This window comes from Lagenorhynchus albirostris, chromosome 15, assembly GCF_949774975.1.
Source record: "Lagenorhynchus albirostris chromosome 15, mLagAlb1.1, whole genome shotgun sequence".
NCBI lineage: Eukaryota > Metazoa > Chordata > Mammalia > Artiodactyla > Delphinidae > Lagenorhynchus > Lagenorhynchus albirostris.
Window position 1 is genome coordinate 19,183,314 of NC_083109.1, and position 71,863 is coordinate 19,255,176.

The window sequence follows — 71,863 nt, forward strand, 5'->3', positions numbered from 1 at the left end:
GTTTGCCCAGTAATGTCATAGCAAAAGCAGCAGCAGCATGCAGAGTTATTCTCCACGGCCACTGCCTGCTTCCTCCTGCCTGTGGAAGGACCCAAACTATCAGTGAACCTGGAGGGATGGAGGGTGCCCCAGACCTCCAAGTGGACCCACCTGGAACGGGAAGGGTGGCTGTGTTGGTGGCCTGAGATGATTCCAGCCCCTTTTTCTTTCTTCACCCTCAGGATGGTGGCTCCCACATCCCTGAGCCCTGGGTGGGTGGTACCCACAGATCAGGTCCTTTCACTGTTGTGGCCTCTCCCGTTGCGGAGCACAGGCTCCGGACGCGCAGGCTCAGCGGCCATGGCTCACAGGCCCACCCGCTCTGCGGCATGTGGGATCCTCCTGGACCGGGGCACGAACCCACGTCCCCTGCACCGGCAGGCTGACTCTCAACCACTGCGCCACCAGGGAAGCCCCAGATCAGGTCTTTGAGGGGGACCACTGTGGCTTCTCTCCTTGGCACAACTGAGCAGTGGGGCTGGGTGTGTGCGCTGGGCTGACAGGAAGAGTTATCTGCAGACAGCCCCTCGGCCTGCCTGCCTTCTCCTCCGCAGTCCTCTCCTAATTCATTTTCCGCCTTTAATGTACTGTTGTGGAGCTTCCTCTCCCATTAGGGCCTGTAATGTGCACCGATTCCCTTCAGCTTGACTGCCCTTAATAGGCAGCGTAAATAGAATTTAGTGTGGCGTGCACTAACATCTCTATCCATTGTCCAGAGATTAAATACTTGCCACCGATGGTTCATGCATCATCAGCCTCGAGCCCAGTTTCATAGCTCCCAACCAAAGGAGGATATTAAATTAATTTGCAGGTTGCTTTAGCAAAACCTAACAGAAAAACCTCCGTGGGAGAAGAAAGGGGGGCATGATGCATGGGTCCACCATAAATCATGGGGTGGAGGTGGGAGTTATTAGAAACCAAGGATGGGGCTCTTGTTCATCCGGGGCTGGGTCCATCAGAGGACTACACTGCTTGGCTGTCTACTTCCATCATGGTCCCCAAGGCTTGGTCTGTGGCCAGCACTTCTTTCAGTTTTAGAATCTGGTTTGAGGAGTGGAGTGAGGGATGGAGAAAGGGATGCAGGAACTGTGAGGTCTGAGTGCAGCAGGCAGGGGCTACTTCCTCCTTCTTAGGGATGTAGCCAAAGCACAGCACATGAAATGCCCTGGTCTCCCTGGTTAGGGAGATCCTAACCCAAAGAAACATCTCTTTGGACCTTTCGGGATCCTTTGGCACCTCTTCTTGTTGAGGGCTCTGCTGGCTGTCTGTGGAAGTCTTGGATGTGAAATTCAGACTGTGAGGTAACAGGGGTGAGGGTTAGTGCGAGCCCTGCCTCTGGGGTCCAGCCAGGGCATTTACTGGCCTTTTTGTTCCGGATGCTAGTTTGCGTCCTGGGCCACTCACATGGAGGGGGTGAGAGGAGGCAGGTTGGAGGGGTTTGGTTCCGTTGAGCATAGTTGGAAGGGAAGCCACCTCCAGCTGGTGAATGGACCAAAGAACATAGTCACTCTCCCAGCAGGAATGTTGGATACATGACAAGCGTGCCTCCGTCCACTAATCGTTGCTCTGGCAGACATCACTAATCAGTTAGGCCACTTTTCCCAGTGAGAGACTAAAGCCTTAGGATCCTTTCAGCACAGTGCATGGAGGCAGCCACCACTAGTGGACCAGAGCTGGCACGAGAGAGTTCTGCACTGATTGCTGAGTTGTAAACAATTGTGTGTAATCTGGAGTATCCCTGGAAGACAGGGGAGGACCACCCAGGATGACCCAGCTTGGCCCATGTGGCCACTTTTCCTTATGGTAACTGATAGAACTGGCCAACTGTTTGCATAACTCCAAACCAGGCTTTCCTTTCTTCCCAGGTTTGAGGAGCATTGTGGGTGTGGGGATCCTTTCCTTTTCTCAGATCTTAGCAGATGCTTCCAGTCCCTCATCCTACCCTACCCTGCATCATGGGAACGTGGTGGGTCCCTACGGCTTTGGAGGCGAGGTGAGACGAGGGAGGGGTCCTTAGCAGTGGCGCAAGACTCCACTGTGGGCTGCCAATTGCTCCCTGATGAATCCCTCCACCAGTGGCCTCCATTCGTGGTGGTTTATTAATAGCTTTTAACACAATCATTTGGACTAATTGAAAATGAGAGCAATGTTAATATGCCCCTTACATTTCATTCCTCTTTCATTGAAAAAAGATGCTAAAAGCAGTTATTGAGTAGTTTCTGGGGAAAAGAAGTAAAAAGGTCTCCCCTCTGGCCATTGTGATGGCGTGGTCTCCTGCCAGCACCCTACATGGGGGTTCTGGTGGCTTATTAGTGTGATTTAAGGTGTCCAGGTGACCCCATTATAAAGCCATCAGCAGGAGCTACCTGGAGACATCCATGGCTCATTGGTAAGCTCTGCCTGGTCTTAAAGGTGGAGGATGGGTGGGACAGGATGAGGGCTTTGTCTGATGTTCCTTCACTGGGGCCCCTCTGTGAGGTTTGGGTGTCATTGCGGTACAGGCACCGTTATGGGAATGAATGGATTTTTTTCTTGTTTTTCTCTTTCTGGTGGAATTTAAAGTCGTGGGAGAGCAAAGTCTGATTGGCCTAGTTCAGGGTTACTGCCCATCTCTCGGTCAAAGCGGACAGGTACGCTGGTTATTTTCCATTTGCCCTCTCTCTTTCCCCAGTTCCTATCTCTGACCTTCTCTGGGACCCAGAAAGCTGACCCCCAGATTTGCGTGTGGGCTTCCCATTGGGTTTGGCCAATGGGAAGAAATGGAGGAGATCAGAGGGCAGAAGAAGAGGGAGGTTGGGGTCTTTCTTCCATACCCCGTTCCCACTCTGGTGTTGCACTGGCTCTGGTGGTCACTGTCCCCATTGGACTCTGTCTCCTGCTGGACAGTCTCTCTCCATAGTCCCAGGTCTCCCTTCAGCCCTAAGGAGGGGAATGGCATTCCACTGCTGTCTTATCAGCCTGTTTGTTTCCTTACACCGTCTGTACCTTGGCAACTGTCAAAAAAGACTTCTCGGGACTTCCCTGGTGGTCCAGTGGTTAAGAATCTGCCTCCAGTGCAGGGGATGCAGGTTTGATCCCTGGTTGGAGAATAAGATCCCACATGCTGCTGGGCAGCTAAGTCCGCGTGCCCCGACTAGAGAGAAGCCCGCACACTGCAACGAAAGATCCAGCATGCCGCGACTAAGACCCGACACAGCCAAATAAATAAATAAGTATTAAAAAAAAGACTCCTCATTTGTGCTACGGCTTTGATTCCAGTGATGACAGTGGAGGATGACCACAGTTCCCTGAAAGGAGATCCTGATGTGGTTATCCCAATAAAGGAGAACAGATGCCGGATGGCCCCCAAAGCTTCAGCTGTCCTTCATATTCTGGTCCCACTCTCGGCCATAGGCTGAGCCATGGGTCTGCTTCTCCTTTCCCGTGGGTGGGGGCTGGGCTCACTCTGTCTCCGGCCATCTGGGGACTGACTCTCCTCAAACAAGTCCTCACCCCACTCCTGTTCTCCAGCCCTATTCCCAGCATGGGATTCCATGCCTGTGGTCCCAGCTGGGAACGGCCCTGGCTCCCCATTGGTCACCTCCAGAACCACTCTGCAAAACCTTCACCTCCATATGCAACTCCCTCTTAGACCTCTCCTAAGATGGCCCGTTCCGGTCTGAGCTCACCAGAATAAATACTACTGGCTGGGAACTGTTTCAAAAATCACTTCTACCCTCAAAGGATCAATGTTTGCCTTCGACAATGCTTTCTGACAGCAGAAAAAGAGCAGGGATTTCCAAGGAGATCCCCTTGAGGCCAACAGAGGAATGTGGACGAGCTGGTGGCTATCGACGATGCAACTACAGCTCGCACATGTGCCTGAAAGTGTGTGTGTGTGTGCATGAGTGCACGAGTGTGTGTTCTTGACAGGAGCACTTGTAGGAAGGGGAGAACTCACCAAGGAAAAGCTCTCTGGACCCATCTTCCAGGGAAAAGAGGTCCCCAGGACCCACCATCCTAGATCTCACCTCATCCTGGTCTGGGGAGGCAGCTTAGGACCAGCTGAGAGCCCACTTGGAACAGAGCGAGGCTGGGTCCAGGTGCCAGGTTCTGTGTTAGGCTCTAGATGTAAAAGGTTGGCCTTGGATACTGGCTAGTATCTACTCTAATATTTACTCTAGAGGTAAAATTGGACTTGAATACTGGCTACTTCTAACTGGGTAGTGACTTTCAGGTCTTCTTGGGTTCTCAGTATCTTCACCTGTAATCAGATCAGTGGTTCTCTGAGAGTCCTGAGATTCTGTGGTTCTCTGAGTGGGGGAACCTGGGTTTCTCAGGCGTTTTGGGCTGCAGAGTTCTTTGTTGTGGAGGACTGTCTTGTGCATTATAGGACGTTTGACAGCATTGCTGGCTTCTACCTGCCAGATGCCAGAGCACGCCATCCCTTAATTTGGATCATCGAACATATCTCTAGACTTTGCCAAGTGTCTCTTACGGGACAACATTGCCCTGGCTGAGAACCACTGGTCTAGAATGATGATTGAAGCTCACCACGTGCCTTGGCCAGGAGTTTTCCCAGGACTCTCTTAGTGAACAGTGAACTCGGACTTGGTCGTGGGTCTTATAAATCTCATTCTGAGGCATGGGGTCTGGGCCTGCATTATCCTAGCTTCACAAGGCAGTGGAATCTCAGCCTCAAGTCTTTCCAGCTCCAGGGGCTGAGGTCTCATTTATTCAATGATCAGATAAGGTCTAACCCTGACAGCTGGACTCCTAGCCCTGCAGTAAGGGATGGTGTGGTCACATGGGCTAGCAAGAGCAGAAAACAGTTTCCCCTCTTCCCTCACCAGGGTGAAGGGGTGAGGGAGGGAAAGGTGTTTCCAGAGGCCTGTGAGGGTCAGAGTCTTGGACCCCTACTCCGGGCCCCAGCTAGATTGGTAGCCATAGAGCAATGGATGCGGCCACACCTAGAATACCTAATCTCGTGTAGGTGTTTTCCGTTGCCAGAAGCCAGCCCACAGCTGGATGGCAAGGGACTTGAGGTGACGCTGCAGGTGGAGGTCAGCTTCCTGGGGCCTCGAGCATGTCAGGGAAAGTTGGAGCTTAGATGCTGGCAGTGGGTGGGGATGGCGAGGACACTTGTTAGGAAAATGAACTCATGGAGGTTTGTAAAGTGCTTAGAACGGTCCTCAGCACATAGTAAGTGTCTGCTAGATGAAACCTTGTGCTAGACTCTGGGGTACAACACATAAATAGATCTCTGCAGCCCCTCCTGGGCCCAGGGCAGGGCTCGCCTCTGGGAGGGTCCCAGGATCTTCCTTTTGGAGCTGTGAGGACAGCCTGGGCTGGCTGTGGTGTGGCCCCTCCTTGGGAGACTTTAGCCCAGGCTGCCCCCCTATCCCCATCCCTGTTACAGACGCAGCCGTGGAAGCTCAGCCTGGGCCTCTGCACCCACGCCTGACACAGCCGTCTGGATCACCCATGCATCCCTCGGTCCCGCTCTGTCTCCCTCACCTCCCCTGGTTCCCTTTGGCTCTGACCCTACAAGTGGGCCAGGACCTGGGAGGCCTGAAAGGCGCTGTCTGGGGAAAAGGTGACCCAGCCTCTGACCTGCTCTCAGTCTCCTCGGCTCTGAGGTGTTCATGATGCCCTGAAGGGATTTTCCTCTGCTTTTGTGAGTCCCTTTCGTGCAGCCCTGCAGATATGGGATGGGGAACCCCACCGTGGCTCCCGTAGAGCCTGTGCTCCTAGCTGCCTACAGGGATACCCCTTCAAGGGACCCAGGGCCAAAGGGGTTGCCACAAAAGCAGGGAGAGGCAGAGGGAGACAGGAGGCAGCATCTCATGAGCTTTCTTCATGCTTCATCCACTGTGGCTCTGACTGCGGGTTGCCTTGCTGGTGGAAGGTAGGCTTCTCCTGGTCCCAGAGCCCATCACCAGGAAGAGATCTGGGGGTGCTGTGAGTGGGAGCCAGAGTCCTTTTCGGCTCAGCTCTGACAGAGGCACTGCAGGTGGGGGGCCTAGGCTCTGCTCCTGGGGCTGGAACCCACCCCTACCCCACCCATGGCTGGTTACCTGTGTCTAGTGGGCTCCTGGGAGCCTTGGGCACTCTCCCAGGTCCAGCTTGTCCTGAGTCTCCACTTAGTGTTGCTGACTAAAATAAAGGATGCCAAGTTAAATTTGATTTCAGATAAACAATGAATCACCGTTTAGCATAAGCATATCCCAAATGTTGCACGGGACATATTTATGCTTAACAGTGTCTTGTTATTTATCTGAAATCCAAATTTAACTGGTATTCTATTTTTTTGTTTTCTTTTTTGGTTTGTTTGTTTGTTTTGCTAAATCTGATAACCCTGTCCCTGCACTATTTCTGGCTTACTCCCCTTCCCCAACTGGCCCCCAGAAGCAGGGATTTCACTGCATCCTCCCTTTCCTCCATGGTTTCCTTACAAGTGAAATCCAGGATCCGAGGTCGAAGAGTTCTGAAATGGGGCCATTTCAGATGCACGCAGCCCCCAGGACTGGTAGTCTGAGCCCTAGCTCCTATTGGCCTTTGTCAGGTTAGGGGAGGTGGAGGCCTGTGGAATGGGGCTGGACACTGCAGAGACTCTGGGGCTACGACAGCACAACTGACCCCTCGCACCGCAGCCAGCACGGGAGGTCTGAGCTTGTGCAGACTTCACGTTCAGCACTTGACTTGCCTTATTTCATTCGCCCTACACCAGTTCTGTGAGGCTGGCGCCAACAGTATCTGTGAAAATTAGGAAATCAAGACACAGAGAGGTTAAAGGCGGGCCCAAGGTCACACAGCCGATATGTAGTAGAGATGAGGAGGTCTGAATTCAGGTCTGAGTCCAGGGCTGGGCTCTCAGCTGCTGGACTCCGCTGCTTCTCCTCCCAGGTCCTGGGCTTCTTGCTTCTGAGGGTGTCATCAGGCCTGGGGTCGTTGCACGGCGGGGGCTGCCGCTCAGGAAAGAGGCTGGGTTGGAAATATTTTCTGCATGCCACCCCCCCGTGCAGCTGTGTAATGAGCCCACATCTGTTACCACCACATGTTGCTCAGTGCTACGCAGATGTAAAGTCTCAATTTTTCTAATTAGAAGCAACACAAAGTCTATCTTAATTTTCTCCTCCCCTCCCTCTAATAAACGTGATATTAACAAGGTTACACGTCTGCGTTTTTGCTGGTGTAATTGAATCAGGTCACAGATTTGATTAGTGGGTGTGGGGCACTGGGGTCTGGTCAGGCTGAGGGGCTGGAGGAAGAAAGGGGCTGGGTCCCAGCCATGGACGGACCTCAGGATGGAGAGAAACAAGGTGAGAGAAGAAAGAGAGGGAGAGAACAATGAGGTAGAGAGGGGAAAGGGAAGGAGAAGAAAGAGAAAAGGAGAGCGTGGGAGAGAGACAAAGAAAGGCAAAGATGGGTAGTAGATGGAGGAAGGGACAGAGAATTATAGAGAGAAGAAGCGGAGAGAGAGACAGAGACAAAGACATGATGAGAGAAGGAGGGAGAGACATACAAAGAGAGGGAGAAGGATACACACAGACACACACACGGAGCACAGGAGCCAGCAAGAGACAATGAGGGAGAGGAAGACAGAGATGCTAAAGGCCAAGAAAGACAAAGTGGAGAGACAGCTCCCGCCTGTCTTCTGCTCAGACCTCTCTGCAGAGGCACCTGGGCAGACAACACCCCCGAGGCTTAGGGAGGGCCTGGATTGAGGTGGGACAGCCAGCCAGAGGCACCCGCACCCCACCCCCTACACCCAGTTGGCATTGCTACCACTCAGCCTCAGAGCTGCAGGCTGGAGTCCTGGGCCTGGCTCTGGGTGACCAAGGGCCAGTCAGCTCCCCAATCTGGACCTCACTTTCTCCATCTGTTAAAAGTGGTCTGTAAGTCCCACTCCCTGCGCTGAAAATCTAAGGTTCTCTGGAGCCATGCCCACCCCTTTGACTGGGAAACCCCACTTACAAAAGCCTCATGGTTCATGACTCCAGCCAAGATGATCTCTAGAAGCATCTCTTGCCAAGGGACAACCTGGACAAAACTGGGGTGAGGGAGTCGGTAAACCAGTGTCTGGAATGGGACCCCCTTCCCTCCAGTGGACCTCCAAACCCTCCAGTTGCATCCCTCCAGGCATCCCCGCACTTTCAGTGGCTTCCCATTGGGTAACCCGAGGTTTGGGGTCATGCAGTCTCTGTCCCACCCCCTCCACCATCCCCATAGCTCTCCACTCTGGACACCACCTGTTCCCTGAGCATCCTGTGTTCTTTCACACCCCCACACTTTTGCTCCTGCAGTTCCCTTGGCCTGGAATGCTCTTCCCTACTTCCTTGCCTTGTCTTCTGTCAACTCAACTCAAGTGTCCTTTCCTACCTGCGACCTGCCCTGATGGACCCAGGAACTGGCTTCTTCCTCTGTGTGATCACATGTTCTTTGCTTTTTTCACAGGGTCAGATATATATCTACACATCTATGTGACCGTCTCCACTCACCCTTTCTCCAGTTGTACCTGGCTGGCATCTAGTGGGCGCTGTGTGAGAGTGTGTATGTGTATGTGAAAGTGTGATCGGGTGTGTGCACGCACAAGTGATGGCGTGTGTAGGAGGAGGGCTGTGGCAGTAGCAGCCGTAGCAGTGCTGCATTCCTGCTGTGACAGTTTCTCCTGCTGATGACTCAGTCCCCAGGGCCTTGGGAGGCGCTGAGAAGCTTCTGTCAAGGGGCAGTGGCTTTTCTCCCTTCGCTTAAATGAGCTCTGAATAATTGATTCAGCTCCTGAATAATTAATCAGATATTCAATAAGGAAAGTAATTGTTTGCCACATCTCCCGTGGACGGTCTGGCTCAGGCGCCGCCCCACTTGGGCTGGGAGGCTGGCTGGGGTTAGCCTGGGCTGGCTGGGAGCCCAGTGCCAGCAGGGGGAGGTCACCTTGTCCAACACTTGCGGCACTCCCGTCTGGCTCACTGTCCCCTGGGAAACCACTGCCTGCCTCCATGTGCCAGCCAAGACCTGGGTCTTACGTCTTCTCACCCAAGTGTCCATTTTCCCCTGTGCCTCCCAGCTCTGCAATGGGCCCCCTCATTGGATGCTGCACACCCCCCAGACACCAGCCCCTCCAAAGGATGCTTTGGCCCGGGGAACGGCAAAGGGGGTTGTGGGCAGGCCTCATTTCCCCATTGCCACCCCCCTTCACCTACACACCAGTGCAAGCCGGGGTGGCACTGCCCACTGTCTGTGCCACAGGGCCAGGTGGGGACACGCCGGTGGTGAACTAAGCACGGCTGTGTGCCAACCCTGGGGAACCCAGGAGAAGTGCCTCTGGGTGGGAGTCTCGTGGGCCTCCTTGGCCTTGCCCTTCTTCTAGACAGCCATCTTCTTCTAGGACCCCCGTGGCATCCCGCACCTGCCATATAGCGACCCCAGCTTGTCCATAATAAAAGAAAAGTCAACCTTCAGGGTACCCCCCCATTTAAGTATGGCAGGTGCCCCCTAGCCTCCCCCCGAACTTGCCACCCTGGGACAGTCCTGGACACCCCCCGGAGTGTCTTTCCCTCCGTTTTAGAGAACAGCTCTCTTCGTGGCTCCGGACCACCATGACAGTTTTAGCTGCTCCAGGACTCACTGAACAATTCGGGGATGCTCTGGGACCCCAGTTCTGCCCTCAGTTGGGTGGGCGCTCCTAGTGGAGTCCCCTTGGGATCTTATGAGTTGCAGGTAGTTGCACATACTTCTGTGCATCAGTCCAAACACACTTATGCATGCCACACACACCACCCAAACCACCCAAACACGCACACCAGAGACACAAACACACAGACACATACCATACACACCACACAAACATACACATCAGACATAACACCACACACACAAACACACAGACATGCAGACCATATACCATACACAAACCACACAAACACACAGATCAGACACACGCCACACACACACACAATACGATACACAACGTACACACAACACACAATAATACACACCACATATGCACATGTGAACGTGTATGTCACACACCACATACACATCACCTAAACACTTTCCCTAGCCACACAAACACACGGACAGAACATGAGATCTACCAGGTCTGCTGGGAGGGAGGACGGGTTCATTTCCGGGGCCTCCAACTCTTCCCAGACACTTCCCACGCAGACAAGGCCGAGGGCTGAGGTCACTGCTTTGGGCGGGGCCCGAGGACACTTGTTCTCAGAGCCAAGGGCAGGGAGGGCTTGGGACTGCAGACAGAGATAAAACCAGTGTGTGGAGTGGAGACCAGCTCACCTAAGAAGGGAAGAGGACACAGGTGAGCAGAGAGAAAGCGCTTGATGGGTTTCTGTGTGTGTGTGTGTGTGCGCGTGTGTGTGCATGTAGAGGTGTGTGTATGTCTGCACGCATGTGTACATCAGGACCCTCGGGTGGGGGAGCCGCCCAGCAGTCCCCTGTTCACCTCCCACAGGCCTTGTCTGTCCCACTGCTCTGTGACTTTCTGTGTGTCTCCTTCAGGGCAGGGTTGCAAAGGCCACTGGTGTTGCCCTGGGAGACCCCTCGGTGTCCCCCTGTGAGTGCCTGGCTTGGGCCCGCTCACTTGTGCTCGCCGGGCAAGCACACAGATGGTGGGGTCGGGAGACTAACGGTGGGTGGGTGATCAGGGCTGGGCATTGGATGCAGGCTGGAGGTGGAGGGGCCGTTCAGCTGGGGATTTGCACAGACGTCCCCAGGCCCCCTCTGCGTCCAAGATGGAGTGGCCAGCAGGTTCCACATTTATTTACTGACAAGTGTTTATCGAGCACCTTCTGTGTGCCAGGGATAAGGCACTAGGGATATAGTGATGAACGAAAAGAGGAAACTCTGGGCCCTTGTTTTAGTGGAGGAGACAATGAATGAGAGAAAAATACAGTCTGTTGGACCGTGATCATTGCTAAAGAGAACACGTAGAGCAGGGACGGAGACATGAAATGTTGGGGCCAGGGTAACATTTTCGACAGCACTCTGGATCAGTCAGGGGCCAGACAGAAGAACAGAGACCACGTTAGTTGTTTCTAACACTCTGGTTCCCAGCTCCTCTAAGGGAATTGAAATTGGGAATTGGTTACGCAGAGGAAAGAGCTGAGACACTCAACAGGGTATGTGAGGCCCTCTGGAGATTAGCCACGGAGGGAAGATGCCACACCTCAGGCCTGCAGGGAACATCCTGGGCGACAGCTGTCCCGGGGGTGGATTTCACTGTCCGGCCTGGCAGGTGGCCTTCCTCCAGGAGGAAGCTTGAGGGTGCTACCAGCTACTGACTGAAGGCCCCTGGGCTGTGCCCTGCCCAAATCACTCATGTCTGTATTAGATTATGATGGGAACCTCTCAAGGTAATTGTGGAATGAAAATGGTACCATTTGACCAATAATAAGACTCTGCATATGTAATCAGGGATTTGTCCTCTCAGTCAGCCACCAAGAGTGTCCCGGAATAAAAGAAAAGTCAACCTTCAGGGTACCTCCCCCCCGCATTTAGGTATGGCAGGTGCCCCCTAGCCTCCCCCCGAACTTGCCACCATGGGACAGTCCTGGACAAAAACTCTTCCTTGGCAGAAGCTTGGTGGAAATCCTCAAGGGACACAGTTCTGATTTTGGAGTCACCTGGCTCTTTCCATGGGTGATGGAAGCTGGTCCACCTGAACAGAGCAGTGGATTTTTGAGGCACTTGGTTTTTCTATGGGACAAGAGTAGGGATCTGATGGATGTTGAAGTCCAGTCCTATAGAGGATGCTATTGAAGTCCTGCCCCGTATCCCCTGGGCCTACCGGAGTCCACCTGCAGCTGCACACAGTTCCTTGGTCCCTTAAGCCCCACATCTCTTTTTTTCTAGGCTTGAGGCTCTCGCTGGTACTACAGGAACCTGCCTACACTCCAACTGGAGGGTCCAGTAATCTGCTCAATGACACGCGGGGGGCTGGTTTTTCCTCCCTCGCTTTTGCTTTCTTGGTTCACCTCCCTGATAAACAACTTCTTTGTGTGTCTTTGTCTTAGGAACTCTGTTTGGGGGAACCCAAGCTAAGACAGGCCTTCTGTGCTCCAAGTCTGAGGGGAGGAGAGAGGGGGTCCTTAGCTTGCCCCTCCCTTGACTCCCTCTCTTTGTGTTACCTTTTATTAAACAATTTTAATAATTTTTTTGATATGGACCACTTTTAAAGTCTTTATTGAATTTGTTACAATATTGCTTCTGTTTTATATTTTGGTTTTTTGGCCATGAGGTATCCTAGACCAGGGATTGAACCGGAACCACACACCGACCCCCCCATCCCCCGCATTGGAAGGCGAAGTCCTAACCACTGGACCACCAGGGAAATCCCTGTGTTACTTTTGAGAGTCCAGATGCCAGGTGTTCTTCTTCTGATCCTAGGAATAATAACACCTGAGAGAGTAGAACATTTTTGCATCCGAGCTTCTGTCCCCATCAGTAGAACAGAACCCCTTTGCTAGACTTGGGTCTCCATGCTTGGTTTGAAAGAATACGGTCGGTGCAGCTAAAACTAAGTCTGCATCCCCCAAGGCGACTGTTCTCCCAGGCTTGTTCTCATCCAAGTGTCAGCAGAAACACTTCTCAATGCTCCAAGTTCCTAGGGGGCTTTTAAAACCCTCCCAAATACCCTTGCCTGTCTGTCCCCTCTGATTCCAGCTGGAAGCTACTGGAAGGGCTCAAAGTTCACTTGTGTGGGTGGCTGCTACCTTCCATCGCCCCCTCCATGGCGGCGCTGTCTCTTTGTTAGGACTGTTACATAGGCCTGTGAAGTTTGCGTGCCGCACAACTCCAGAAAGGGCCATTTACGTGGATTGTGACATGAATGACAGTCCCTAGACTTGTACAGTGTACAGCCTGAACAACTGTACATAGCGCCCCTGCTCTCGAAAACAGCAGGCTGCTTGACTGTGCTCTCTGGCTCTGATCTCTACTCTACTTAGGCCTGGATTCCTGCTCTTCGTGGCTCCTGGCAAGAGGATAGGACAGCAACTTAACATTCTGCTGACTGGACTTAGTCAAAGTCCTCCCCTGAGCCTTGGGATCTAAAGCATTTGCTGTTGGTAAGTACTGGAGGTGGGAGGATCAGAGGAAGCAGGGAGAGTGATCAGAAGGTGACATCAAGAAGATGTCCCCAGGCCCCTAGAAGCTGAGCTCAGGGAATGCTCCTTTAGCACTGACCTTTCAGAGGTCTCTCACCTCCCGAGTGCAGCCTCAGACCCATGGTCCCATTTCTGAAGCCTGGGGTTGTTCCCGGCTCTTTGACTCTCCATGGATCCTGGAAGCTCCCGGGGCAGACTTCCTGCCTGGCCTTTTTCAGATTTGCCCAGGGCCAGACCAGGAGGCCCTGGGAAAGACTGAGGGGAAACCTGGCTGCTGGAACATTTCAGAAGTGAAGGAAGCAGAGTAAAGCAGGTGGCAGCATTGACATCAGATGGGGGAACTGCCACCCAGGACCTAAGCTCTGGGTTATTTATGCAGGTTCAGAAATGGCTTCATGCATCCAGGCACAACCCAGTGATCTGTCAATGAAGGCCTCCCCATGCCCCTGCCCCTGCCCTGCCTCTGGTAACATTTACAGTAAATCTATCGCACTGACCATTAAATCCGAGGCCGCCCCGAGCGAGCGATCGCTTCAATGTGGCGCTGACAGGCCGAGAGTTAATAATAACGCGGACGCTAACCTGTTTATTGATTTGCTTTTTGTTCCCTTCATCCTCGCTCACTCCTTCTCCCTCTCGGAGGAGAAATCTTGGAATCAGTAATCAGGTGACAGGCTCGCCCCCTCCTGTTCCCAGCCGTGTCATCCTGCTTAAACTCTCTGAGATAAATTAGCCCTACCTCCCCGGCCCCTGCCAGCCATTCACTCTCCAGTTACTCAGCTCAAGATGCCGCATCTGTCACTGGAGCCAGCAGACAGAAAAAAACATTAACACAGACATGAAAAGCTTTTAACTTTGACAAGAGGAGCGCAGCAAAGTTTTATATTTAGCCCCTCCAGCAAAGGCCACGGTCAATCCATTAGGGTGGTTCGTCAGACTGGGGGATGAGGTAGGAGAGGGCTGGGACCATGGGGCGGGGCGGGTGGGGGTGTCGCCAGCTCTGGCCTGGGGACCATGGACCTGGGCCTGGGATGGACACCGCCCTGTCCTTGGGGGCTGGGGAAAGGATCCAAATGGGGACCTCTGTTTCTGGGTTAAAATAGAGATTTTAACCTCCGTTTTAAGATTTTAAGATGCGGCGTCGCATAAAGCTGACCCGTTTTGTGGCCGTGGTGTTGCCAATATCCACAAATAACACGAATCTTTTTCTGGAAGCCTGAAAGAATAACAAAGAAAGGTTTGTTTCCCACAAGGCAAAATGTAAAACTTCACAAAAAAGAGAATTATTATTTATTTTCTCCTCAAGAGTCAGTCATTTCAGGTTGAGTTGTCCCTAACCTCTGCCCCTTCCCCTCCCCTCCCCCTCCCTCTTCTTCTCCCCTCCCCCTCCCCTCCCCTCCCTCTTCTTCTCCCCTCCCCCTCCCCTCCCCTCCCTCTTCTTCTCCCCTCCCCCCACCCCTCCCCCTCCCTCTTCTTCTCCCCTCCCCTCCCCTCTACCTCTCTCTTCTTCTCCCCCTCTCCTCCCCTCCCTCTTCTTCTCCCCCCTTCCCCTCCCCCTCCCCCTCCCTTTTCTTCTCCCCTCCCCCTCGCCCTGACCTCCCCCTCCTCCTTCTTCATCTCTCCTTCCCTCTCTCCCCATCTCTCTCTCCCTCCCCTCACAAACCGCCTCCCAACTTTCTCCAACTTGAGCCATTGCTGACTTGGGCCACTTCTATCCTTCTGCTGAATCTAGCCTTTCTTCTTCCTCAAGAAGGGATTTCAGAAATAAAGAAATAATGTGTTTCTCAGCATTTTTGAGTCCACCCCCACCCCCGCTCATGCATTTCTTCAATTTACACAACGAGGATTCAGGACCCAGTTGGCACAGAAAGAGTTCCCCTCAGCAGGCAGGGATGGAGACCCAGTGAATGCACATACATGAATATATATATATATATATATATATATATATATATATATATATATATAAACACAGTCTCACACACACACACACACACACACACACACACACACACACACACACTGCATTACTGCTCCAGGACAGGAGCGGCTGGGATGACTTCATGGAAGAGACACTCGAATGTGCCTTGGAGGAAATAAAGCCATCTTCTGAACAGCATCTGGGAGGGGCACAGGGAAGGGTTGGGATGGAGGTCCCGGGTTGGACCCATGGCCTGGACCAAGGCCAGGGCAGTGATCTTGGTGTGTCTGAGGAGGAGGATATAGCCAGCTTGGGCAGAGGACTACTGGGGCGCCAAGCAGGATAGGGGCCAGGACGTGGGGAAGGCTTTGAATGCTGCTTTATACTGAAATCCTCCCAAAGCAGCACTTGAAACAAGGCATCGGGGCAAGTCTTTACCTTGGGAGGTGAGCCCAGGAGGCTCTGGCCAGGAGTTGAGCGTGAGCTAGGGAAGGGAAGGAGGTCTATACAGCCTGCGTTACAGAGCAGGGTGTTGCTTTGGGCAGCTGAGGCACGATCCTTCTGGGAACCTCTGGGAGACCACATGGGACACACCTCCCAGTTGCGCTCCCCCCCCTTCCCCTGCCCCCAGGAGGGAGGAAGCTGGAGCATCTAGCTACCAGCTCTTCTCCATCAGTGTGGAGGGCTACCTGGGGGTGGGAGAGCATTAGCTTCCTGGTGTTTCTGGCCTGCCCTACCTGGCGCCAGGGTCCTCAGCGGGCTCTGGGGCCAGAGAAGATGCTCCAGAAGAGTGTCTCTAGTTCCTGCAGTACGAAGCCTCCAGTGTCTACAGAGGTGGGTAACGTACCAAACACACCTGCTACAAACTCCCAGCCATCGGTACACGTGTCCTTCATTCGTCTGCCAAGTGAACTCCTAGAAGGATTTGAAGCAGGGGGTCTTTGCTCTCAATAGTTTCTTGGGGTGAATTTGTAGCTGAGTGAGAAATTATGTTGATATTTCTTTTTCTCTCCTAGGGAGGGGGTCATAGTCATCTTTATATCATAGCACTCATTTTAAAGAGCCCAGGTGCTCAAAAATTGTTGAATGCTACTTTGTCATTGTCATTATTTTGGCACTTATCTTTTTTCTCTAGGAGTTTAAGAGCTTGTGGGGGGCAAAGAGGGAGCGCTGGTCAGCTTTTGCCTCAAGAGCTGAGCATGGGATTGTATACAAATCAGCTGTTCAGAGTTTATCAAAGGAAGGAGGGAAGGAAAAGCATCCAGGACCTTCCGTGGACTTGGCAAGTAGGTTGAACAGACAGACCCTGTGGATCCTTGCCTGACGGTATAGAAAGGAGGCTGTCTCAGCCCCAGATGACCTGAGAGTCCTTTCTCAGGTGGCAGGGAAAGGATGCTGGGCGGGGTGGCAGGGTGGATTGTGGGTGCTCAGAGGGGCCAGGGCAAAGGTGAGCTGGACACACTAGAAGCTCTATTCATGGAGCCCCGAGAGAAGGAGCCAGAAGCCCAGGTGCAGGTGGAGATGGAGTCCTGGGGGCAGGAGGTCATCCGTGGTCAGCAGCAGCTCCTTCCTGCCCATCTCCTTCTCCGCAGCTGCTCCCACTGCCCGGGCCCCTCTGCCCCCCGCATCCCCCCAGATGGGAGGGAGAAGTGGAGAGTCAGGGGAAAAGGTTCCCTCCCTCCTCACAGCCCAGGTGAAGGTGGAGGGCAAGCCTCAGGCTCCGGCAGCCCTGGGCCCCTGTGACAGCCTGTTCTACGGGGTCCACACTTGGCTCAGTTTCTGGAAGGGACTTGATTCTCTGGGAGCCCGGGGTGGCCAGGACGGGGGTCCGTTGTGGCTAAGAACTGCTTTCCAGGGGCAGGGCGGGTCCCAGCGCTGTGACTGTTGCGGGCAGGAGGCGTCTGCCCCGGCTGGAGGCCGGGGTATCATGTCACCCCTGCCAGACGAGGTGAGTCCTTGGCCGCCGGACAGGACCTAATAGCTCTTGCTCTCTGTGTGGCGATAAAGACCCAGAGAAATCCAGCCGGTGCAGATCTGCGTCTCCCATAGCAGCCAGAGCTGCTGAATCTGCTGTTTCTGAGAAAGTGAAATTTCAGTCTCTCCACCCTCCCCTCACCCGCCGGGCTGTCAGGGCACGTGGAGAGGGTGTGAGCCAACCTCCCAGGCCTCTTAGGAGAAAAGGAACATTCTTGTGGAGCAGAGACCAGATCTCCGCTGACACGGCCAATCTGGTGACATGGCCTAGGCACGTCTGGACCGCTTCTCCGTGTGCCCAGCCCCTGGCTTGACGACGTTGGGGCGGCAGGTGGAGGGACCAGAGGGGGCATGGTCCATGCTCTGCCCTCCAAGGACAGTGATGCCACCACCCTTCCATGTTTATTCTAAAGAGAAGACTAGCGTTGCATGGAGAAGGTTCAAGATGTGGCAGAAATGGGCTAGAGGCCTGAAGGAATGGCGCAGAGGAGGAAGGAAAAGAGTCCACTCAGGTGACAATTTGAGGGGGGTTTCGGTGAATTTCAGTGTTAGGTGTTGCTGGGAAGCTCTGGGGCCTTGCCAGGGTCTGCAGTGTGCCTCCCCAATCCCATTTCCTTTCTCTCCTAGGCTCACAGCTTCCTTTGCCGTCAGGTGGGCTATCGTCGGATTCTGGCTGATGGAATACGGGTGGCTCAGGCCTTGAAACCTCCTGCCAGGTTCTCCTCTCTCTCTCTCTCTCCTTCCCCTGGCTCGGGGAGAGGACTCCAAGGATATAGGGGAGGCTGGAGATGCAGAGGGAAGGACTCCTGGCCCTGGGTTACCACCTACAGCACTGGCAAACCAGGACCACTCACCTCACTCTGCTGTCATTCATTCATTTGTCCGCTCATCCGCTTAATCCCCCACCATGGCCTTCTCTGTGCTAGGAAACTGGGGGCCAGAGTCCTCGCCCTCAGATGAAATTGGAGTGTGTGTTTGTAAAAACGGGCTCAGGGAGAGAGACAAGGCAGGGATTGGGTTTGGGGGAAATGGGAAGGGGCCTTGGAGGACATGGTAAAGAGTTTGGATTTTATTCTGAAAACTGTAGACAAGAGAGTTTGGTAACTGGGTTTCGGGAAATTTTACTGAGATGCAATGAGCCATTACCTAATAATCCAGCTTGAGGACTCTTGAGTCCCCTCCCTGAGGGCATCTGTTTTGCTCCGTTGAAACCCCCTTCCCCAAATCCACATCTCTGCCTGACCATGAAGCCACATGGAGGGCCGTGACCTGTGTCAGCAGCGGACGTCTGGGCTGGTTCTTCTTGGCGGGGTGGTGTGTGCTAGGAAGATCCAGGGAGGACCATGACGCCAGTGAGCAAAAAGCCTGGAATCTTCTGTAGAGGGTTCCTTACTGCCTCAGTTGGGAAAGGAGGGCAGAGAGGGTGAAAACAGATAGCAAGATGCAAGAGAAGGCACGGACCAGAAAGACAACCTATTCTGATTAACAGGCAGCAGACGCACTTCGCAGAGTGTATGTTTGTTATGGGCTGAGTTGTGTCCCCCCTTCCAGCTGGGACTGCTGTCTGCTCCAAAGACCATCTACCTTGCTTCTCATGTGGCCCCTCCATCTTGAAATCTGACTTCCTCTTGTGCCCTCACCTGGAGAAAGTTCTCTGCTTTGAAGGAATCATGTGATTCGATTAGGTTTCACCTGGATAATTTCCTTTTGAAAGTAAAGTCAACTGTGCCATAAAATAGAACATAATGAATGATGTCTCATCACACTCACAGGTTCCAGGGATTAGGGGGCATGGAATGTTGGGGGCCACTTCTAGAAATGCTGGCAACCCCATCCTCTAGAGGCCTGTATGCCAGAGCCATCCTGGGCCTGGGACCTTAAATCTCTCTTTGGCCAATAAATCCTTGGCTGGCAGAGACTGCTAGTTGAGCCCAACTCATTCTCCCTTCTTCAATAGTTAATGGAACTGTTGACTGGGCACATGGCTGCCTGGAAGAAAGACTACATTTCCCAGCATTCTTTGAAGCTAGATGCAGACATGTGACTTAGTCATGTGACTTGGTCTGGCTAATGGGATGTAGGTGGAAAAGAAGTGGGGCACATTCTTAGTTCTTCTCCCCACTTCCTTTATGTTCCGGCCTGCATCATACACCTGATGTCTGGAGCTCCATCTCTGGCCAGTGGACTCAAGGATGAGTCCACAATGGCAGAGCAACAGAGAGAAGCCTAGGTCCCTGTCCTGGTAAAGGGTCAAACCAGCCCTGCATTACCTACCTGGACTTCTATGAGAGGGACAGAAATTTCCATCTTTGCCATTGTTTTGGGTTTGCTATTACGGTTTACAGAGGTAAACCTAATCTTAACACCTTGGCCTGGGGTTTCTTTATTGAGGTTTTGTGAGCTGGGCTGTTCTGTGGTGCCTGTCCTCAGCTGGGGCCACTGTCCTTGGCGTCCTTTGACTGGGGTCCTCAGCCCTGCTGCCTTTGTCCTTCCATTGTCTGAGTACTTAGCTGAGACCTAGATAATTTGTTTAGTTAGGGAGTGATTGAGAATAGTTGATGAATAGCAACCTGTAGTGAGAAAATATACTTACAGGTTATATTCAGCCATTGTATTTAAAGAAAATAATAATTTTTTCTATTGTATGTCTTAGCATTTGCATTCCTTATAGCAGGTAAAGCAATTTGCTGGCTAGATGTGCTTCTCAACACATTTTGCTAAAACCTGCCCCAACCCCTTCCCATGATGCTGACCTTTCCCTCCTTTGTGGCCCCCAAAGATCCCCATCCAAGTGTCTACCTCAGCCCTTATGACACTTTGAGGCACATAGGTGCCCCTCTGTTAAACATTGATGCTCCTCTGTTAATCCTTTGGGGTCAGGAACTGTGTCCTACTTGTCTTTGGATCCCCAGAGTCTCACACAGTGTATGACACAGACTCTGTTAGGACCTTCTCAAATGTGCCAGGCAATTTACATGTATTCTTTAATTCAACCCTGAGAGTAATGCTATGAAACACCACTGTTCTTATCCCCATTTTACAGGAGAGAAAACTAAGGCTCAGAGAGGTTGTATAGGTAGCCAGGGTTATAAACCAGTAGAAGTGGTAGAGTCAGTATTAAAACCTAGGCTTTCTGACTTCAATTCTTTTCCCCCAACTTTGTTGAGGTATAATTAACATATGACATTGTATAAGTTTAAGGGGTATGGTGTGTTGATTTGATACACATATATATTGTGAAATGATCACCACAGTATGGTTAGTTTATACATCCTTCACCTCATGTAATTACTTTTGGTTGTTGTGTGAGAGCATTTAAAATCTATTCTCTTAGCAACTCTCAAGTATATATAGTACAGTGTTGTTGACTATAGTCACTGTGCTGAACATTAGATCTCCAGAAGTTATTCATTGTATAATTGGAAGTTTGTACCCTTTGACTGATATCTCCTCATGTCACCCACCTCCCAGTCCCTGGCAACCACCACTCTACTCTCTGTTTCCATGAGTTTCGCTTTTTTAATATCCTACATGTAAGTGAGATCATAGAGTATTTGTCTTTCTCTGTCTGATTTATTTCACTTGGCATAATGTCCTCAAGGTCCATCCATGTTGTTGCAAATAGCAGGAGTTCCTTCTTTTTTATGGCTGAATAATATTCCATTATATAGGTGTACCACATCTTCTTTATCCATTCATCTATCAACGGACACTTAGATGGTTTCCATGTCTTGCCTATTGTAAATAACACTGCAATGAACACAGGGGTACAAATATGTCTTTGAGATTTCTTTCAGATATATACCCAGTAGTGTGATTGCTGGATCGTATGGTAGTTCTATTTTTCATTTTTTGAGGAACCTCAATACTGTTCTCCACAGTGGCCATACAAGATGAAATGAAATAGCATGCTTGAAATTGCCCAGCACAGGCTTGGCACATAACAAGACTCAATACATTTTCTTTTTCATAGATGCAGATGCTTCTTTTCTCCAGGGAGGGAGAAGAAGAGGAGAAGCTCTGAGCACAGAAAACTACCACCAGACAGAGGGAGGAAGACCTCAGGGTGCTGTGGGGCTCCTGCCTTTGGGCTGGGGAGGTAGAAAAGCAGCCTGCAGACCTGGATCCCTAAACAGTTCTGTTTGTTGATTTCAAAGATTTTAGAGAAAAGCTCCCCTCCCCTGGACTCTGGGTAGAGCACTTGTCTGGGGGAAAAGAGGATATAAATGGTATATTGTTAGATTCCACCATTAGTATTCATCTCTTAATTCCCTCTATCTTGTTTCAACAGCTGGAAAAAGAATTAAAAAACAGTCTTTGTAAGATAAGCTTTCCTCTCTCTCAGTTAGGGGTCCAGAGCCAGCCACTGGTGCATGTAAAGATGTTTGCCTATTCATTCTTGTGTGAACCCTTGGGTTGCAGGTGTGAAGTGGCCACTGGGAGGAAAGCAAGGATCTCTAAGTGTCTCTGCTGTTCCCATGCACCTTCAAAGGGTATCGAAAGTGATGGGTTGAATTACCTCTGCCCCTGCCTTTTAAAATATCAAGTTTTTGGCATGGGGTGCTAAAGTTGTTCCCAATATTTTGGATCCCACAGACCAGGAAATGTTGAAAAGAATAGTTTGGAGAACCAGAACAAGGCTGACAACTTTTTATTTTGTCAAGTGAGGACATAGTGAAAAAAGAAGGCAAATAACCATCTTCCCGTAGAATCATTTTAACACCCCATGTCCATAGGAAGGGCTTGATTTCACAATAAAGAACATCCATCCCAAGCAAGGCAGCTGACAATTATGTCTGGATAAATTATGAGGCTCATTTTATTGTGGAAAAGTGACAATGTCATTACACGCCAGCAGCAGTTTGTAACAGGCATTCAGGTGCCATGAAGTCTCGGCTAAGGCTTAGGCACTAGGAAGAAGATGTGCCTTCAAAACATACTTGAGCAACTTATTTGCTTTGTGGCCTTAGGGAAACCAAGTGACCTCATTGACCCTTAAACTGTTCCTCTGCAAAATGGAGAAAATAAGACCGTATGATTGTTGTAAGGGGTGAATGAGTTAACACGTGTCAAATGCCCAGGATGGTCCCCTACGTAAGCTAATTGCTGAGTTACTTCACCTTGATTTATTTTTTCGGGAAAGAAATTACTATAAATGTGTGTGAGAATGCAAGGAAATGAAGGTACCACAGATGTGGCCTCTGGGATTCTGGGTTTCCTCAGATTTCTTAGTAAGACCTGGAGGCTTCAGGTAATGTACGCCATTCTCCATGGGGCATCTGGAAGGAGGAGAGAATACAGTCTTGGGGTTCTGCTTGTTATTTCATGGAGGGGCATTTATAAGTGGGATGCAGGAGTGCACCGCTCAAATGTCCCCGGGGAACTTGTCCTAGGTAAGTGCTTTCAGTTCCACCCTCTCTCCTGAGCTTGTACACTCTATCCGACTGCCTATTGGACACGTCCACTTGGGTATCTCACGGATACCTCAAAGCAGTGTCCCTTTCCCTCTAAGACTGCCTCTCCTCCTCTGTTCATCTTATAGCAAATATAACACCATCCTCTTGTTCTCTTAAGCCAGGAACTCTCTGGTCTCCACATCCTGCCTTTCCGTCATCCCTGGCTTTCATCCTCCAAGTCCAATCAGACATAAGACTTGACCCATTGACTTCCTCAGTCTCTAGGAAAAAAACACTCTGATTTGTAGCATTTTCCAATTTCCATGGTGTGAATACTCCCACCACAGTCGATCTCAAGCTACTAAAATGGTGCCTGAAGTGGTGTTGGGAAGAGATACACATAATTGGCTCCACTGTACTCGTGGCCCCCGTTCACCACTGTTCTGCCCACTTGAAATGCTTCTGTTCATCCTGTAGGAGCAGCGTCTTTGTCATCTGCTCTGGGAAACCTTTCCGAATCCTTCTTGACAGGCTTTAATCAGCACTCACCACCATGTCCTCCAGTGATGGGTTTCAGCTCTGCCTCCCCAACCCCGGCCCCTGAGCTCTTTAAAGGCAGCTCTGAGCACATCACCTAGAACAAAGTACATCTGCCAGTGTTTACTGAGTGAATTCATGAACCAGGGATTTGAATCCAAATCTCTGCTCTGACCAGCCTCCTAGGCAGCGCCTTAACTCAAAGCTGCTAACGGTTCTGCTCCAGATTTCACCATATTTACTCACCGAGTATTGAGCATATGGAATTAGTTTCACTCTTTCCCCTTAAGCTATCTTTCCTCTTCCCCTCTCCACCCCGATAAAGCTATCTCTTGGGGTTGTTCCCAGAATTAAAATAGATAGTAATTGTGAAAGCACCTCGTAGCTAGTAGATGCTCCCCCAGATCAGCTTTTCCTTCCCTTCCTTTGGCAGAAAGGCTGGCTGCGCTTTCAGCAAAGAAAGCCTGAGTTTAATGTCCTCAGGGAGAAACGTGTCTTTGCTCCGGGCTTTGAAATCCCTGGAGTCCACAACTTAATAGACTTACAATTGGGTAATTTTCTCTTGACATTGATCAGCAATGGGTCACGTCTGGCACCTGGTGGCCGGGACCTGGGTTGGAGGAGCTGCGATAGATGCCTGGCCTGGCCTCCCTAACCAGAAATTCAATAACTTTTTCATATAAATTGTACGTAAGAGAAAACTTCTTGTTTTCGGCAGTTGTCGCTGTTTCAGCATTTTTCTGTACAAGATGAAAAACTTTTGCATTGAGCAAAATACAGATTTATGGTCAATAAAGTGAAGTTTAACAGTTTATAGGGGCCATACTTTCTTTCTTAAAAACTGATATTAAAAGCCATTTTTCCCAGTCTTTCAAAGGTGGCTCTTCTATCCATCAGGATCCCAGTTTGTTTAAATGATGGGAGAATTAGGAAAAACTCTCTCACCAGAGGGGCTCCAGATATATGCCCATCATCCCTTCCTGTCCTAGAGCTTTGAAGACAACAGGGTTTACTTCTTGAAGCTGAAGATTGTCGAGCTGGAGATGGGAAGCTGCTTGGAGCCAATAGCATGCTGAACCCCAGATGGGGCTTGGAGAGTGGACAATTGTAGAACATTTTTCCTGTACTTTTCATTTATTCAGCAAACATTCACTGAGCACCTATCGTGTATTAGAGCCGGAGACAGGCATTCATATAACAAAGATAAGTCACATCAACTTTCTGCCCGGATGGTGCCCTCTGCTGAGGAATTGAGTCAAGCAGACAGACAGCGACACTGGAGTCAGGAATGGGTATTATGGGAACACTGAGGAACGATACTTTGTCCAGTCTGAGGGCATCTGTGAAGACTTCCTGGAGGAGGTGATGCCTGAATTCGGTCCTGAAGATGAGTGAGACAGGCAGTGGCCAGGGAGGGAAGCACAGCCCAGGAAGAGGGGGCGGCAAGGTGGGATAGGAGCAACTCTCCCTCCCAGGATCATCTTCCTCCAGGGTGAACTGGACAAACAAACATTTGTCTCCCACCTGCTCTTGAACCTCTCACCAGTTTGCAGCTCCCTGCCCAGTCTTCCTCCTGGCTGTTCCCAGTGCCACCATGGACCCCTGCTCATCCCCAGAGTCCTGGGAGGTCTGGCCCCATAGATGTGAGGCTGCTCTTTGGAAGTCTCCTGACGGGTAGACCAGGCTTCCCTTCCCTGCCCCCACCTCCCCATCCCACCATGCAAGGCAATTAGAATGCGGCAGACATGATTGCAGTGTGGACGGCACCTGATAGAAACGACAATGCAGGAGAAAATATTGAAAACGCTGTAAGGTATGACGGTTCAGGGAGTCCCAGAAAGAAGAATAATAAAAAAGATACTCTAAAGGGGTTTTGGAGTCTCACCCTCTGTCTGAAGGTCTGTTCTTCCTTCTGTCTGGGGAGAAAGGGCCCTTCTCTTTAATCCTCTCCAGAGTCTGCCATCAGCTACTCCCCATGTTTGGGCGACCCCATGCCTCTGACCTGTAGAGGTTGATTTCCCTTCCCCCCACTGCAATCAGAACCCACACCCACATAACACTCATTTTACCCAAACGCATCATTCTCAGAGCCAGAACTGGCTCGTGTTTTCCTCATCGTAGCACACTCTGCTCAGCTTCCCTGACCCATAAGAGGGACTGTCCCTGACATTTAAATGCAGAAGCTTCTCTTGGTTCTTCTGTTTTGAGTCTGCCCAGGGCTTGCCAGTACCCAAAAAATGGAGGCCCTGTTGCTGGCTACCTCTTACCGGCACAAAGACAGAGGCCAAAGATCTGAAATGATTTTTTTTTTTAGGTCAGTTAAAATTCTTAGACAAGACCTGACCCTGACCCTGACCTTTGAGCTGAAGAAACTTCTAGGTGTTAGTGGGATGGGAGGAAGTTTTTCCCATCCCGAAGGGGCTAGAGCAGGGCCATCTAATGGAAACAGAATCAGAGCCACTTGTATAATGAAAATTTTTCTAGCAGCCACATTTAAAAAGTAAAAAGAAACAGGTAAAATGAATGAATTGCCCCAAACGACTATGAATGAACTAAAGTATCATCGTTTGAACATGGAATCAATACCAACTTAGTGAGGTTTTTTACTTCCTTTCTTTTCATACTAGGTGTTCAAAATCTGGTGGAGGTTTCACACTTACAGTACATCTCAAGTTGGATTAGGCACGTTCCTAAGTGGCCAACAGTCATGTGTGACTAGTGGATGCTGTGTTGGATGGTACAAATGTAGAGTGTAAATGCCTGTGTAAAACGCCTGTTTGAGCAGGAGAGAGAGAGAGAGAGAGAGAGCGAGAGAGGGAGAGAGAGAGAGAAATATCTAGAGATGAGGGTTTAGAGTGATACAGGAACCACAGGAAGAGCAGAAAGTTTTTGCTGTGGGAAGGCAGGCAGACTTTATCCTGAAGGCAATGGGGCAGACATAACGAGAGTTGTGGTCAGATTCACATTTTAGAAAGATCTTCTGCATGGACAGAGAGAAGGCATTTGAGCAGGGAAGCAAGTTTGGAGAAAGACTTAACTAGAATTGCTTCCTGGTAATAAGGGGGGTTTAAAGTAAGGTGGAGTGATGGGCACAGAGAGAGGTGGATGGATTCTAGACTGGAGAAGCAGGTAGAGCCCACAGGACTTGTAGGATGTGGGAAGATAAAGGGGGGCCAGGAGTCAAGGATGCGGTGCCCTGCCCTGTCCAAATGGCTGGATACCATGCTATTTACTGAAATGGGAAACAGAAGAGAATGCCCAGGTTTGAGGGTAGAAGATGAGGACAGTTTAGGACACGTGAGTTTGAGTGTCCTGAGGACCTCTGAGCAGAGGTGTCCATCAGGGGAATGGGTAGGTGGGTCTGGCACTCAGGAGAGAGGCGTGGGCTGGAGGTAGAGGCTGGGGACTCCCTGGTGATGGAGAAGCCCAGCCATGCCTTTGACTGCAGTAGACTTTCCTGAGGTTTCTAGCTCCTAAGCCTGCCTTAAAGAGTTGTAGTGAGGGCACACGTGTGGTGTATACCTTGGAGCTCTGCACATGTGTGACAATCATGCTGGTTGGGTGGTTGGGTGATTTGGGGTGGGGTAACTCCGGTCCTAGACTTTTGCTTTCACCCAGCTTGGCCATTTAGAAAAGGTTTGAGACAGGTGGTCATTTGGGGGAAATTGAGGCTTGGAATTGAGGGATCCGATCTGACTCTGCCCCGCCTTGGAAGTCAGCAGCTCATCGGCTTGTCCATTAGTAACCCCGGCCTCCTGGCCCACAGGACCATTTCTGCCTTCCACCCAATTTTAGCTCTTATTACTCCTAAATTCTCGGTGTTGGTGTTAGTCTGCACCACCCAGACCCCGTATTCAGGACCAAAGGACCTATTCCTCCGGCTGCTGGAGAGGTTGTCAGCTGATAGCTCTCCGCTGGCCGTCAGCCCTCTTCAGGAATGACCCTGGCTGAGGAGTGTTGCCTCATTCAAGGTCACGCCCCCTCCCTGGGGCAGCCCACAGCCAGTGACTGGTCAGTGCAGGGGATGAAGGCGTGGTCCCTTTGCCCCAACTCTAACAACTCTGAAAGGTCATCCCAGCTTCAGAGCTCCCCTTGGGGAGGGCATCTTTTTGGGACTGCATCGCAGCCCATTCCTCCCTCTGCCCACTCCTGCCGCCTTCCTTTTCCGACGGGCACTGGTCCTGCTGGCCCCAAGAGTCCTCACTGATTAACCTCCTGCTTGCTCATCTCCTCCCCTGTGTCTGCCTCCCGGGGAACTTGCCCGTGACACTTGGCTTTGTTGTTAGTTCCAGCCATGAAATCACAGCCCCAGTCAGATAAAGCAGTTAGGTCTCTCTCTCTCTATATATATATGTCTCTAACACACACACACACACACACACACACAGTCGTAGGCATTCGCTCATTTGGCCGCTAGGTTTTATTTCCTGACATCCCATCACAGCGTTTCTTTCTTAAATATATCTTTTTCGTGCCATGCCTCCCACCCCATCTCCTCCTCTCTATCCCTCCCTCCTTCCATGAGTAAGCTCTGACCCATAACAAGACAACTTCCAGCCTCCAGGCTTTTCCCTTTCTCAGAAGTCTGTGCCCCCTGGACACAGGGCCAGCAGACAGAGGAGATACCTCATCACCAACACTGGTCTCCCCACTCATCACGACTCCTTCCAGGCCCCCAGAGCCGCTGAGGTGGAGAGGGCATTTGAGGGCTGTGTCCCTGTAGTCCCTCGAGCCGGGCCTCGGGGGCTGGGCTAAGATTTCTGCAAGGATCTTGAATCGGAAGAGCCTAAGTCGTAGCTCACGTCCCCACCGAACAATGAGGCTTGATGAACGGGGTGTGCTGTGCAATTGCTGATGAATATCAAACTGATTCCCTAGGACTCTCTGAGCCATGCATGTGTGAGAGGCAAGCTGTGTTGTCCCAGGAGGGCTCCAGAGGGGTCCAAGTTTCCCAACTTCCTGCCCTCAAAATTGATGTGTACCAAGGCAAAAAAGAGAAGCAGCAAAACTCACAAAGCACTATTTCCTGAGGCAAAGCCTGACATTATGACTGTCTCTTTAAGCACTTGTATTGTGTGCACGCACACACACACACACACGTTTTCAATTGCATCTTCTGACTGACAAAGCTCTTTCTTGCCACAAGCGACCGTTATAAAATTATGGCTTGCGCATATATAATGTTTGCGTTCAACAAGAAAACAGAAATGCCACCTTATTTTGTGGTTACAGCTGCACAATTCACATCCGGCAAGATTGATCATATTAAGGTTATGCAATCATCTAATTGCAGAGACAAGCCTTGGGTAATAACTCCGAATGCTTGCACTTCAATCCGTACCGCAGTCATTGCCGAGTCCTGATTAGCGCCTGGCAGCGTTCGGGCCCCATTATCCGCTCCGGCATTGTCTAGATCTCCATTTCCAGCCAAAGCAATCTACCCCACTAACTGATCTATGACAAACAGGCCCATAACAGCAAAGCTGTTTGGGTTGCAGATCCGTACGTAACCCAACGCGGCTCTTTGGGCTGTTTCCAGCTCATTGCGGCAAAGTTTCTCCTTTTTCCCAGGAGGAAGCGGCCCCCACTCAACTTCCCTTCCCTCTTCTTGTTGTCAGGAGGCTGTGAACGACTGGACAAGGAATTTGTAAAAGTCTTCACCAGATCAACTCCTATTCAGATCTCAGATCTTGGCCCCAAGGTCACTTTCGTGGAGCAGTTGCCTCTCCAGATTCACTGGTGATACACGCCACCCGTGTGCTTTTTCTTTGTAGCATTTAGAATAGTTTGCAACTGTACCTGCAAATCCTGTGGGCTCCCTTCAAGCTGCCTCCAGAATTCAATCAATGTTACCTCCTCCATCATTTGGGCTGCAGCCTCCAAGTCTAGTTTTAATTGGTTTAAATTTAAGTGGTCACATATGGCCAGTGGCTGCCATAGTAAACAATATGGGCTTAGACTATGTGCTTCCTGAGAGCAGGAGTCTTCTGGAGGGTGATTTCGAAGCATGTGTCATAAGCCCTAGAACTATTTACACACTTTGACAGTAATCTGAAATTTATCTGAGATTTATCCTAAGGAATAGTTGTTTGTAGAAGAATGTTCACTGCATTGTCATGGATAATAATGAAAACCGGAGATAATCTGAATGTCCAGCAACAGGGGATTGAACACATCAAATATGGTGCCCGTGTGATGGAAACTGTGCAGCTATTAAATTAACATAGATTAATAATTAAAGATATGGGTAAGACATTTGTGATGTATTGCTAAATGGCAAAAGAAGCCAGTAAAACTGTGTTGATGTCATAATCCCCATTTTAGAGAAAATTATATATGTTATTTATAATGATTAGAAAAAGAATAGAAGAAAATCTACTGGTGGAATTACATGTGATTTTTATTTTCTTTCATGTGTTTTTGATACATTCCAAATCTTCTACAGTGAATATGCATCACCTGATTGTCTGAAAAACAAAGTGAATGTATTTAAAAAAAAAAAAGTTTCTCCCTGTTCTTTTGATTTGATTTTTGCCATTTATAGATCTAGAATCTGGGAACAAAGTTGACTTGGGCCCTTTGCCCTCACTTTCAGTGAATTAAAATCCTCCCCGGGTGGCTGCTGAGGCCTGGGCTCCTCCTTTAAGAGATTCTGTTTCATTGGTCCTTAAGTTTCATTAGTCCTTAGTTCCTTTTTTGAGCATTGGGTGACCATGAAATGGTTTGAATTCTTCCCCTCCCCTCCTAGAACTTGCCACTCTGGGTGTTTTGTCCACCCTCTCTAGTGGTCAGTGATCACAGAAGCTTCTGGCTTTGGTCTTGTCATCTGCTCAGGATTCCAGCACAGTGTCTCTTCTTCTGAACTGCTGTGACTTTGTTCTGGCCAGAAGCATCCTCTACCACTCAAAGTCCTAAAGATTCATCTGGGTCTATTGGAGCCTTTGGAAAAGTCCTTCTCTGTGCGCATTATGGCAACACCATTCCTCAGCCTGGAAACCTGTATTGTCTGGCCCTTGCTCACCTCTCCAGCTTCACCTCTCATGTCTCCCCACTTGCACATACACAATTACTCGGGGTTCCCTCAAAACCTACCTTTGGGCCTTTGCACAACCAGTTTCCTCTCGCTGGAACGTGCTTTCTGCGTTGATTTACTGCCTCTTTCCTCTCCATGCATTAAGATCTAGACTAACTCTTTTTACCCCTGGTATGAACGTGGAGGACAATTTTATTACTAGAGTTACACTGGTGTTCAGTACAATGCAATAAAACATTGGCATGTCTCTTGCACAGTGCTAGCTTTTGGTGAAACGAGGCTGGAGAGAGCGTGGAAGAGAGGGAAGAGCATCTGCTAGATTCCTGCAATGTGCTGGCCACTCTCCATGTGGCCCTCAGTGTATCAGAGGAGACAGACAGGCAAAGGGTCAGTACAATGTGGCATGACAAATGTCCTAACTGCAGTGTAGACCAGATATTGTGGGAATGTGATTTCTGGAGGATGGGGCAAGCAGAGAAAAGTTTCAGGGAGAAGGCCGGTTTGAGTTGGGTCTTAGCAGATAAACAGCTTTCATTTAAAGCAGCTGCCTGGATCCATAAGACTGGACCCAGCTCTTTGCCTCACTGAGTCTCAGGGATATTCCTTCTAAGATAAACATGGTAACTGGTGTCCTGGCCACCCCTCCAGGCCATTTTACAGATTGGCTGAGGGTGGGTCAGGGGTGCCGTGGACTTAGTGCCCCAGGAGGGACCTCAGCTAGTGATGGATTGCTCCTGAAGTGGGATAACTTAGAGGTGCGCAGTCTACACTGGCTTCCCGAGTTCCCACGGTGGCAACTTTCTCGACCATGCACCCCTTACTGCCCTCCTTCCTCTCCCTGACTCACTTGCCCCTCCCCTACTGATGCTTCTGAGATCACCTCCTAAACATACTACTTGCCCTCGAATCCTTGTCTCCCTGTCTCCTCAGGAGGAGGAGACATCTGGTTTCCATTGGAGACGCCAGGCATTGCTCCCCAGTGTCTCGCTCTGACATCTCCTGCCCCTCGCACACTTCCCCCCTCTGCCTCTAGCCATTCCGTGTTTTCATGCAGGCTTTGGTTCATTATGACAAAAAAATCTTCTGGAGCATAAAACCCACAGACAGTAGGAACCCAGAGAACATCTAGGCTCAGCAAAACGCAGAGAAAGGCTGGATTTTATTTTACAGTGTGTGTGGGAGCCATTCTCAAGGGGCTGCCACCTAATGTCACTCCATCACCTTGGAGAGGTCTCCAGCCCATTTGAAAGCGATGAGGGTGTGGGGGTACGGAAGGAGCCAGGTCTATGGGTCTTTTGTCATTTCCCTCCTCATTTCGGGAGGGGATGAAAGGAAGGTCTTCGCTCTGGCTCCGCCCTTCCGGGTACCCTCCTCCCTCTCAGGCCAGCGTCCCCCTCCTGGGTGGGGCCTTTGGGAGAAGGGGTCCAATCTAGGGCTTGCGCTCTCAGGCACGGGAAAATGGCTGGCTCAGCCGCCCACTTCAGCTCCTCCCATGCAGCCGGTTCTCCCAGCGATCCATTCCTGGCCCCGTCCCTGGACCTGGATCTTTGGAATCAATTAGCATCAGCAGACAGGCACTGAAGGTCTCCATGGCGCCCAGCCCCCAGCTGGGAGTGTTATTGTACATACATCATCTTCAGATGAGGAAACTGAGGTTGGCAAAGGGGCTTGCGAGGTCCCGGGCTGGCAAAGCCAACTCCCAGAAATACCATCCCTGAGCCAGGAAGGGAGCTAGCAGGCCAAACCCGGCATCACCTTCCAGCGCCTGCTTATCCCAACCTCATTTGTGCGGCGGCAGTGGGAACGTGAGGTGTTCCCACCAGCACCAACATCTGGGGCCGTGGTGGGGGCTGGACGGGGTCTTCATTAAAATGCAGTGACTCCATCGGCACCAGAATAAACGTGACATTCATCAGAACCTGCTAAATCTATTCAGCGCCTGCTTCCTTCGGAAGTGCAGGGTTCATGCCGTGGGCCTGGAGAGAAAAGGTCTTTGCTTGTGAGAAAAATGAGGCGGCAATGGGAAAAGGAAGAAAAGAGGGAAGACTGGAGAAAAGGGCAGCCCGAGGCGGTGTGAGCCACGGCCCAACCTGATCCCTCCAGTGCCTGTGACTTCCCTGCTGAGGGGAGGTATCTATTTGAAGGCAAAAATCAATCATGTTGAGGTGGGTATCCAGCAAGGAGTGAGCATCTGCCACCTGGTAAGAAAAGAAAACAAAAGTAATCCCCCACCAACCTAACCCAATGAAACTAAGCTTTATGGAGCTCCTAGAATATTGCTGGAATGTTTACATCGATTACATTATTTCTTACAATAACCTGGTAAGTCACTTTTCATCCCCACTCTACAGAGGGGAAGACTGAGGTACAGAGAGGCTAAGTAAGTCACTCAAGATCACTCCTCTAGTACACGGGAGCTCATGACCCAGGTCTGCCAAACCTTGGTAGAGCCACAGTGATCCCCCTGACATGGTTTAGAGGCAAGGACTTGGAAGAAAGGAGACAGAGGCCCGAGTCTGGATTTACCATTGGGTTCTGGAAAGTCTCTTCTCCTCCTTGGGCCTCGTTTCTCCATTAGTAAAACCTGATCCCCTTACGCTGTATTTGTGTGCTCTGGGTCATCCACCGTGAAAAAATCCCGAGTCAACACTCCCAGACCTCTTGCCTGGGATCAGGACTCTGGAGCGTAATAGAAGCTGATCAGTGGACATTTATCAAGTGGAAGCAGCATGGGGGGGGGGAGTGGCACCCTGGTTGCCTGAGTTCGAATCCCACCTTTGCTGCTTACCAGCTGTGTAAGTTGGGCAAGTTACTTAACCTCTCTGGGCCCTTACATACTATTTTTGTAGTTGTGAGAATTACGAATAATAATGACAGTAAACGTTTATGGAGTGATGATTGTGTCAGGCACTGTGTTAAGGGCATGGTCTCATTTAATCTTCATAACTACCCTATGAAAAAGTTCCTTTCATTCTCCCCACTTTAGAGATGAGGAAACTGAGGCATAGAAGCTATGATCTTAGATGTGAGATATCGTGATTTCTGGAAAACAGTAGAAACTCAGAAAAGTTTTATTTCTTGCTCCTTCCTGGTCTACGAGTTACTAATTCCTAGGGACCTCCTGAAACAGACAGAACCAAGAGAGCAGCCAGGAAATAGGAACTTCATCTCAGGGAGAAAGTTATTTATTTTTCTTTTTAGATACACTGCCGGACCGACCTAGTCAGCCTACACTGTCATTTTGGAAGACCTCTTTCTGAGCTTCCTCCCTTTGGGGAACTTCTTTTCCTGGGGCCACTGGGGGCCTTGGGTGGCAGGTGAACCCATAATTTGCCCAAAGAAGAGTTACTTAGTCCTGTGACCATCGCTGTGAAAGCATCTGAGAGGCAGACAGCTCATGGAGAGGAGATTGGGATTCCTGTTAGAACCTGAACCACCAACATCTGTGGGCTGCTCTGTACCTGGCACTGTGCTAGGAACGTTTGTTTAGGTGATCTTGTTACTTTCTGAACGGTGGGCATTCTTGTCCCCATTTTTCAGAGGAGGAGACTGAGACCCCACCACGCATCATCAGCTGAGCTGAGAGGCAAGAATTTACTCGATGACCTTGTCCTCTGTATCTTGCTTGCTTTCCTCCCTGACCCATTTTCTTTCTGACTTGAAATGGTTAACAGTGAGGAGATTAAAAACAAGTGCTCAGTGCGATGATCACAGAACACTTAGTACATAATGGCATATTTTCGTAAACAAGTTTAGAGACTTTTTCAGTGACCTCTCCGTGCCTTTGTGGTTTTAAAGATAAATGCTCTTCCCTTTTACACTCTGATTTTAATTGGGAGCCATGGCTCTGCTGCCGTTGCTCTCACAGCCCTCGGCGCTGTTCTTGGTGTGTGTGTGTGTGTGTCCTGCACAAGCACGTGTGCGCCCAGCTACATCACGCGTGCGTGTCCCCGTGTGCCTCTCTGTGGCCATGGCAGAGTTAATGATGCTGCAAACTCACGGCGGATTTTGCTGCGAACTCCTGGGCCAGGAGCAGGGATGCCCTTCAGCGTAAGGAAGAGTTCATCTTGGCAGGAGGATACAATCTGGCGTTTCCAGACCCTGAGATGACTGTTTCTTCGGGGAGATCATTCATTTATTCCACAAATATTTATCGAGGCCATGCGTGTGCCAGGTTCCCTGGAGAAATAGCCCTAAATGAGGCAGATCCGGTCACAGACCCACCAGGAAGTGTTCTCAAACTATATTTAATATTTCAGCAAGCTGCCATCAGGCCACCCAAGTTACCTAAAACACTGAGCTTTGCCTTGGGCAGAAATTATACCAGTTTGATAGGGTCACCCGGCTGGACAGAGAGCTCGGGATGGTTATGACTAGTCAAAATGGAAATGAATGAATTAGTACTTAAAATATTTAGGGTGTTGTTAGACGAACTCTTTCGAAATATGGGCACCCTGGTGGAAGGCTGCAGTGGGCCCAGTTGTCACCATAAGGGATCTGGTTTCCACCACCTCCCCTCCTCCCCTTCCCTAGTATATGCTTCGCTGCAGGGCTTTGGGGGCTGCGGCTCCCCAAGTGTCTCTGCTGCTGCTGTTAGCAGTGGGCAGTGAGGGGCAGGGGGATCTTGGCCCCAAACTGCCCCACAGTCAGGAGCCTGTGCCACAATCCAATTCCTCTGCAGGCTCCGGCACCCTGCATCCTGCACTCCTGCTACCCTGCTTCCCTGGCCCCTGTCCTCCCAGGTCGGGGACGCTGGATCCAGGCCAAGCTAAAGTCACTGCAGTTCCTCCCGCACTTATATTTGGGGCTTTTGCTATGTTGCGAAAGAGATCCTCTTTCAGAAGCTCAGTGGCGGGGGGCACCCCGTCTGTAGTCCCTCTCCCACCAGCCCTGGCTATCCTCCTCCTAAGAGCTCTGCAAACTTCTCAGGTATTGTGGCGGGGACAGGCCACCAGAGGAGCAAAGTCCTCACAGCTCTGCCTCTGATCTGCTGAATGCTGAACGAAGCAGAAACCTGCTTCAGGAGACGAAGGACGCAGTGTGCTGGGGGTCAGTTGGGGGCCTGACCAGTGAAAAAGTCCTGGGTGGCGGGGGCTCGGGCCGGGAGTCTCAAGTATGAAGAGATCAGGACAGGCTGGGCTCTGTGGCCACCGTCCGCATCCTCGAAGACTAGGGACCTTCCTGGACTTGGCACAAGATCCATCCCAGGATACAGGACAGCAAAGCCCAGGCATGCGCTCTGGCTCTGGGATCTACCGGCAGGTGTTAAGAGCTCCAGCTCTGACACCCGCAGTTTCCTGCATCTCAATCTGCCCTTCTGTAGAGAGGGAATTACCCTACGCCTACCTCACAAGGTCATGGGTATCAACTTTGAGGAGTAAACTGTAAAGTGCTGTGTACGTGTGAAGGCGTGTAATTGTGGTGATGTGGTAGAACAGGTGAGCTCTGCAGTCAGAATGCCTGAGTTCAAATCCTGGTTCTACCACTAGCCTGCTATGTGACTATGAGCAAGTGACTTAACCTCTCTGTGCCTCTGTTTCTCATCTGTACAGTATGGATAATAATAGTTCCTAATTAAAGAAGACTTGAGCTAAGTAATATAAACGGCTTAACACAGTTCCTGGCACATAGTAAGTGTGTAATAAATGATGATGATGATGATGGTGGGGACGCGGTGATATGAGGAGGGCGTGTAGACACCAACGTTGTCCTCAATCATGGTGAAGGGCACTTAACCATTTCAAACCTCCTCCTTGACTCTGTGACCTTGACCTGGCTCTGCCTTGGTGGGCAGCTCATTGTGAAGTGGATGCCAAGTCTCAGCCCATTGTGGGTGGGGTTGGTGGGTGGGTACCAGGCCAGCCGCAGCTGGAGGAGATGTGCGAAGGGCATGTCCCTTGGGGCCTGTTTTCCCTGGATTCTTTCGCAGGGTCAGCGGTGGGTGCTGAGCCTGTGACCTGTGCCCAGACACTCAGATGGGTCCCTTTGCCTTTCAGAACAGGCATGCAGCCCCTGGCACGCTTACCAAGCTGGGCTAATTGGGATGTCGCAGAGAAAAAGGGAAGAAATAACACTCAACAGAGAACTTCTTCTGCCTACTTGACAATAAAGAGCCGATCTGAGCCGACATCTGGAGAAGCATTCAGAGTGCCTTTGATTATGAAGTGTTTTCAGTGGCGGAGAAAATAAAGCCTCTGGGTCCCACGAAGGCAGCACTCCATCGTGTGCTCCATTTTCCACGGGGCCTCGTTTCCTGAGGAAGTACCCCCAGGCTCCACCTCCGGCCAGAGAGCAGCTGTCAGACTCCCGGGCCCGGGTGGTGTGGGCCAGGCAGAAGGAAGGAGCTGGGTGGGGGTCTTGGAGGGAGCGGGGGAGGACACCCTTGGAGTTCTAGGGACAGAGCTGACAGGCTTTGCTCTGGCCGGCTCTTGTTCTGGGCTGGCTTCTTGGGGGTACCTCGTCATTCCCTTGGGTGCAGCCACCTGCCACTCCCTAAAAACAAGGACAATACTGAGAGCCACGGCTCATCTGCACTAGGGCTTAGTAGGTACCTAGTAGGCATTTAGTAGGAAATTAGTAGGCACTGTGTCCAGCTTCTACAGATATTATCACTTAATTGACACATGGCTTAACCATCAGCCTCTGGCCAGTTTGGACTGAGTTGTCAGAAGGTATTGATTAGCCTGGGGTGTGGAGGCCAGGGCTTCTATACCTGCTGGGGGCTTGGCCGTAAGGGACTTCCCCGCCCCCCTCCCCACCTGATAAGTCCCCCTGCTCCCTCCCCCAGGTCCCCACCCCTGTGCCTGTGACTCTCCATCCTGACCTCTACGGGGTCTTGCTCAGCCTCTGTGTCTCTCCCCTTCTGGTGTCTCTCCCTGTCTGGGGCTCTCTGTTTTCTGCTGTCTCTGACTTCCACCCAGCAAGCCCCTCTCTCCAGGGGTTGGTTGAGCTAAGTAATATAAACAGCTTAACACAGTTCCTGGTACATAGTAAGTGTGTAATAAATGATGAGGACCTGCCCCCGGGTCCTCTGGAGGGACAGGAGGTACTTGGTCTGCTGGGATCAGCAAAAGCCTATTCTGTCCACAAAACACCAATCGTGGTTCCTGTCCCCCCCACCGTCCATTTCCCCCCACCCGTTGGAGGCCTCCAATTGTCTCTCACGCCAATCCCTGAGTCCTCAGCCCGTCCAGGTTTCCTGAGAAAGCAGCACGGGGGTGGGCCCGGCTGGTAGGTTGCGCGGTGGCTCTGCTGCGTTCCCATGGGAAAGCGTGTGCCTGTGTGTGTTTGTGTGTTCTCAGCCTGCGGTGGCACAGCTCCCCACCTCTCATGGCCCCCTCTGCTGGCTCAGCCTCTCCAGCCACGGACCACCTGGGTCGCCCCGCGTGGAGAGGAGAAGTCGGGACCTCAGAGCCAAGGGAAAAGGAGGGCTGTGGTCCGTGGCAGGACACGGGGGCGAAAACCACGTGCTTCCTGGTGTGTCCTTTCCCGGGATCCCGGCTTGGCCCCAGACTTGGGGAGGGATGAGAATCAGCAAACCCGGGCTCCTCCACGGGGCAGGAGGGCAGGACGTGGGGTTGGATGGGTGCCCTGACTTATGTCCTCTGGCCAGTCACCTCACTGCTTTGAGGCTCCTGCCTTGGGCTGTAGCAGTGGTAGTGAAAATACTGGCCGTGTGAGTCTTTTTTAGTGATAGTGAAAGTACTAGAAATGTGAGGATGTAGGTGTGGCAGCAGGGAGGTGGGCAAGAAGGGGCAGCAACCATTTCTCACCTTGTCCAGCATCCTTCCTTTTCTCCTGCCCTCCTTTCCCCCATCAGATCATTATTAAGAACCTCCCAGGCCTCCTCGCTGACATATGAGGCACGGTTGGGGGCAGTATGAGCGTCCCTGTCTTTGAGAGAGTCTCAGTTATTATAATGCAACAATAACAGAAATAATAATAATCACAGTAATAAAATGCAGAATCTCAGGTCTTACCCCAGATCTCTTGAACCAGAACCTGCATTTAATCAAGACCCCGGTGTGATTCAAATGCACATTAACGTACTAGTCTAGGGAACTCACTCCAGGCTGAGGTTCAACCTGGCTCCATGACTTACCAGCTGGGTGATTTTGGGCAAATTGATTACCTTCTCTGGGTCTCAATTTCCTAACCTATAAAATGAAAAGGATAATAAAAGTTTACTCCCTGAGGTTGTTGTGAGAATTAAATAAGATAATGTGACCCAAGGGCACGAGCTGGGCCATCAGGAACGACCCAATCGATGTGAAGGTGACCAGGTTGTGGCTCTGTCGCTCTGGTCCTCTGGCCTGTGGATTAATTCTGACATTAAATAAGAAAGGCTGAATGTCCAACCCACTCACAGAAGAAATCTCAGAGGAGTGAAGTTCATGGGCCCTGGAGCCAGACATCCCAGGCTCAAATCCAGCCTCTGCCTTTTGCTAACTGGGGGACCTTAGACAGGCAACTTCTCCAAGCCTTTGTTTGCCCACCTGTGAAATGGGGCTGTTATAGGTTTTAACTGAGCCAGTTCTCTGAGAGAGCTGACACCTAGCCAGTTCTCGGGAACAGTTTTCTAGTCTGGAACTGGCACATTATCACTCCCGCCACATTCTCTTGATGGAAACGAGTCCCAAGGCCAGCCCAGATTCAAGGCCAGGGCGAGTAGGCTCCTGCGCTGACGGGAGGAGCAGCACCTGTGTGTAGGGAAGGGAGGAATTGTCGGCAGTCACGCTGGCAGACAAACTACCCATAGGAATGCCCCCGCCAGCTTTTGAAATAAAAGTCTCTCCTTTTTTACTAGAGTAACTATTATTATTAGTTGTAGCATCCGGGCTATCATAGAGGGGCCTATCCTAGAAGGCTGAACTTGTTAACTCTACCTGGGGAAGGTAAGGAAGGCTCCACTCCATCGATAAAATGAGAAATCAACAAGGGTGGGGAGGCGGGGAATGGAATCCAGGCAGAAGGACCAGGGGCCAGAGCAAAGACCCGGAGGCAGGAGGTTATCCACATCTGAAGGGGAAAAAGAAAAGGCCACCCCAGGGAGGCCTGCGGGCTTCCCGCGTCTGCAGGCCTGAGGTTCCGAAGGTGACCAGGCTGGAAATGGATCTGCAGGAGCATGCCAACATCCTCACCGCCTCCCACCCCACGCCTGCACCCCAGCACAGGCAGGGAGAGAGAGGCCTGAGGCTCCCACCGGGGAGCCAAGGGAGGCAGCAGGGGGTTGGGGGGTTAGGCACGGGGGTGCGGAGAACAGCTGGCTGCGGGGAGCACGCCTGAGCCATCACTCTTGTGCTGTTCAAGGCCAAGCCGGCTTCATTTTCAATGGCGTTCTCCCCACTTTCATTTGAGAGACCAATTACAGAGCGTTTTGCACCACAATTACCGGCGTTAAAACCTCTCAGTTCCATTTGATGAATTTTAGTAGTAATTGAACAGAGGAAGCCATCACACAAGGAGATGGTCCAATTGAATCTGCCCACGCGCTGAAATGTGCATTCCAGCCCTCCCGAAGCGGTCACGAGGGGCCCGGGCGGGAGCTGCCACTTGTCTCCTGCAGGGACCTCGCCCAGGCCCATGTGAGGGACTGGCTCTGTGTGGACAGGTCATGGGAGATGCCTCCAGCTCTTAGGGTCTGGCACGGAGAAAGAGCTGGAGAGGGGCCTTCAAGTTCTGGAAACTTATAACCTCCGGCGTTTCAGGGCTGGGAGCCAGACTGGATTCATGCCTTCGTTTCTTACTTATTGAGCAAACACTTCTGTAGCATTTACTCTGTGCTGGCCACTATTCTAAGTACATTGCAGGCATTAACTTCTTTAATCCTCAAAGCAACTCCAGAGTTAGGCATATTATCATTATTCCCATTTGATGGAGGGAGGCCACTGAGGCTCAGAGAGGTTAATTAAGTTGCTCAAGGTCACACAGCCAATAGGTGGCGGAGCAGTGCTCCAGAGTTCCTCTTCTTGTTTTCTTATTCTTTTGTGGCGTCCCCCCTTGGTGGTCAGGAAAGCCTTATGAGAATCCCTAAGTGTGCCGGAGGAGCACAGGGAAGGGGTCTGGCCATTGCTGGCCTGGAGAGACAAAGGAGCCTGGGAGCCTGCTTGGTGGTGGGGGAGGAATCCAAGTGAAATCCCTAAGGTGAGGGCAAGAGGCTCAGGGCCCACAGGCAGGGCTGTGGTCTCGGAGCCTCTCCTCACCCGAAGCCCTAAGTCCACACCCAAGCCACGGAGTTCCGGTTCTGTGTTGAGCAGAGGTGGCCATATCACGGGCTGTATTTGGTTGTCCCCATCCTTCCAGCAGGTCTTCTGGACCCCTGCAGTGGGGAGAAAGGATGGTCAACCTTCCACCTTCATAGATTTGATGGCTTTGTAGATTGAGATCACTCCGGCACAGACTCTGTGCCTTGGACATTGCGGATGGGGAAACCCAGGCTTAACAAGGAAACACCATTTACCCAAGCTCACGAGGCTTAAGGGTGGCTGAGTCAGGCTTCGAACTCAGTTCCCTTTGACTCCCGAATCCCTGCTCTGTCCACTGCCCCCACTGCATGTCCATCAGGCCAAGAGCAAACCGTTCACACGCTGGGGGTGGGCCCCAAGGCACTGGCAGTCAGCGCCTCACTAACCTGCAATGTCTGTGTGTCTGACCGTTACCCCTACTGCACTGGGAGCTGTGTTGTGGCTGCTGTGGGTCTCTTTTGTCTTCAGATCCACCCCAGGGCTTGGCCTACTGGCAGCTTTTGGTAAATGTCTGCTGGTGGGTCAGTGAGATGAGGAGCTGAAAACAGACAGGGATGTTCCGGAATCTGAAAATCTCGCCGGTGAGGACTCGCTTTCCTTGACTTCTGAGGTCAGTGGGGCAGCGGCTGACTCGGCTTGGCTGAAAGAAAGATGGGGGCTCTTTCTAGGAAAGTCATTGGGTTCACTTGGGGACGGTAATCCCATCATCTCACTTTGTTTCCTGTAACTAGCAGGCCAGCCTTAGGCCAGTAGCCCTCCTTAGGGTTTACTCCCCTGCCGCTATAAGGAAGGGACTGGGCGGGGGTCAAGGGCACGGGGCAGGTAAGGTGCCAAAGCTCTGGGGCCCAGCTGGGGAAGGATAAGGGGACAGAAGAACTCGCTGATGTCTTCAGATCAGTGGCTCTCAAACTTTAATGGCATTTGAGTCACCTGGAAAGCTTATTTAAACAGAGATTTCGGGGCTCTACCCTCAGAAATTTTCATTCAGAAGATCCTGAAGGAGGTGGGGGAAGGGAGGGGGGAGGGGCTGAGAATTTGCATTTCTAACAGGCTCCCAGGTGATGCTGACACTGCTGGTCCGTGGACCAGACTTTTCACTTAGACCAGAATGATGACTTTGAACGTTTTCCCCTTGACTCCTCCTTTGGAGGTTGCTCCTGCTGGCACTGGGCTGTGTTCCTAGCAAGCACAGCCCTCAGCTTGGTGTTGAAGGGGTGCAGGTGACAGCCAGGGCCAGGGCAGCTCAGTCGGGAGCATCAAGCCGACAGGGACTTTGTGGAAAGGACCCCGGGGGCAGAGAATGTGTGGCCATGGGAGGCAGTGTGATGCTCACCACTGAGAAGAGACTGAATCAGAGATGGGGGCCCCACAGAGAGCTCTAGAAAACCCTTCTAATGCAAAGTTAGGGGGCTGGGTGTTGTAGTAGAGAGATCACACAGGGAAGACTCTACCAGAAGTCTCTGGCTGTGTGTGTGTGTGTGTGTGTGTGTGTGTGTGTGTGTGTGTGTGTGTGAGAGAGAGAGAGAGAGAGAGAGAGAGAGAGGGAGAGATTTTGAGCAAATTACTTCCGTTTCTGCCTCATTTTATCCATCAGTAAAGTGGGGCTAATAATATTTTCCATGCTTGGTGTCAGGATATAATGGGGATTATAAATGAGACAGCTCCTAGCACAAGACGGCCATTAAGTGTAGGCCCCCTCTCCACTTTCTTTCTCCATTCTAGAGACTTCATACCCTGAGTTGGCTGGGGCTCCCCTCTCTCTGCCAGCTTCTGCCCATCCTCTCCAGCCATTGGACCATCAACCTCCGTTACTACAAAAAAAGAGGCTGGATTTTAATTTGTGGAATGTTTCTTTCTTCTTTTTCCTTTTTTTTTTTTTTTTTAAAGAAAAGCCTAATTAAGAAGACTGTTAAATGCCTGCAATTCCAATATAATTCTATTAAATTCTCCCTGTAAAGTTAATGTTACAGACTTTTTAACAGATGTTTTAATTAGGCATTGTTATTAAAGAGAATACTGTAGAAATTAAAACCAGACCCTAAATGGGGGAAGAAAGGCAGTTTTCTTGTGCTGGGTAAATGGTGGCAGCCGCCCAGCAAAAAGCTGTTGGAAGCAGGTCATGAAAAACACACACAAAAGGAGAGGAAATGCTTGGTGCGATCTGCAGTGCTCAGCAAGAAGGGAAAATGCCGGCGCCTCGTCCACTCAGCCTGCACAACCTCTGGTCCAGCCAGTGCGGAAAACAGGGAGAAGCTGGGGAGAGGGGAGGGGGGCGGGCAGAGGCTCACCGGCCAGGACTGACAGGTTTGGGGGTGTCTCTGACTACTGGGGCTGTTCCATGTAGGTTCATCTTATCTGCCCCTCATGGAAGCCACGATGCTTACCCATTTTACAGATAAAGCAACTGAGGCTCGGAGACATCTGATCATCCGCCCAGGTGGACACAGGAGGGGCTTGGGTTTCCTGCTGGGTTGGTTTCCAGAAGTGGGACTTGGGTTTTCCGCTGTGTGGTGCTGGTTCATTTCTCCAATAGCAATAGAGTTAGTGGTTACACACAGCATGAGCTTGGGAGACAGCAAGACCTGGGTTGAAGTCTAGGCTTTGCTATGCACTGGCTGTGTGTCCTGAGGCTATTTGTTTCTCTGAGCCTCAATTTCTTCATCTGTAAGATGGGAAAAATAATAGGACTGATTGATTCATGGGTTAAAATGAGATATTGCAAATAAGGGACTAAGCACAGGGCCTGGCAGATGGCAAGGGCTCAGGGAGTGATAATGGACGTGATAAGGGCTTTCAGTTAGCGAGTGGCAGGGCTGGGACTCCAATCTACATGGTCTACAGCACTGTGCTGTCCCTTACCTTTGGTTGTCATTGATGAGCCCTGTTACCTGGAGAGTGACCTCACCTCTGATGCCAGTGAAGCAAGGGGTCGGCCAGAGGGTGTGGCTGGGCTCAGGTAAACCATCCTGCTATGGGGGATAGAGTCTCTGTTTGCCATGGACACCCCGAGTGAGCCATCCAGCTTTCTAGAGATGGGCCACCCAGTGCCCCATGGCTGCTCTAAGGAGGTGGGAGAGGAGTGAGGTTGGAGAGACCTGGATTCAAGTCCTGCCTCCTTTGGTGGCAAGATTGAAGCCACCAGCGTGTCGGCCTGTGGCCCCGCTCCTCTGAGTCTGCATCTTGCTACCTCTTTCTGCTGGGCATCACGCTAAGGGCCCGGGTGGGAGTGAATGCTTCCAGAAGCCATCGAGGTGACTGACAAACCCTCTGGCTGCATCCAGCGGCATCCTCATGTTTACCTTTCCCAGGGGGTAGTTTTCCTGTCCGTCCTCCAAGGCTGTCAGCCTGAGATTTTTCACATCATGCTTATTTTGGTCCTGTGACCCAGATAGATCTGCCATGAGCACTTTCTTGGGAGCTTGAAAGGAAGAAATAAGTGAAAGGGGAGCCGCCACGTGGGTCTCATCCCTTGGGCCTCCTCCCGAGGAAGCTCTGCTCATTCTTCTTGTGCCCATCGGAGCTGACACACGTTTCCCTCCCCTCTCACTGCTCCATCACCACCATTCAAGTCACCCTTCTGTGTGGAGGGGGAGGGCCCAGGGGTGACTCTTGATCAGGATATCCTTTCTTGGGGCTGTCACCATGGGAGCCCTGAGGTGCCAGCATGCAGTAGGTGCTTAATAGCTGCTGAATGTTGAAAGATGAATTCATCTTCTCAACCCCGGGCCTCCTGGGCCTTTTTGTTTCAAGGACATAGAATGATTCTTCTTGGCCACCTCTCTTTGTAGGTGGGAGGGTACTGGGAAGAGTACCCTCTGAAGTCAGCGGGCCTGGGTTTGAATCCCAGTCCTGTCCCTTAGTAGCTGTGTGAGCCTGAGCAAGTGGTTTAGCCTCTCTGGGCCTCAATTTCCTCGTCTGTAAAGTGGGGATGGTAATAATGTGTCCAGGCCCCAGGATACTCCTAAGGATGACATGAGACAATGTTCCCAAAAGCATCTGATGCATAGAGGATAAAAGGAGTGGGCAGAGCAGTTATAACGTGTGTACACACACACACACACACACACACACACACACACACACACACACACACACTACACAATGCATAGAAAATGTACATAATGACCCCCAAACTGCTCATATCAGTTACCTCTAGAGAGTAGATCTGAGGGTTTCTACTTTTCTCTCCAGTTTGAATCAGTTTTAAACCATGGGCCTGTTTTATTTTTTCATTAATAAAAGAAAATCTGCAAGAAACCCAATGCAGAAATGAGCAGTGGTTTGGAGAACGCCGACAGGTGGGAATCAGCTGACTTGCAAGCAGCAGTGTAGACATTTAGCCTGCAGGGGGCTGCTGGGCCACCCCTCCAGCCGGGGTGGTTGACCTATCTTTGGGCCCTGAGCATCTGGGTTTGAACCCTGGTGCTGTGACTTCGCAGCCATGTCCCTGAGCCTCAGTCTCCTTGCCTGTATAATGGGAATAACAGAACCTACCTGCAGGGCTGTTTTAGGGAAGATGAGAAAGGGCGTGAGACATTAAGGACAAGTGTACATGCCAGATAGGTAGCAATTCAAATGGCTTTGGGTTTTCATGCTGCTGCCTCTGCCCCAGGAAGCTGGACTCACTCCCTGAGGTCAGGTGAGGGACTTAGAGGTAACTCTGAGTCACTAAACCCGATGGGCATTGGCTAATCGTCATCTTACTTAACATCTCAGCAGCATCCACACTGCCGCCCTTTCTCTGATCCTGGAGACACCATCTGCTTTCCTTAGCTTCTGCCCACCATCCTCTTTGAGTGAGAAGAGAAGGCATTGGGGGCTAGGCTGACCTATGTGGGCCCTGCAGGGCTGGACTGGGGGTGTGGAAACTTCCCTGTACTTCAGAACCTGCAAGTTTAAATCATCTGGAACATTCTGCATGTCCATCAAGAAGGATCTGGTTCCATCCCTGGAGCCCCAGGCAACTGTTATGAATGAGTTAGACGATGCTTGCCAGACAGGTGGACAATTCCATAACAGGTTAAGCAGAAAATAAACAACTAGAAAATAAAGTTTATAATATGATCTCATTTTTATGAAAAAATAAGATTAAAGAAACCTTCGAGTAGCAGAGATTAAGAACTTTTTTCTTACTTAATCTGCACTATTCAACTTGCATGAACAACAATAATAAAGATTAAAAAATATATATGGGGCTTCCCTGGTGGCACAGTGGTTTGGAGTCTGCCTGCCGATGCAGGGGGCATGGGTTCGTGCCCCGGTCCGGGAGGATCCCACATGCCGCGGAGCGGCTGGGCTTGTGGGCCATGGCCTCTGGGCCTGCGTGTCCGGAGCCTGTGCTCCATGGTGGGAGAGGCCACGGTGGTGAGAGGCCGGCATACCGCAAAAAAAAAAAAAAAAAAGAAAGGACCTTGTCCAGTCAAGGACTGAGTGGGGCGAGTCAGGCTGCCAGGGAGGCTGGTGCAACTGGGGAGATTTGGGGGCGAATCAGGATTCAGATGCTGAGACTGAATGGTGAGCCTGGGAGGCTGGAGCACAGGACCAAGCATGGGGTGACGGGGGATTCTTCTAGTGGCCCCAAAGACAGGGTTTTGACCTGTAGCTCAGTTACTCCCGCAGCCTATTCCCTGCCTTTCCCCCACCCAGCATAATGGGGAGGTAAATGGGGTCTCCTGGGTGTGGCAGGGAGAATAATGCTGCTCCGCCCCCAGAGGTGTGCACATTTTAATCTCAAGAACATGTGATGTTAAAAAAAAAAAGAATGTGTGATGTTATGTTACATAGAAAAGGAGAATTAAGATTGCAGATGGGATTAAATTTGCTAATCAAGTGGCCTTAAAATTGAGAGCTCAGCCTGAATTATCTGGGTGGGCCCATGTAATCATGAGAGTCCTTAAAAGATGGAAGAGGGGGACTTCCCTGGTGGCACAGTGGTTAAGAATCCACCTGCCAATGCAGAAGACACGGGTTCAAGCCCCGGTCTGGGAAGATCCCACATGCCACGGAGCAACTAAGCCCATGTGCCACAACTGCTGAGCCTGTGCTCTAGAGCCCGTGAGCCACAACTACTGAATCCGAGTGCCACAACTAACGGGCCACAACTGCTGAGCCTGTGCTCTAGAGCCCGTGAGCCACAACTACTGAACCTGAGTGCCACAACTACTGAAGCCCATGTGCCTAGAGCCTGTGCTCTGCAACAAGAGAAGCCACCACAATAAGACGCCTGTGCACCGCAACCAAGAGTAGCCCCCGCTTGCCACAACTAGAGAAAGCCCAAGCACAGCAAAGAAGACCCAATGAAGCCAAAAATAAATAAATAAAATAAATAATTAAAAAAAAATAGATTGAAGAGGGAGGCAGAAGAAGAGTCATTGTGGGAGCTATTTCATGTAAGGACTCACCCAGCCATTGCTGTCTTTGAAGATGGAAGGGGATCACGAACCTAAGAATGGAGGTGGCCTCTAGAAGCTGGAAAAGGCCAGGAAATAATTCTTCCCTGCAGCCTCCAAAGGGGATTGTAGCCCTGCTGGCATCTTGATTTTAGCCCATTGAGACCCATTTTGGACTTCCCACCTCCAGAACTGTAAGATAATAAATTAGTGTTGTTTTAAATCACTAAGTTAAGTAGTAATCTGTTACAACAGCCATAGAAAACTAATACAAGAAGGATCTCTGTTTAAAGGGTCAAAGTTTTAAGGGTCAGGAGTGAATTTCATCGAGCACCTTCATGCCTTTGTGTGGCACAGAGCCTCAGCTTCACCCAAGGCCAGGAACTTATGTGGGTCTGCGTGACCCCCAAACAAGCCTGAAGTCCAGAGATAAAAGAGCCAGCTGCCTGGTGGATGAAGGTGTGGCTTTCTGGTCTGGGGAACGGGAGTGATGGCGGGTACCAGAATTGCCTCTTTCTTCCTCTCCAGGTCCATGACTTGCAGCTGCCTGTGCAGGGCAGGTGCCGCTTAAGACCTGGAATTCATCCCCAGTCCCACCACCTCTGCTGTGTGACTCTGAACACATGATCTCATCTCTCCCAGCCTCAACGTCTCAACCTATCAAATGGGCGTCACGCTGTCCTTCAGAGTTGATGTTGGTCAGGTGAGGTCCTGTCTGTGAAGCACCCAGGACAGTCCCTGGTTCAAAGAGGAAGCTGAGATCTGGGTGGAGATCCAGGGCGGGGAAGGTGGGCAGCCCTCACCTGGCCTGCCCCCCTGAGAGTCCCTGCAAGGCTCCCCAGAATTTCTGCAGGTACAATCTGTTGGTCTATTTGACAGATGTATGTTCCACACTCTGCTCTGACTCTCATCCTATTGACAGACATGTCTAAGAAATCTCTTTTGCGTTCCCGAGTACCTTGACAAAATGTTTTCTCTGGCACATAGGGGCCTTGTTTCACAGGGAGACACAATTAGACTTCTGTCACTGCTTTTGCCAGGCCCCAGGGAGCTCCAGAGAACGCTGCCCATGACTTGCATTTGAACTACCCAAGGGGCAAAATCGCAAACTCCCAGCTTCTGTCGGGTCCCAGAGAGGCAGGCTGGCTTCATGAAGTTCGGGGCACCAGGGGAGTGGGTGAAAGATGCAGATGTTCCAGTTCTGGACGTCTGGGATGGTGTCTGGGATTCTGCTTCTTAAACCAGCTCCGCAGGTGATTCGGATGCAGGTGTCTGTATACCATTCTTTGAGAGACAAATATAGTGGACACGGCAAGAGTTTAGTGCCAAGCAGACCTGGACCCAAATTTCATCATATCAGTGATGTGATCTCAGCCGTGTTCCTTTACTTTTTTGGACTCCATTTTTACCATCTGTAAAATGTCCTTGTTTTAAACTGACACAACAGAGTGTTTTCTAAGTGCTGGGCATAATGCTAGCCCTTTGCATCACCTCATTTGGTCTTCACAACAGTCCTCAAGGCAGGAACTATCATTTTCAAATTCTGGAAGCCTCACTCAAAACGACCTCCTCTCTTTATTTAAAGGTGATGCTTAGTCACAGAGAAGTTAAATATCTGTAGAGTACCTAGCACAGTGCTGTTCTCATAGTAGGTGGTTGATAAACACTCATTGCCCCTGTCCTGGCCAGTTGCCCCAGTATTGGATGGGTTAGGAGCTGTTGAGGATCTGGAAATGGGGTCTGCAGGGCCTGGAGAGGTTCAGAGCCCAGGGGAGGACATCAATCCATCAGTGAGAATCACTGAGGCTTACTAACACAGGTGGAGGTGAACTTGGAAAAGAAAGAAAGGCATACATCCTGCACTGGTTTTGTCAGAATAATTACTCAAGTGAATAAAGAGATAGAGGAGGAGCCTTCCAGATGGGAAATCCTACAAAGGAGGTGTCAGCAGGGTGCTGGGATGACTATGCTATAGTGGGGACTCTTAGGGTGGGTGATTCTCATAGACTCTCAGGAAGTCATCTCCTTGCTTAGAACAATTAAGCCTCTTCCCGGGAATGTGGGTAAATGGAACTAGATTATTGACACAAATATAAAGCTAATATCAACAATAAAGCAAACCATACCAAAAAGAGTAAAGAGGGAGAATGACTGAATAAATGAGGTTTATTGTTTTACTTTTTTTTTTATAATGAGTTAAGTCTCACTTTCTCACCCATAGCCTTTCCCAGCTGAATTTAAATCATCTAAGTCCTATAGAGCAGGTACAATCTGTGAACCACAATTCTCTGTGGTTCTGCTAAGAACTTTAAGGTCAAAAGTCCAGTGTTGGTTTTTCTTTAAGTTGCTAGAACAGTCCTTTCATTTATCCAACAAATATTTATTGAACATTTACTGTGAGTGAGGCAATGTTTTGGACACTGGAGATACATTAGTGAACAAAACAGACAGAAACCTCTGCTCTCATGGAGCTTACATTCAGATGGGGGAAGAGAGGAAAAAAAAATAAAGAACCAAAACCAAGCAACAACAAAAAGCAACTGAAAAGAACATTAGGGGAAATTGGGTTAAGTGTATATGAGCACTCTCTGTACTATTTTTGCTGTTTTTCTGTAAGTCTAAAATTAAAACTCAAAAAATAAACAAAAAAAATATATATTTGATTATGAGTGCTATGAAGAAATGTCAGTCAAGAAAGGAAATAGGAAATTAGGGGATCCTCTGAGGTGGGAGGAAGAGTTGTAGTTTTAAAAGTCTGGTCTTTTAGAAAAAGTGACATTTGAGCAAAGATTTGAAGGAGGAAAAAATGAGCAAGCCATGGGCCACAGGGATATGTGGGAAAAGAATGCACCAGTTAGAGAAAATAACTGCAAAGTCTCAGTGGTACCCAGCCTCCAAGGGGGACCCCCTATTCACACCCTTATGTAGTCCCTCCTACAAGGAATAGGGATGATCTGTGTAATTAATAAGAGATTGGGGAAATGTGACTTCCATGACTGAGTCATCAAAGGGATTACAGCTTTGGCCTTGCTTTCTCTTGGATCACTGGTCGCCATGTTGTGAGGACACTCAAGCAGCCCTATAGAGAGGTCCACATGAGGAGGAACTGAGGCCTCCTGCCAACAGCCAGCACTAACTTGCAGGGCCATGAGTAAGCCACCTTGGAAGCATATCTTACAGCCTTTAGATGACTGTAGCCCTGTTGACAGCCTGAGTACAATCTCATGAGAGACTTCAAGGCAGAACCACCTGGCTAAGCCACTCCTAGATTTCTGGTCCACAGGAGCTCTGTGAGATTAAAAAAAAATTTTCTTTTAATTATTTTAAGCAGCTACAATTGGGTTAATTTGTTTTACAGCAACAAATAACCACTGCAGGTCTTGAGGTGGGAGCTTGCCTGGTTGCTTGAAGAACTGCAGAGAGGCAATGCGGATGAAGTGGTGGGTGTAAAGTGGAGAACAGGGAGAGACGAGAGTAGAGGGCCTGAGTCAATCTTCCTCTTGAATAAAAGGCTTCCTCTCTGTGGGTATTATTATTATTTTTTCAGCAAGTGGCCTCTTCTGAGTGTTTCTCAGGCCCAGACCTTGGGAACAAGTTTGTGATGCCCATTTTCTTCACTCCTCTGGTCTTTTGAGATGGATTTCAATCTCCTCTTCCCAGGAAGTCTGTGGGGGAGTCATCCTTCCTGAAGTGGTTTCCATGAGACCTCATGCTGAAACTGGGCCAAGGCCTCTTTGGGTATTTTTTTTAAAGGCCAGGTTTATTTTGGTAGAGAACTAACATAGATTTAAACAACAATCAAAAAGAGAGAAAATGAATTCGATTAATTAAAAACGAGTTGTTCAGAGAAAAGGTCACAGGGGAGGTGAGGTTTGAGGGAAGCTTCAAAGATGCTTAAGGGTAGGTGGGCAAAGATGGTGGGTGAGGGCAGGGGAAACAGAAATAGTAGAGATGAAAGGGTATGAGGAGACTTGCTGAGAATTTGGCATCATTGGGATGGAGACTGGGGACAAGGCACAGGGGATACGGGAGTGGAGTGGAGATGGGGAAGGGACTGGAAAGGGAGCTGGGTGTGCAGGACTCTGAAGCCAAGTTGCATCCTTCAGGTCAGGTCCCTGCACTAGCTTCTAATCCTTCAGAGGTGGGCTCCAAATGGTGGCCCATCTGAGACTCAGGATTATTTTGGTTGGAAGGGTCATAAATCCATTTCAATTTGGAGTTAGGAAAAAAGAGAATGTGTTGATTTACATAACTAAAAAGACCATGGTCTAATATAATCAAGACCCACTTACTCTCTCTTTTGTTCTGCCCTTTGCCATGTTGGCAACATCCTCCCTTTGGCTCTCTCCTTGTGGTTGCAAGATGGTGGCCAGTCTCTTTCTAGGGTTGAGTCTAGCAGGAAAGAGTACTTGTGTTTGTCCCAGCATACTCAGGAAATGTCTTGATATTTACCTTGATAGATGATTTGACTTGTGTAGGTCATGTGCCCACTCTTCAACCCATCACTGCCACCAGTGGATGTAGAACTTTGATTGGTCAGGCTTAGGTGTCGCCCTGTAGAACCCATAAACTGAGAATAAGTAGTGTGACTGCTCAGATGCAAATCAGGGGCTGATGCTACCAGTGGGTAGATGGGTCATGTGACAAGATGTGAAGGGACATATATAGCAGATAGTCAAGCACGTTCCTTCGTACGTATGTAAGAGGGCATGGTCAGGGCACCAAATCTAATCCGATGGATTCATGGTACTGAAAAGGCTCCCATTAAATAGTCAGGTAGTGGTGTTTGTCTTTATAGATTCTGTGGGATATTGTTACATTGTAGCCATGATCACATCATCATTATTATTGATTTGTTTCATGCTCTTTTTAGTCTTTTAACCCCCTTGTATTACTCAAAGTAATATTAGCTGCTATAACAGAAAACCACTACAATGTTATTGGCTTAAAACAAGTTTCCCTTGAGTGGAGTCCAAAATGTGAATTCCTGATTGGTGGTGCTGGGGCTCTGTTCCACAGGGTTATTCAGGGATCGAAGCACCTTCCACTGTGTGGCTCCACCATGGCCTCATGTCTTAAGTCTTTTCTTCCAACTAGCAGATAGGAGACGAGAAGGCGGAGTGGGGCGGTGCCCGCTTCTTAAACACCTCTGCCTGGAGGGGAGCTGTACATCTCTTCCATTCATGTTCCACGGGTGAGAAGTAGTCATCTGGTTCCAACCGGACGTGGGAAGAACTGTAAAATGTCACCCTGGCTCTAGAGCAACCAGGCTCTAGCAAGTCCATACTATGGCACGGGAGCAGGCATCTTTGATGGGCAGCTAGCCAACTTAGCCACACCCACCAAATATGCCATGCCAAATTCAAGATTTTCAAGTTACACACTAAAAACGGTGGAGAATTATTGCCAAAAGCAGCTGTGGGGCCGCTGAAGGGTTTGAGGCAGCAGAGTGAAACGTCAAGTCAATCCGTGTTCCAGGGATGTAAAGGAGATAAAGGCGGTCGAATGGAAAGGAAGGAGGTTTTGTGAAAACCTCAGTCAGGCCAGGTCCCTGCTGCCCCCACTTGTGCCCCGGTTTTGAATGGGACAATACCCTGAGGTGCCTCAGTTTACATCCTACCCTGTACTGAGGACTCACCTCATGAATCTCCACTGACATCTTAGCAATGCCGTGAGGCAGGTATTCTTACCTGTGGTTTAAAAGTAAGAAAACTAAAGTCCATGGAAAGGAAGTGACTTGTCCAAGGTGCGTTGGCCCTTCAGTGGGTTATCGCTGAGGCTGTTGATCTGGGTTTGGATACCTCGTGGGGACGATACGGTGCCCAGCATGGTGTGGCGTGGTGGCATGGTGTGCCGTGGTGTCTTCCTGGTGTCTTGTGTCTGAGCATCCAGTGGTGGCCAGGCTGGCTGGCAGGTGGGTTACACGGCCCTTTGCACCTGCACCTCCCCCCAGGGACAAAGCTTCAAGCACTGCTCTCCCTGTGCCCTGCCCATGCCACTGAGTCACATCCAAGTCCCTAATGAGGCTCTGTGCGTCCCCTCATCAGCTCCTAGGAGCCTGCTCCGCGGCTCTCGGTCTTGATGGGGAGGGTGACCACAGACGTGCTCCCTGGGTTGGAGGAGACCCTTCTGCTGACTGGGCAGATGGGGCCCACGCACCGGGGCCTGGGGAGATGGAGAGGAGAAAGTGGCTGAGCGCAGCTCTGCGAGACCTGGTGATTTACGAGGAGCAGCTTCTGCGGGCCATCTGGACCAGGAACTCCAGGAAGCACATCCTGTGTGGAGGCGCAGGCAGCGTGGGATCCCTGCCAGGGAGGAGGGAGGGGATGGGGGGCAGGCCCGGGGCGGAGGCAACGCGGAAAGGACCCCGGTGGCGGAATCAGACACAGCCGGGTTCTTCCGCTTGCAGACACTTTGGACAGGACCCTCACCACGAGGGGCCTCAGTTTCATTAACCTTAAAATGGGACGGCGGTTACACCTGCTGCGCCTTTGAGACGTTTAAATGGACTATTGCTTCTGAAAGTACCCAACCCGATGCCCTGAAGGAAGAACGCTGATATCACTGAGCATCTTCCGTGTGCCAAGCATTCGGTTCATCTCAGTTTGCGGGCCACTGGGGGTGGTAGGCTGCTCTGAATCATGCGGGATATTTACAACGAACTCTGTGACAGAGAGGTTCCAGCTCTGCCTGGAGGTGAAATTTGGGTTGGGCCTTAAAGGGGAAATAGGAGCTCGGTGGCCAGTGAAGAGAGGGCAAAGGGAACAGCGCTGGCAAAGGCATGTCACACTGGGGTCAGATGTCGGTTTGTTCGTTTACACCTCCTGCTCTGAGTAATCCGTTGAGCTCCAGACCGGTAAATCCAGTGGCCCACTTACACCTCCACCTGGGTGTCTATAGGACATCTCAAATGTAACAGGGCCAAAGCAGAGCTACTCGTCCCCTCCCCCGCCTTCCTCCCCTCATTCCCCCACCTTAACCTCCTTTCTCTTAGGTTTAAACGACACCACTGTCCAATCAGTCCCATAAGCTAAAAGATCTAGAACACATTTATCTCCCGTTTCTCTATTTCCCTCACTATCCAGTGGTGTCATGTTGCATCACTTTACCTGTGTGGTTCCTCCTGGAATTGTTCAATATTGTCTTGACCTCACATCCCCAAATCCAGTCCATCAGCAAGTCCCGTCGGTTCTGATCTCCCAAGTACATCCAGAACCCATTTAATTCTCTCCATCTCCACCAAGACCATCAAAGCCTAACCTACTAGTCTTACCCAGGAAAGTGCAACAGGCTTCTACTATTTTTTTCCTGTTACCACATGTCTTCCACAATCTAATTTCCCTGTAGCGACCAGAGTGATCGTTATACAATAGAAATCAAATCAAAACATTCCCCTGCTTGAAGGCTTTATCAGATGGTTATTTTCACAGTAATTCTGCATAGCAGTGCACCCTAAAACTCAGTGCTACACAGCAATGAGCATTTACTTCTTGCTCGTGTGTCTGAGGGTTGGCTGAGGCTTGGCTGACCTAGGCTGAGTTTGGCTGCAGACTGTAGGTTGGGTCTGGGTCTACTCTGTGTCTCTTGTCCTCCTGGGACCCGTGGTTACTCGAGGCGTGTTCTTCTCATAGTGAAAAACAAGGACACTAAAGGTTCAAGAACCTTTCAGAACTCTCTCCCAACACTTCCAACACCATCCCATTGCTCAAAGCTAGTCATGTGGCCAAGTCCAAGGTCAAGAAGAAAGGAAGCGCCCTTCATCACCATGAGGTCATGGGAAAGGTACAGAGAGGTAATTTACTATAGTGGAATCAAGAATTAGGACCAACCAATAACTCAGTCTTCAACAAATTAGGACCAACCAATAACTCAGTCTTCAACAAAGCCTTTTGATGGCTTTCCACTAAACTTAGAATATGGTCTAAACTCCAACCCCCCAGGATCTGGCCCCTCGCATATCTCCAACATCAACCTCTATTGCTTTTGCCCTCACCCATTTCTCTGTAGTCATGCAGCCTTCTTGGGTCTTCTTCCAAGAAGGTGGAAAAAAGAGTTATCCAAATTCTTCTTCCATCTCCAGACCTTTCCATTTGTCACTCTCTCTGTCTGGAACACACTGCTCCCAGATCTTCACATGACAGGTTCTTTGCTGCCATCAGGTCTTAGATGAAATGATACCTACACCTATGGAGCTTCTTAAAGATGCAGAAGCCTGGGCTCCACCCCCAGAGATTCTGAAAGGGCTGGTCTAGGGGTGGGTCTCAGGAGTCTGTTTCTAACAAGATACCCACCATTGACACCAGTGCTGACGTTCCATGGCCACACTCTGAGAAACACTGCTGTGTGAGGGAAGCATGTCCCTGGAGGACTTGGAAAGACGTGGAGAGCTTCAGTCTGTTGGGGTTTGAGAAGGCTTCCAGAAGAGGCTTCGGCTGAGCTAAGGCTTGAAGGATGTGCAGGAGGTTGTCAGGCAGCCAAGACTCTATGTTTTGGGGATTATCTCATGACTCTGTGAGCTTCCTGGGTCTGAAGTTCCAAGTTACTCTCCCTGGGTCCCGCAGCCCATTCAGCCTGGACCCTGCTGGCACTGCCTCCCATTGAGAGCCAGAACTGACCACATTATATATGACCATCATCTGAGCTTCTTGAGAAAACCAATTCCACAGGAAGTCTTAGAAAGCTTTTTTGCTCTAAATGATCTTTTTTACTGTCTGTCACCCAGAGTTGTAAGGATTTTATATCATCTATGAAATCCTCTTAAGATTTTATTTCCATATTTTCCTTTTATGATAACTGGGATTTCCTTCCTGAGAGGAGGCCCTCAGGAGGTGGGTGTGCCTTGGCAGGAGTCAGGCCCTGGGGAGGGTGCGTTCCTGGGGCAGCCTCGGCCTCAGCGACAGCACAGGCATCCAGGGCTGGCAGCATCCTTCAAGGTCCTGTGGCCCTTTTTCCACTGAAGGTATCCTCTCTAGAGCATCCTATGACCCAGCAGAGACAGCCATGGGGCTGTGGAGTCCGGAGAAAAGATCTAACAGTCAGAGCATCTGGGTTAAGACCCAGCACTCCTTAAAGGACTGGCCTTTTGGGATGCTACATATTTAGGAGACTTTGGGCAAGCCATTTGCCTTCTCTGAACCTTATTCATACATGTCTGTATGCGTTTATGGTGAAGACAAGATGTGATAAGTGCTCTGTAGATAAGGATTGGATAAGGACTGCTTATCCACTCTCTACTCAAACTGGTCCGGTGATGGGTAACTTACTACTTTAAAAAGTAGAGCTTTGGGATCTAGTTGGTTCTAGGTGACATTAGCCAGACCACTGGTTATCTCTCCTAATTTCAGGTCATCCAGCACGTGAACCTCAAACCTTGAGAGCCTCATTGAAGCCACTGACTCAATATTGACCAAGAAAGAATCAGAAATAGAGGCCGATGTACTGGGGACTTCATTTTAGGCCACTGGTTCTCAACCCTGGCTTCTTAAGAGAATCATCTGGGATGACAGCATAACCTATCCAAAGCTCAGACCTTATTCCAGATTTATTAAGCAAAACTCATCAAAGGTAGAGGCAAGACGTCATTGTGGTTATTGAAGTTTTGCAGTTGGTTTGACTTATGCAGCCAGGGTGACAGTCTCCTTTCAGGTATGTTCAGTCAGTCATGGGTCCACCTCGGAGCACAGCCACAGCTCACATTTTCCCACCTGTCCACAAGGACATCTTGAAAGCATTTGTCGAATGGATGCCTGCTTCATTCCAGACACAGCATGTGGAGCCCAAATCTATCTAGGTCACCCCAGGTTGAGGTTAAACCTGGGGCCACATTAACAAAACTTGCCCATGTTTTACTGGCTCTGGCCCCACTTCAATGGGCCCCTGAAAAGTCCTCCCAGTTTTGTCGGGGTGTCCCTTATGTATTTAGGAATACATCTCATTCCCCACATGATAGAGTTTGCTAAGTTCTTTCCCTCCTGCCCCTCCTTTCTTTCTGACACCCGCTGCCCATGGATCAGAAAGTGGTGGAGCATCTCACTGCTTCCACCTCTGCTGGTACTCCCTGCAAGGATGCAAATGCCCATATCCTGTGTGCAGTATCCCAGACATTGGTACCATTCCTTGGCATTCCCTTTGATTAAGCTACACTGGGTCTGGTGCAGAAGTGAGGGGAAGGCTAGGGGGTGACACACTTTGTCATGTGGGTTTCACAGTAGGGCAATTGCAAGTCTTTTTTTTTTTTTTGGTGGTATGCGGGCCTCTCACTGTTGTGGCCTCTCCTGTTGCGGAGCACAGGCTCCGGACAAGCAGGATTAGCGACCATGGCTCACGGGCCCAGCCGCTCCGCGGCATGTGGGATCCTCCCGGACCGGGGCACGAACCCGAGCCCCCTGCATCGGCAGGTGGACTCTCAACCACTGTGCCACCAGGGAAGCCTGCAAGTTTCTTTTGAGTCCAACCTCACCAGCATCTTCCTGAAACCTCCCCCCAGAGGACCTGACCATGAGTTCCTGGTCCAGATCCACGACCTGAATAACTAACTCATCATGGCCTCTCTAGTGTATGTTTTTGCTCTTTTCACTCCAAAGCAAAAAGACTTAACTGAGTTCAACCCAGACTGACTTGTACGCATCACCTCCTGACTGGTCTACCCCCAAATTTGCCTTATGAGCCCAGTGTACTCAGTCTGTCTTAGAAATCCAGGCCCAATTCAGCCCCGAATGTAGACTCAACTTAGGTCAAAGCTGGGATTTCCAAGTGTGTTACAATCCCCTGGTCTCTTAATTTAGCCCCACTACCTGAGGAAATAGTAATATTAATAGCTGCTGTTAATTAAGTTCTTAGTCTGGGCTGGTGTGATGCTACGTGCTATACATGGTTTATCTCATTTAATTCATGCAAAAGTGTTGTAGAGTGGTTGTTATTACGACCCGTTTTATAGATGAGGGAAAAGAGGGTCAGAAAGGTTAAGTAAATTTCCCATTGTCACTTAGCATGGAGGTGGATGAGCTGGGATTTGAAATCAGGTCTGGGTAACTCAGATGCCCCAACTCATGGTCTGATGCGGCTGTTCCTACAGAACTCACGTGGTTTCCTGGTGCTGCTTTCCCAGGGGCTATGCATCATCCAGAAAATAAGGAGATCTTCAGCCTTAGGAGGAGTCCAGGGTCGATGCCTAGGGTTCCATGTTTTCTATTGCAAAATTGGACGGCATCTTGTCTTCCAGATCCTAAATTATCCATACTTCCTGAAAAGTCCATTTAGACAAAGACACAGTGTTGAATGTCAGCATGTCAGAGCCAACAGTACCCTTAGAGATAAACCATGAAGTTCATTTCCTTCCCCACCCAGGAGAAAGGGATATCCTTAAGGTTGCACGAGTTCACAGCAAGCTGGGTTCAGGACCCAGGGTCTTTTTCCCCAAGCCTTGGACTCACTGTGTGAGCTTGCGTAAGTCACCCCTCTCTGCAGAGTGAAACAGACAGATATCCACAGAAGCAGTCCCAGTATTAAGCTAAGATTTTGGGCAGTAAAACCTTTTGACACAAAGGAAACTGAAGTGGGAATCTACTCTAATTGCTCAAAGCCAAGGTGGTCTGCTGAATCAGGGGTGTGGGTCAAGTATGTGCTATGCTAGTTAGAAAATGGGGGCCTTAAACAGTTTGGGGGCATTGAACTAAACTAACTCTAGTCATCATGCTGACTGAACTCAGAGGAAGAATCTTCCAACCAGTGGTGTAAGTAAATGGTTAACAGCCTACTTTCTGGAAACAAACAGACACACTTTGCCCATTTCCACCGTGTAAATGATGGCTACTTTCAAATTACCCACATGATATTAACTAACTTGCAAATTTCCTGAAAATTTAACTTCTGGCTCTTGTGGGCTGGTATAAGTTGTCTCCAGCACACTGTTGCTTTTGAATCTTCAAATACTTTGCTAGATTCCGTTCATTAAACTTTGTAGCAGACTTCTATCGTCCTGGGTATATGGTGAAACAAATGGTGGGTGGAGCTGCGCAGATAACTTGGATGACTCATTGATAGGTCTTTTCCTGTGATATCACTACCTCTGTTTCATATCTTGGCGAAAATATTGCAATTTCTACCCTGTTATAGAACAAATAGAAGTGTGACTTGTGGTTTACAATCTACGAAGCTGATTTCATATAATTTTGACAATTCTATCGCATTTCTCACAGCAACATTTTTTTTTCCCCTCCTGGGATGGCTGAATGTCGTGTTGGGATACTGTATTGGGAATTGCTTCCCTCTGATCCTTTCTGTAAGGCTGCCTTCCTCTTTGTAGTTTTTTGTTTTTAGTTTATTTTTATTTAATTTATTTATTTTTGGCTGCGTGGGGTCTTCGTTGCTGTGCGCCAGCTTTCTCTAGTTGCGGCGAGCAGGGGCTACTCTTTGCTGTGGTGCGCGGGCTTCTCATTGTGGTGGCTTCTCTTGTTGCGGAGCACGGGCTCTAGAGCACAGGCTCAGTAGCTGTGGTGCATGGGCTTGGCTGCTCTGCGGCATGTGGGATCTTCCCGGACCAGGGCTCAAACCCGTGTCCCCTGCATTGGCAGGTGGATTCTTAACCACTGCGTCACCAGGGAAGCCCACCTCTTTGTGGTTAGCGCAAGTTCAAGGCTTTGCCACGTGCACCCTATGAATTTTCCTTGCCTCCAGCCTGGTGCTTCTGGAGGAGGGGAGATGGGACTTTCTGGTTCTAAATCTCTGCTTGGCACATGTTCTGAAGAACCAGTGATTCCGTTTGAACAGAGAAACTGCAGACAGATGTGCTGTTTTCACATCTGGCTACTGGGAGGTACAGCTGCATTTGGCCACCCACTCTTTTTGCACTTGTTTTGGGGGAAGGGATCTGTTCCTTTATTATACTGGTGTTTTTATCTGCAAGGGGGGAGGATGCATAGGTGACGTTCTCAGAGATACTAGGCAGACTCCTGGGGTGGGGCAGATATTTTCTTAAATCTGGGTGGGCAGGCAACGGGGTAGAAGGATCGAGGGTAGAAGCCATCCCTGCATCCCTGGTCTGCTCCTCACTCCGCTGAGGGTTTGTGAGAGAAAGCACAAACCCAACTTTACCCAAAGGACTCCAGTCACACCTCTGGTTGGGGTTAGGGAAACCCATTCCCCAGATGGCACTGAGCCAGAAAATTAGCAATGATCAGTGAAAGGGGAAGGATGATGAAATAAAAGTGGAGTCTCAATTATGCTCTAAATGAGCAAGGCGATATTAAGTCTTTAACAGAGGAGGGGCTGGGGACTGCAGGAAGGCAAAAACGATTACTTGGAAGAATTCAGCTCCCTAGTCTGGACTGAGTCATTGATTTCCTATTCCAGTTCCATAGATGGACCATAAAGGCCTTGTAGAGTGCACGTCTCCCCTGCTCTATCTCTCCATGATCTGCATCAAGGAAATGTAAGTTTCTCTGTCCTGCTTTTCTGTCCACCAGCATCAGATCCGGGGTGGGTCCAAGGGAAGAAATGTCTGTGAGCATTACGTTAGGGATTCCAACTTACTAGCTGCTGGGAAGTCAGATTTGTGGTTTCGGGGCACAGGATGTTGCTGTGCGAACCATGGTTAAAGTTGCTTTTGTAAAATTATAAAAGTCATTTGTTGTGTTTGTATGAAATGGAAGGCTGCAGTGTTTCCATGAAATCTCAGTCATTAAAAACAAAAGTACACAACTTTTTTTTCCTTAAATTCTGCGAAAAGACAAAGTAATTGATGTTGCATTTGGTGATTTGCCCTGAGAAATGCAATCATCGGGACAGCCTGTATCAGTCATTTAGAATGGAAACCAAATGTTACCTTCCATATCTATCCATAACGTAAAACTTATCCCCCATCTGGCAAAACCTCTTTCTGTTGAAATGTTCAGAGTGGTGTTGCATTAATAAGTAGACATCAAGTGAAATTCACTATTTATGTCTTTTCAATGGTCTCTGTAAACCCAGTTGCACGTAGGGCTCGTATCAATAAACATCTCTACCTGCGGGTTTTCAAGACAGATTAACCGGGAAGGGCCATTATGGGATAAAAGAAGAGGGCGTGCTGGGAGAAAAATGACATCAAACATTCACCCGTGCAAACACTTCCTTCCTGGATACTATTCAGATTTTAATTTCTTTCTTTTTTAAAAAAGTATAAAATAAAATACAAGATGTTGGTGTGGTTTGGAGATAGCCCACATCTGTACCGTAATAAGACAATTCTCCAAAGTGGAACTCTCAGTGGGGTATTTATTTAATTCGTATTGGTTTTGGACCACAGCCTGTAATGAGAAAAAATACGGGTAGAGGCAGGAGGTGGCAGTTAGAAGTTGGTACCCTTTTTGAACATGAAAGTACAAAAAGGTTGTACATGTATTTAGGTTTTGGTGAAAATTCAGTAACTTTGGCTGCACACACTTTGCTCCAGAACATTGATAAAGATGGGAGAGCTAATAAAGGACCCGAATTCGAGCTTCTTGGAGATTAAGGCTGGAGCGGTGCCAGGTTTGGCTGCCCCGATGGTGAAGAATGTGCTGATGTGTTTTTGCACGTGGGCCAGATGAAGACGAGGTTGATTTTTAAAGCATCTTCTAACAGCGTAGGAGCCCCAGGATCCTACAAACACCAAACAGACTCTGTGGAAAAGGGATTCACTCAAGGGGGCTTCAGAAATGCTTGGGTTTCCTGCCAGCAAATGTCTTGACGAAGAGACAGAGAGGCCAGAGTTGAGACCTGGAGGGTCCTTCCCCCAATCCAGACCGTCCTCTGCCCCTGGATCATTCTGTCACTCTGCAGGGCAGTGGTGGGAGCATCGTGTCCATGAGCTTGAGTTTGAGTCAAAAGGCCCAAAGTCCCCGAGTGAAGATCCACAAAGTACCAAGAAACTATAGAATGAGAAGCTGTAGGTTTGGCCTCTGGAAAAATAAGGACTCTCCCTGAATTATCTAATGTCATCCTCATCACCAGCAGCCACTGTCACTCCCTCCTATTTCAGGACACTCACTTGTCCACAGTCATGACCTGTGGACAAAATCAGGGCTAGACCCCAGGCCAAAAGCATGGATGGCATGGTCTTAGCCCAACGAAGCCATCTGGGGCTTGGATCCTCCAGCTTCAGGAGGTAATCAGGGTCTGGAAAGAGATATCGGGGATGAGGTCCAACCTGGTGACCTGCCCCGCTCCTGGGCTTGGCCGCGTTTGCCGAGAGCTGTTTGGAAAGCATCTTGAATCCAGACCTCAGCCTTCTCCGCTGCAGGCTGCTGGACACCCTCAGCTTACCCTGGGGTCAGTGCTTTGTGGATGGGTTTGCCCACATTTGCAGAAGGCTGCCCGAGAGCCATCTGTCTGAGAAGCTCAGCCTTCTCCTCACCAGGATGGAGATTCTCAACCTGCACTAGCTTTGCCTGAGGTCTAGATGCTCATTCGTTTGGCTATAATTAGTATGATTATTGCTACAGTACCAGGCATGGTCCATGACACATAACATTCCAGGTTACTGGTTGTGACAACTCAAGGAGGTTAATGCCTCATTACTCTTCTTTTACAGATGAAGAGAGTGATTTGAGGCCAGGGCTGTCTCAATTCCAAGCTCATGTGGTTAATGTTGACCAAGGATGCTGTGAGTTGGGACCTTTCTGGACGAATCTGGAGGATGCTCTGGGCATTTTTGCCAGACTCATTGCTGTGAGCTGAGATACACATGGGCAAGGTCACACAGCCTGCTCCCAGGAGGTACCGCCTGCACCCAGCTCTTCCTCCCAGTGGTCTCTTGCATCCCTAGGCTCTGCTATGGGCCATTTTTGTCTGCCTGAGTTGCTTTCCCCTTCCCTGTGGAGTCCTGGAGCCCCTTCCCCAGTGAAGCTGACCTGCCAGTGATAAATACCATTTAATTACAGAACAAGTTTTTCTGCCATTTTTCTCAGCACGGCTTCTATTGCTGAAGATTAAACTTCATTCCAATACCGCTGAATTACCTTTTTAAACCTATTATTTCAATGTGATTAACTTCACTTCTTTCCATTTAGCTGTAAGCAAAATCTTGTTTACAAGGCAAAAAAAGTCTTTGCCTTAATATCGGCAATAATAATACAAACGAACATCGCAAGAAAATAATTTATGTGAAAAACAGGAAAAAATGGCATTGATACATGAGGCTCCTCTTCAATTAATAAAAAGGAGGAAATATTTAAAAACAATTTATCAAAGAAATATATACAGTTCATACATCATGCATTTGCAAAGAATGTACTAATACTCATTCCACAAATAGCCCTGTGACCCGGGTTTTCGAATTCTTTTGTGTGTGACAAAATCTGGGTTGTGGTTAAAATCCAGAGCTGGGTTTGGTTAATGAAGTGCTGGTACCTGCAAGGTTACTGATGGAGAAATAATAGGTTTGTGTTGGTTATACACCTGCCATCCTTTCTTATAGCATGTGCCCACCTTTGAATGTGGCCAAAATGCATTTGAGATTTTAAAAGAAGGTGGTTGTTACTGAAAGCCTGGGTGGGCAACCCAAAACCTAGGATAGCTTTTTGGACACACCTGCAACCTTTTTCTCTCATTGGTGTCTCTTCTTTTCAGGACTGAAATCCAAAGCCCTAAAAAACCACAGTGGTATGAAGAATTGCAAAAGATAGCACAGGGAACTATATTCAATATTCTGTGATAAATCATAATGGAAAAGAAAATACAAAAAAGGAATGTATATTTATGTATAACTGAATCGCTTTGCTATATAGCAGAAATTAACATAACATTGTAAATCAACTATATTTCAATTTAAAAAATCGGAAAAAATATTTTTTAAAAGAGTAAAAAAGAAAAAAAAGAGAAGAATTGCAAAAGGGAGAAATGCTTGGTGATTTTTTTAAAAAATTGTTTTTGTTTGAAGTAAATTCTGGCAGACTGTTTTCCGAAAGTTGTCGAGGCCCGGTGGCCTCTGGGAAGCAGGGGCATCTGTCACTGTAGTTATGCAAATCCTCTCTTGCTGGGGCCAAAGTGTGGGGAGAGGGGACACACGGCTGCGTGTTGGCAAAACACGCCCCGTATGCTTCCACTCGCATTTCTCCCTAATTTATTTTGACCATTTTCTTTTATGGCCTTCCACGAGATGCACTTCACAGGGGGTTCCTTTATGGGGCGATGCAGAGAAATTAGCATTTACATCATGTTTAACAGTTTACAAGGAGGAGTTCTGCCCACACATAAAACAACGTGCTTTTGTACAGAAAACATTGATATTGGAATGAATATTTCCGCATATGGTGTCTGCGTTTAGCTCACGTTTAGAACCATAGACGGCTCAGGAGGTAAAACAGCGTCAGCAAGTCTCTTCAGCTCAAGCCAGGGTGCCCCACCCACTATGCCACGCCACCCAGTTGGCACTGGGAGAAAGAGGCTGAGAGAGAGAGAGAGAAAGAGAGAGAGAGAGAGAGAGGGAGAGGGAGAGGGAGAGGGAGAGGGAGAGTGAGGGAGAATATACAGACCCAGGACTGGACAACACGGGGGGCAACTACTCTGGTCCACCTCCTCCACCCTCAGAGCTCTGTCTCCTTGTCACTCACCCTCTCCCCGACCGAATTTTCTTGGCCTCTCCCCGCCTCCCCCCACCATCCCTCCTCCCCACTTTCCTTCACCTGTTTGTTTAAGCATATTAACTGAGCACCTACAGGAGTCCAGGCTCTGACCTGGGGTTAGCATGGCCGGGGAGAATCAGACTCGCCAAGATTGCCTAATCCATGCAGTGTTTTTTTCAGGCATAGAAAACACACCCAGACGTGCACAACCCGTCTGAACACTTTTTTCCCCCCCATAAAGTACACGATGTCAACATCATTTAGGAACTTCCAGTGATGGTGACTCCTAGTGGCCAGGAGAAGCAGTGATGGACCTGACCTGGACTGGAGCCCTGATCTCACCTTGGCTAAACGCACCCGCTGTTTTCCCTGTAAGCTCTCCATCTTGTTCTACCCAGCAGCTGGTGGATACTGATTATCAGGAAATGTATTTACATATTCTCATCTCAGTCGTAAACAACTCCGTGTGTTAGAAGCGAAACCGGAGGCAGAAGCGGGGCAGTGGTGGCTGGCCATACAGACTCCAGCCCTGCTCTGTGTCGGGATTTGCTGCACCCGTGCAGCCCCTTTGAGGACTCTTCACTGTGTTGGTGGGTACCTCTGGGATCTGCATCACACTTGCCGTCTCAGAGGGGGGCTTGTCAGAGCGATGGGCATTGGCAAAGCGGCAGAGCAGACTGAGACAGAAGTCCCTGAGAACGGGGGACCGTCCTCTGGGGCAGCCACCTCTGGGGGTGTCTCAGGACGCCCTCCAGCGAGAGTGCCAGGAACTGTTAAACGCTGAGAGTGCGGCTTCTTCCAGAGTGGGGGACAGAAGCTCCAAAAGGCTGGCGGAAGTGCCAGAAGCCATCAGGGCAGGTTGACAGATGTGCCTCCAGCATCTGCCTCGCTCCTCGTGCTTGGTAGATGGGGTGCGGGGACCAGGCAGCCGAAAACCTCGATCAGTTTCAAACAGCTCCATTTCCCAAGCCGAAAGCAGAGCATCGGGCAGCCACCAACCCAGTGCCCCCAGGATGCTCCCAGCCAGAGAAAGTTCCACCGCACCTTGCACAAAGCGTGGTTTTGTTGATACAGGGAATGGTGGGTCTGAGTGAAGATCCTCTGGCTTGTGAAACCCTTTATTTCTGCACCTGCTCTTGCCGCCCTGCAGACCCATGATAACCTTGAGATATGTCCACTTGCAAGATGGGACTGTCAGGCTGAAGGCTGAGTTGAGCTTCTAGAGCTGGTGCTGTCCAGTATGTAGTAGCCACTAGCCAGATGTGGTTATCGAACACTTAAAATGTGGCTAGTCCAAACGGAATAGATTGTCAGTGTAAAAGAGTCAGTGCATTGCATAAAAGAGTGTAAAATATCTCAATAATATTTTTATATTTGTTACATGTTGAAATAATAGCATTTTGGATATATTGGGTTAAATAGGATTTAATATTATTAAAATTATTTTCACCTGTTTCTTTCTGCTTTTTTAAAAAATGTGGCTACTAGAAAATGTAAAATGACATATAGGGCTTGCATTCTAGTTTTTTGGAAAAAAAGTGCTGTCCTAGGGGGCAGACCTTGTAACATGATTCTCAATGACGTTGTACCTGTGTCCTTAGCCAAATCTGTCCAGTAGCCTTTATTGCTGAGGACCCCCAGGTCCCGGAGGCATCAGCCCATCCCTTCCACTCTTGACCGGAATGTGAGTCAAACTGGGTCCTCAGGGATCCAGGCCAGCTGTTTCTTAAGAGTAGTGGCTACAGATGCTGCTTCGGTGACTCTGATCAGTTTCCGCCGATCTGTCACTCCAGCGTTGAGACACAGCCCCTGTGCTGGGCCCCAGGGCTCATGTTTCTCCCTCTGGACCCAAAGGCAGGTTCCAGAGGGTCTTCTCTGCGCACCCTGTGGCCTCTCTTCCTGCTTCCCATGGTGGCTGGGCTCTTCCCTGGCTGACCCACAGGACTCCCTCTCCTGCCTTGTACCTCCTTTACCTTAATGGGTTGCCGGGTTCCAAGCAGGAACCCCTTTAAGCTGGAACAACCTTGAGAAGCAGTTAGGAGACACTCATTCCTAAGGAGAGGGGGCGCGGTGGGATGGGGTGCTATCTCTTTGCTCAGAGGTACATCCTCGTTGGATTCCCCAAAGGCAGCCAGAATCCTCCATCTTCCATGGCAGCCCCTCTCTTTAGGGTGTGGGCAAAGAAGTGCTTAATCTGCATTTCCCCCTCATCAAGTAGATATTTACTGAGCACCTGCCTCATGACAGGCACCGGGCCGAGTACTGGCGATGGAGCAGCAAACAGAGACCCTCATCGCCTGGCCTCTCAGAGCTTCACTCTCGTGGGGAAGACACACTCCAGTCAAGAAATCACACCGATGTCTCCTTACAGCTAAAAGAGCTCTTTGGCCAAGGATGCCGGAAACCGATCTGGTGTTCGGTGGAGAAGGCTGGCTGGGGTCAGGGAAGGCTTCTTTGAGGATGTGATGCTTGAGCTGAAATTGTTGTGTTTCGCAAGCTTTGCTTTTTTTCCCATCCAGCTGCCGTTTCAGGGCCGGGGTCAAACTCCCTAGAAGAGGGTCCTGAGGATCAGGTGAGACCAGACAACATTTACCAGCATGGCCTGAGGCAGAATTGTCTGGAAAGGAAATTGTAATGAGAATAGAGAAGTGTTCCAGAAAATCAGCGTGTCCTGGCATTAAGATTTAAGAGTAGGACCCGGTTGCACATGGGAGTGGGACAGGGCTGGAACTCAGGAGGGGTGAGGCAAGAGGTTCAAGGCGAAGGTGGTGAAGGGTGACAGGGTGTGCCTCCCCCCTCCACCGCCCCAAGTATGACTCCCGTTGCTGCACACAATGACTTCATGGATCTGTGCGGCCTGCACGTTTCTTACGCAGTGCTTTGATGGACCTTGAGTTTTACTGGATCTCAGAAAAGCATCAAACAGTAGAGTGTGCCTGTTAGGGCACCCCTGTTGAAAAGAACTCTGAACCAGGAGGCCTGGTTCCAGCCCTGATTTTGCCCCCACTCTACCTGCTGTGTGACCTTGGGTGAGCCCCTTGACCTCTCTGGAATGTAGCTTCCTCATCTGTAAAATGAGGGGGCTGGACTGGGTTGACCTTGAAGCCCACATGCACATCTCAGGTTCCAGGACCCTGGGAGTCAATGACGTGCTTGACTGAGCTGCTCCCAGCTGTAGCCAAGAGGTCAGGGTTCAAGCCTGTTATGAAGCTGCCACTCAGATGCTGCCACTTCTGATATTAATTTCTTTTCTCCCCACGAGGCATGGGGTCTTTATAGATAACTCCAAGAATTGCTTCCAGCCTTGGGGACAGAAGCTGGTCCTGAAAGCAAATGGAGCTAAAACCCGAGAGTACCCCCATCCTGGGCTCTTGGTGAACCGACCAAAATCATCTCTTCGAGCAAGTTGTTGGCGATCTCCTGAGATCAGGGAGCTGGTGACAAACTTTCATTCTGACTGTCCTCAGAACCATGATCTGCTCCATTCCAATCCTGAATGAGCAGGTTTCCAGAGCAGAGGAAACCCTTATTTTATCCGAAGTGCAGAGTCACAGACATGGGGTTATTCAGTTTTGAGTTAGAATCCTGTAACTAGTTGAATAACTCTGGGAAACCTCCACAAACTGCATTTTTTTCACGCCTTAAATGGGGATAATAAAGTCACCCACCCTTGCCATATTTTTAGGATTAAAATGAGCTCACATTATATTATACCATATATAAGTTCCTGGTAAAATTTAAAGCTGTATGTAGATTATTATAAAATAATGACAGGGAATTCCCTGGTAGTCCAATAATAAATAAATAAATAAATAAATAAATATCCCTTCCAGATGAAAAAAAAATAGAGTTTAGAGATATTGTTGCTAACAAAGGTACCCTTCATTTGCACAGGGCTTTCACGTCTACTCCTCTGTTCGTTTTCTCATTTTATTCTCACCAGGACTCATGAGGCCGGTGTCATTACTCCTGCGTTTCAGGTGGGGCAATGGCTCATAAAAGAGAAGTGGAATGCCCAAGGTCACAGCTACCCGAGGGACATAAACACCCATCTGATTGCCTCTAAGTGGGGTGGTTTTCTATCTTCTTGCACTGTTTGGGCTGGATCCACAGCCCTCAGATCCTTTCTCCCTTGCAATTCTTGGGACCTCTGCTGTCTCTGTACTTTTAGGTGCTGGTCACTCAGAGCTGTGATGGTTTTGCTAGAAGGGCCTTTCTGTGACTGGGCTTAGAATAGCTCTGAGGGAGACCCCTTGGCCAGATGACCAGAGGCCCCAGCTTCAACCTCAGGTGAATGGGAACTGGACGTGGGATGGACTTGCCCGTGTCCTGGGCTGACGAGTGGGCGCAGAGAGGGACCAACCACCCGCAAAGGTGAGAAACTCTAGGACAAGAGATCAGGCACTGGCCTCACTGACTCCTCTGGCAGGGTCAATTCCATTTCTCACCTTCCTCCTGCCACTCCCCAGGCTAGGGCCATACACTCATTCACACTAAAACTTCCTTCCTGCCCTTGAGAGGATGGCAGTCACAGCCTGGACAAGGGGCTGTGTTTGGGGGCCACCAGCTAATCAGCCAACACGAAAGTTTCTGATTCCTTTGCAACTAAAATGAAAATGTCTTTTCAGGAAAAAAACCCAAAAAACACACACCTTATCAGAATAATAAGATTAAATTATAACAGGGCTGTCAGTGACACAATATCTGAGGGTGACAAGATGTAATCTCAGTAAAAACATCGGATCTGTCTGTTTATAGATCTAATAAATTATGTTAGAATTGTGCTCTTATAAATCCCGGCTGTCGAGGAAACCTAACAACTAATTCATCAGTTGCTCGTACAGAGGTCTGCTTCTCCGTTCCAATTGTTCACCGGGCAGATAACAAGGAGCCTTCCAGACCGGCTGGTTAAATGTCATTTGTTTCAGAGCTGTAACACGGCACGGATCATTGCTCACACATAGTCCCCCAATTATATTAACCTGTGCAGCAATACAGTGTAATGACATGACATTAACGCAGCCGCTTCAGAGGGGCACCAGCTTCCCTCCTCGGAAAGGACCAGGAGCCCGGCCAACAGCTTCTCCCCAGCAGCTCCCTTGTCATTTTAATGCAAAAACAAAAGCCGTTGAGTGGAAGAAGCAGAGAGTCACTTCTTTCTGGCAGCCTCCGAAATGTAAAATAGTCCAGGCTTTATCCTCTGTCAGCTCCGAGGGGCTTGCCGGCTGAGTTTTTTATTCAGCGGCTCATTTTTTCTCTAAAGGACAGGATTCCTCTCCTAATACCCCCACTCTTGAAATTCACAATTCCTTGTCTCCGAGCGCAGTTCTGGGGTTGTCCCAAAGATACGGAACAATGTGATGAACTGAACTCTTGAGAGACGCAGAGAGCCCGATTTACAGAGGTAAATTACAAGGCGTGGAGTCCTTCTGGGTGATGAAAGCATTCGGGGGTATCTAGTTTCCTTTGTCTCGTCAGAGATAGAAGGGGAAGGTGAACAGATCTAGTTGATTCCAAAGCCTTGTTTTTCTCAGTCTCCGCTCTATTGACACGTGGGTCTGGATCGTTCTTTGCTGCGAGGGACGGTCCTTCTGCACTAACGGATGTTTAGCAACATCCCTGCCCTCTACCCATTAGATGCCAGTAGCACCCCGCGCCTCCAGCTCCCCACTAGCTGTGACAACCAAAAATGTCTCCAGACATTTGCTTCTGGGGGGCAAAATCGCCCCCAGTTGAGAATCACTGATCATGGGCAAGACTTTCCCTCTACAGATATCCAGCAAATATTTGCAGAGCACCAGATCTGTGCTGGGTTTTGGGCTCTTTAAGTTGCTCTGGAACTTTCTTAATAAAGGAGTGGCCTGTCTCTGAACTCCCAAATTCTCTTTCCTCTTCAAACAGAGGTGGCTCTGCCTTTCAGACTTCCCACATTTGAAGTCCAGCTCCTCTGCTTAATAGCAGTGAAACCTCCAAGCTTCATTTGTACAATGGGGGTAAAAATAGCACACATCTCCCTGGGCTGTTGTGAGGATTCAATGACTTATGCAGGGACAGTGCTGAAGGTCTGGCACAAAAGAAATCCTCTGCGCTTGGGGGTTGTTATTTTCATTAAATCCCACTCATGAAGGATCCTGGAGGTGAAAAGTTGGCTCAAACCTCAGGAACCCGTGGGTTACCAATTCTGGCCACTCTAAATCAATCAATCACCTACGTCCATAGCATTTGGTTATGTGGCAGGTGCTAGTGTAAGTGCTTTTCAAATATTACAGCACTTGCTCTTCACAGTGACCCTGTGAAAGTAAGATGTTGTATCATTATCTCCATTTTTACAGGTGGGAAAGCTGAGGCACGGTATCAATTTTTTTTTTTTTTTTTTTTTGGTAATAATTTGTCCTGTGTCATTTATTTAGTAAGTGGTGGGGCTGGGATTTGAACCCAGGCAGACTGGTTCCAGAGTCCATATTCTCAACCAGTGTACTCTGCTGATAACTCCAACACCTGTCTCTGATGGGAATCAGAGACTCCTTGTCCTGCTTGGGGCTGAGGTGAGGGAAGGGCAAGGTCAGAGGGCTGGGGGAGGCCAGGGCAGAGAGCAAGCCGAGGCCATCTCCCACCCTGAGCTTGCTTGTCTCTTTCTGTTTGAGTTGGTCATGCCTGTTTTGTCTTCTCTACTTTTCCATGGAAATGCTTATTAAAACACACAAATATTGCCATGTTTAACAGCACTAGAACCCTGGAATGTTAATTATACATATATATAATATATATATAATATATATAAATATAATATATATAATTTCCACCAACCAAAAGTCAGATAAAGTCTTGAGGCAGAAAGTGGAGCCACATAAGGTGGAAGGCAGCCTCATATTCCCCATCCTCATTCCGTGGGAATCGTGTTCTAAGGAGGTCAGAGTTCTCAGCGCCTTCACTCCACCCCAGCAATACTCTCCCACCAGTATGGCTCCCAGCGCTGTCATGCCACTGGGGTGGAAATGTGTGAGGGTGGCTGGTGGACATCCTGGGAGGTGACGTTGGCTTTGGGAAGGAGTGGACCCTGGGACAGACTTGGGAGCTCAGGGGTGGGAGTTTGAATTTACACTTTACATAGATTCTTCAGGAGTACGTGACCTTCTCACGACCAGTTGGCCAGTTCATGAGCGTCTCACTCCCCATGAGCTGAGTCATAGTACATACAAGACTGGAAAACACTGGAAAGTTGGAGAGAGGATGGGAGAATGCCGTATGAGCCAGCTCTCCTTCGTATGTACTGGGTCCAGTGATTCAAACAGCAGCCGGCTGGACTGTGCAGAGAGACCAGAGAAAAATCTCATTTTATTTACCAGAAAAATCTTATGTCTGGATTGACTTCTCTTTTGTTTCTTTCTTTCTTTTCTTTTTTTTCGGCTCAAGGATGAGTACTCGGAGGAAAAACAGGAAGCACATGAAATCTGAAAAAGCCTTCATCATAAAACAGGCAACACAGTGCGCACAATGCAGGGAAAGAACTTGAAAAACACTGATTATAGTAAACTGAAGATCATTTTAGAACATGTCTAAATCTGCCTCTGCAGTGAAATGCAGGGAAATGTGCAGCTTATGATACAAGAAATGAAAAATGAGCTGACGGTACACCAACATGAGA